This window comes from Zingiber officinale, chromosome 6B, assembly GCF_018446385.1.
Source record: "Zingiber officinale cultivar Zhangliang chromosome 6B, Zo_v1.1, whole genome shotgun sequence".
Taxonomy (NCBI): Eukaryota; Viridiplantae; Streptophyta; class Magnoliopsida; order Zingiberales; family Zingiberaceae; genus Zingiber; species Zingiber officinale.
The window spans coordinates 134704546-134773856 of NC_055996.1; the positions used below are offsets into that span (position 1 = coordinate 134704546).

Here is a 69311-nt window from a genome sequence, read left to right on the forward strand (position 1 = left end):
GCGGTGGAGGAGGAGGAGGGGATCCTCCTATCAATGATCATCAAGGACATGGAGCTCGACGATGCCGGCGTCAACCCCCTCCTCCTCGAGTACTGCGACTGGAAGCGCGCCCAGAAGCACGACGCCTCCAATTCGTCTCCCTCCTCGCCCTCCTCCTCCGATGACGACGACGACGACGACTCCTTCTCGGTCCCTTCGCTCAGCGCCTGGGACAAAGAGTTCGTCAAATTCGACGGATTCGACCCATCCGACCGATCCTGCCTCCGGGATCTCCTCCATGTAAGTGCCGAAGAAGAAAGCGTTCCTTTCTTTTTTCCCCTTTTCATGGTTATTCTGTTATTAATTAAAGACGCCTTTTTTGTTTTGGTTTTGTGTCACGGATCGATCGAACAGGAGGTTGCAAGTGAAAACTGCCTGGACGTAGCTTTGGTCGATTTGATCTCTAAAAGCGTCTTCGACATGGTCAGACGACGGAAAGAACCGGGAGAGATGCGCCGGTTGTTTGCATCAAGAATGATTTCACTTTTGAAGAACAGGAAGCCATCCGTAGAAAGAATGATTTCAGTCATGGAGAAGAGAGCGAGAGAATTTACAGCGAGAAGATTTCAGAGATTAGGGAGGCGTGTGGTGCAACAACTTCTGGCTAATCAAATAGCCATTCTAATCGCTATGATCTCCGGAACAAATTTGAATTATCAGCCTTAATTACATTCTATTTGTTCTTATATTTTTTTCTTAATTTGAATTATCTTTGCTTATATTTTTTTAATTTCTTTGTTTATTTGATTCTGTTGTTGCCATCGCAAACTCTATGCAAGATCATATTACCCAACATGTTTAGATCCAATTAAATCTCTTTTTGTTCTACTTAAATCTTACTAATCACATGGTTAAGCACTTCAAATAAAACAAAAAATTTCTTCAACGAATGAAAGAATGTACTGCTCTCCAATGGTCAAAATCCTAGCATCTAACTAAAACTCTGGAATCGTCAAGTTCATTGCATCAGAACAATCTTCCAATGCTCAGCCGCTATCGATCCAGTTGTAATGCAGAAATATAGCATGTGAGATCAACCCGTTAAGCACCGACATTGATCGGTCCATTCCGTTTCAAGTTATGACCCCTTCCTCGAGTTGGACCTTGTCCGCGACCACGGCCTGAAATGAAACACATGTGCCATTACTGAAGCTCCTTTCAACTTCCAACTTCACATTGACAAACTTACCTCTTCCCTGATTGTTTATGGGAACTTCATCGTTGTAGGCGTAGCCGCTGGTTTCCGGTGGATAATCAGGCTGGCCACCATATCCACCCCTGCCTCGCCCAGGGTACCGTCGGCCTCTGCCTCGGCCATAGCCAACTCTATTGTATCCATGAACTCTATCATCCCAACTTCCATCATCGTATTCTGTTTGGCCATTTCCTGAATTTACACAATCATATGCTGAGTAGCTGCATCTTAGCATTCACCCAAGAGATGATGGCTAAAAAGAGTAATCTATAAAATACCTCGAGCCCGCCCTCTGCCTCGACCAACAGGAGATCCTTCTGTAACCGTAGAAATAAAATCAGAAACAAATTGCATAACTACCTAAATGCATAGAGTTAAGATCATCTTTCACATGTTTACCTCCTTCGTAGTCAAATTCAACAAAGGGTTTCACCTGATCTCTAGGCAAAGGGGGTTGATACCTTCAAAAAGAAATTATTCCACGTCAACACTATGTTTAAGGAACCTAAACTTCAGGGGATAGAAAAATTCTTTAAAAAGATATGTATGAACACATCTCATCCCTTAAATGTATGAACACATCTCATCCCTTAAAAAGATATGTATGAACCTTTCAATTTTGGATCATGAAGAAAATACAAAGCAAAGTTTTAAGTAATTCTTAACTCTTCCTTGAGAGGCCAGTCAAAACTGAGAAATTCATTGCCTTAAATGTGCTTTATCAATATATAAATCAACCATACAAAACAAAAACAACAAAAAAAAATCAATTCAAAATCAATTTGTAAGATTATGAGAAGGTAGTCAATTACCCAACAGCTGATTTGTCCAGCTCCTGCTTGGATAAAGTTATGTTGATTACTGAGACATGCCTTGTAGTCTCAAGCCTGCAAATGATATTGTCAATAACTATGATATGTTTTATGTTAAAACTTTGACATGATAAAGCATTAGTCTGAAGCCTACAAATAATATGGTTAATAGCTAAGAGATATTTTTAATGTTCAAACATAAGCATGATTTTGCAACTTCCAAGCTCACTAAATGTTCTTCCAATCATCCAATCTGTTACTTCAAAAAAGAACAAAAAATAAAAAGCCAAGTTCTTACGGCAGTAAGCCTTCCTCTAATGGTTCCCATGTATCAGTTATGTCAGTAGATCCAATTACAGTATTTTGATGAAGGCCAACTATACGTCTCTGCATCATCATTATAGTTAAAATTTAATTAGTTATGTTACTTGTGTCTAGTTTATCTAGGAAATTTAAGGACTCCCATCATCATTATAATTGAAAAATCTAATGCACTTGTCAGGAAAACTTACTTATCTTTTAGAGCTTATGATGTACCTTAATCAGTTCCACAATCAAAACAGTCTTGTTAATAGCTCTTCCCATTGCCTTTAATACAATCTTATTTGAACCGTTTTCCTTCAAAAATGAAAGAAGTGAGATGAGTATAAGAAAAAAAAAACAAAAGAGCTAAACAAGTAATACTAATTTGGTAGAGAAATAGAACATTAGTTGGTAAAAAATGTTAATTCAACCCAATCAGCAATGTTTTTGCCTGGATATATCAGGGGAAAAAGTGGAAGCATTAAGTATTTCAAACATAGGGAATTAAGCATGTGATTTGGGTCTGATGTGTTTCTTGATGTGGATGCAAAAGGACAATAGGTAAATGTTGTGGAAATTAAAGAAAAGAAGATTGTTATTAGTATTCAAACATAAAAATAGGATTACTCACAAAAGAACTCCATGATCATTCCAGAGTAAAACATGCAAGTAAACAAATATTAAAATGCTTGGTATTCATTCATAAACATTTAGAACTCTCATGAATGAGGTATGCAGCACATGGGTGATTAATCCCAACAATTCCTTCACTAAAATTTACCACAGTCAAAATTTTCAAAAAACAAAATGTTAAGTATTACTACTATGAAGAACGATATAGTGGAGAAAGAACGAAATACCAACCTAAAAGGTTCAAACCAATTTTAAAGTTCAAATGACGTATACCTGAAGCAAGCTGGTGGCGTACGAGATATAGTTGCGCATCCTCCCTTGAGCCGTGATACGGATCTCGTTTTCATTAATCGGGGCCTCTTCCCTCGGTTTCTCTACCTTTTGGTACCGATCCATCTTCTCATCCACGCATGAAACAGGAAAAAAAACACACACACAATTTGGACACCACCAATGATAATATCCTTGGTACTTGAAAATGCTCAGCACAATGGACAAAGATCGGCACATTTTAAAAAATGCTTCTTGCAAAAAATAGCGTCAAAATAGCGAACTATACACCAAATTCTTCCATTCAAAGAGAAACTACGATTGAATCAAGAAAACGGAGAACGATTCCGGATTGTTTCTCCACTTTTTCCTTCCATTTCGAAACCCCCATAATGATTATTTTTTTTTAAAAAAAAACACAACTTTTGACCATCACAATTGCAGCTCCAGTCGAAATCAAGGAAGAAACACAACCAGAAACAACGAAAGAGGAGGACAGCCATCTTCTCCATTGCCTACCTCGGTCTTCACTGCCGCTCGTTGCCCTCTACGGCTCGTATACCTATTTTCGACCCCGGGGAGAGTTATCACCACAGAGCGCTCCTTGCCATAGAAAAATCCGTATGGGAAGCGCGCGACCGGTTCTCGTTCGGGCTTTGGGCCGTCGCCGAATCGACTAATGACCCCCGATCGATTACTTAATTACCATCAAGTCCAAAGAAATATCTGCCGTAGGATACTGAAGATGTACGGCGGTGATTAGTGCCGATGGAGTTGGGCTTTATGAGTGTCCTTCCCAAAATGCTATTTTCTTTTAAATTTAATTTGTTAAAAGTAATTGTTGTGGTAGAAAATATATTCTATTAATGATGTTTTTCCTTATCATTTTCTAGTTTTTATAGGATTAATATTATGTTTACTTGCACAACACCAATTTTAAAATATTATATTATTTTAAATAAATAATAATAAATTATATTTACCCCATGCAATTGAGTCTTCAATTCCTTTGAAATTATGCAGGGCATTTAACGATAACTTGAAATTATGTAGGGCATTTAACAAAATAAAACTAAGTTTAAGGGTAATAATAAAAAAAATTCTTAACTCAAAGTGTGAAACGACGATGGGAAACGGTTCGATAACGGATCCCGTCCCCCGTTGTGTTCCAATCCGATAGGAAAACTGGAAAGAAGGGGGGAGGAAACGAGGGGCAATCAGTCGTTAGAGTGATCAATCGCCGTCAGAGGCGGCTGCAACCGGATTGCTCTTTCTCCCCGCCTTTCCTCTCGATCTCATAGTTTCAAATCCTTATCCATGTTATGTTCCCCGAACTCCTGGCGAATCTGGATTGATTTGGCAATTTTCTGAAGGAGTTGTTGTTGGTGGATGAGAAGTAGAGCTAGAAGATGAGGAAGAAGCTAGGCACCCGATTCCCGGCGGTAATTTCTTCCTTTTTCATTTTTGAATATATAAAATCTCGAATGATTTCCTTTTTGTATTTAGTATCCCAACTCGGATCTGTGATCCGATGTTCTTGAGGAGTCCGTTCGTCTACGAGATCTAGGGATGCCTCGTGGCGGCCTGATTCCGAAAGCCCTAATAAAAGTTTGCAGTTTTAAATCTGAGCTCTATTGACTTTTTTTTTCTGGAATAAGTAAATTTTTTGTTTCTTTGATCTTGGTTAATTGCAATAAGGGATCTAGTTTTTCGGTGGTGAGGCTGGGAGAGCGGAAATATAACATTGGATTGGTTCAGATGCTCGTGAATTAGTCGTTGTGGCGTTGCATGTCAAAGTATTTGTCTAACGCTACGAACTGGACTGGCGAGGAGAGATCCACTTTCAAGGATCTATCCCTTATCAGCCTGGTTGAGAACGAACACAAAGGGGTTGACGTGGTCCTCTATGGAGAGCAGGTCTTGCAACAATCTATACAAATTGTAATAGTAAAAAAAAAAAGTACTCAGATAGAGGAAATCTATGGTAGGTCAAGCACTTCTATTATTTATATTTTTAATTTTACATCCATGACTTTCATAGTAGGACAATTACACAGTTAAAACTCAGGACTACTTTTCATACGACTTTAATGAGCCCATTCTTCATTCATGAAATATTTATGTTGTTTTGTGAGTTGATGATAACGGTTCATACCATTATTTGTCCAATGGCCACTGACATGTCTTTGATAAACCAGTTCCCATGTATTTGAGATACTCTTGGGTTCTTGACCTTGCTATTTATATATGGTTTTCTTTCTTTGTTTACCTTATATACATGTCAAACTACAAACATAGCAAAGATCCCTCACTGGATAAGCACGCTGATCATTTATAGTTTAGTATCATTTCTTGTGGTGTCACAAGATCATAGCATATATTTTTTTGTTCGTCACTAATTCTTTGGGGAAAAGAAATCGTAGATTTTGATTTTATTTTCCTAAACAAATCAAATGAAACTATCTTGGAAGGTATTCTCTTTGTTATCAGTTTGTATTTATTCTTGTACAGCTACCACACTTCTTAGATGTTTACAAGAGTTTAACACTAAATGCAATAGTTACGAGGTTATATTACAATGAGTTGAAACTCATGGTTATCGCATATTTTTGTTTTTACAGTCGAGAATAAAAAAGATAATGCAGGCAGATGAAGATGTTGGCAAGATTGCGTTGGCTGTGCCTCTTCTTGTATGTATGTATCTGTGCATTTCTGAATTTCATCGTGTCATTTCTTTATTATTGTTAGCATTTTATCTTGTTAGCATGCTTTCAGACTTCCTAATAGGTGTTAACTTGACCTGATTGTTTGTTACTAACTGCTCTTTTGAACGACTCTCGCTTGTGTGATGAACTATTTTAATTTTCAAGTTCTTGTCAGTGTCATCATTCCCTCCATCAAATATCTTGTTTATTTAAGGCAAATTGACTGATAAAGATTTTGAGAAAACCAATTGGTGTAGTTTATAACCCTAATGCATTTGTTTGGCATTAGTATATTCTCCTTCAAAATCCCTTTGCCTATCATTTGCCATTCACTGAAGAATTAGAGTCTCATCAATTGATTAACATTATGTGAGAAGTAAATCATGTAATTGTTCACAGTTGGTTTATAACACAAACTTGACAGGAAGACACTATCCGCATTGGTTATAACAACTTGCATGGAGTTTTGAAGTTCAATGAATTTTCTGTCAGAAGGGGAGCCTTCGTGCAATGGTAGCATTGTTGTCATGCGACCTTGAGGTCACGGGTTCGAGTCGTGAAAATAGTCTTTTGCAAAATGTAATATAAGGTTGTGTACAATAAATCCAATATGGTCCCCGAGACCACGCACTAGTAGGAGCTTCGTGTACTTGGTTGCTCGTAATGAATTTTCTGTCAGTGCCTTATCTTTGACTGGTGCCTTTTAACTCCTGAACTTTGATCAAGCTCCAAAATGAACTGCATGATAAAATCTATTAAAAATTATTTCTTAGTCATGTTTGCCATAGTGGATACCTGACTGCTTTTTTTTTGTCACTGAATGCATTGATATTTGGTCTTCAAAAATGAAAGGCCTTGCAAGTCAATGAAATCTTTGGAAATATGCTCTACCTGACAAGGTGATGATAAACATTGGAGTCCAAACCATGCAAATGTAGGAGGGAGGAAAGGACAATGTCCTCTTAATCCTAAAGATTTTTTTTTTTTTTGGTATAAGTAACTTGACCTTTGTGTGTTTGAATAAAGTATATTAATGAAACCTTTTCAAATTAATCTATATGGCCTCCGTGAGAAGCAAGGTCATAGGAGACTTTTACATGCGGTGAATTCATATAAATTCTCTGGTAATCGATGTTATTTTTCTAAAAGAAAAAAAAAAAGAAGATAAAAAGCTGATACATGTATCTATTCCTTGCAATGCATCTACACTTCCACTTCAAAAATTAAAGGCTTTACATGTCAATGAAATCTTTGGAAATATGCTCTACCTGATGAGGATACATTAGAGCGCAAACCATGCATTTTTTGGAGGGAGGACAGGACAATGCCTTCTCAATCCTAAAGATTTATTTATTTATTTTTGAAGTAACTTGACCTATATATGTTTGAATAAAATATATTAATGGAACCTTTTCAAGATACTCCATATGGCTCCCATGAGAGGCAACATCATGGGAGACTTTTACATGGGGTGAATTCATGTAAATTATTCAGTTATCGATGGTTATTTTTCTTAAAGGAAAAATGCTGGCATTTGTATCTATCCCTTGCAATGCATCTACACTTCCACTTTGATTACCTATTTTTTTTAATTGTTATAATATACATAATTTATCTTTTGCAGTGTAAGAAAACAGATTAACCATCACAGAACCATAGAACTTAGCGAGATTGTTCACATTAAATTCTGATTTTTTTTCCTTTTCTAATACAGTTTTGAGTAAAAAATAATGATAGTTTTATATGCAAAAATTTTAAAGATAAAACAGCAGTGGTTAATGTATTGTTTGTTGACTTTTTACAGCAAAGGCTTTGGAGTTGTTCTTGCAAGATCTTTGTGACAGGACATATGAAATTACTCTCCAAAGGGGAGCCAAGACATTGAATTCTTCACACCTGTAAGATAACTTACTTTTACACTTTATTTAATGAATTAGCAGCGGCCTGGTTTGAAGTTTAGTAACTTGTGATCATTTCATTAACCTATAAGTAAATATTTCATTGCTAGTTGTATGCTTAGTTTCTAAAGCAGGTGATTATTTTTACAAAAGTAGATCTAGCGGATAATGCACTGTCTTGGCAGACAAGAATGCTTTCTCATATGTGCTTATTTTAAATACAATGATCTTAAATATACACATATATGCCTATTTATCATTCAATAATTAATTTTCAATATTTTTGTTTCAGCTTGTCTATACTGTTACTGACTACAACAATGTTTGTCATCCATGTCTTCTAATGTCACGTGCCCTGTGGGCAATATCAAATGAATGTGTTCTTCTTGTTTTAGTTGGTTGTGTTGTGTGCATTATTGTTTTATACCATTTCTTCAAATTTGAAGTATCAGCCCACTGTAATCTTTGGGCTGAGCTGGACTTGTATGAATATGCTCATTTCAATTTAGACTAATTCCATCCCTATCCCATAAGGCCTTTTCTCCCTGAAAACAAAGGCAAGAGTGAAACCTCAGGGGCATGGTTGAAGGGGACATTATGTTCATATCACGGAGTAAAAGTTATAAATACAAAAAAACCTTTCACCAAATAGCATATTCAAGATTTAGTACTTTCAAAAAAATCATGCTATATTATCACAAAAGGGTAAGGTCCAATATTTTGAACCAAAGATATGGAAATATATTGTATGAAGATATATTGAGCCATACTGTGGATCCAATCAGATCTATAATTTGTTGTAACCCGTTCCAACTTGCAAAATCATTATATCTGAACGTGTTTAAAAATTGTGAGTATAGCCTTAAATCTATTTACGACTACTTGAACTGAGATTAAGGTTAGGTTTCAAATGAATATTTATTTTATTGAAAGCTTGAATTGAGGATGAATAGGCCCTGCCTGTTTCAATTTGAGAAGAATTAAGAGGTTGATAGAAAGATCGAGACTGAAATTATTAAGGAAAAACTGAGATACTTGGGGAGTTCAACTGTCCAAGAGGAATACTGCTTTTGGGTTGGATTGCTTAATACAAATCGAACAGCCGTTCTCAAACCTAGAGTAGAACTTTGGTAAAGTTTTACTTTCTATATAATGTTCGAAAAGTGGTTCAAATTTTTGTGACTTTCTACAATCGGAAGACTAACTTAACTCATTGTCGTATTGTGTTTGTTACAGAAAACAATGTGTGAAGATTCATAGTGCTTATGATTTTTTAACTGGTGTTGTCAACAAGGTACCCAACCTTGGTGGCATGGAAACTTCTGAAGATGACAAGGGAATCGGTCACAGAAGGTAATGCTTAATCTATTTATTGTAGATATTAATACATATCGAAACAAAAATGTTACGATTAGCAGTCATCAACAAGGTCCTGATTGTTTTATCAAAATTCTCAGGAAGACACTGCCACCTGGGGATGACATCGATAGCAATGAGGACCTTCAATTGAGGTCCCCTAAAATGGTACCTCGCTAGAAGTTTGTTTCCTGTGCCAAGTTAACCGCCTTGCCCATTTTCCTGATGCACGGCCCTATTTTATGACAGGCTATGATGGATGCTAGTGTTAGTCCTAGAGGTCGTGGCAGAGGTAGAGGAAGAGGCAGAGGACGAGGCCGGCCACCAACCAAGCATAGAGAGGAACGGTATGTGAAATGTGAAGATGACGACGACGACATAATGTTAGGGGATCAGGATGAGGCCCCGATTGGACAGCCTGTACAGTCTGAGATTGCTTCTGCTTCCTCGGCTTCAATCATTGCGGGACCTGCAACTTCAACCGCAGTCGAGATTAAGCAAGATCAGCAAACTGCTTGGCATCCGCCTGACGGAGTGGCCAACATCGGCATAGAACCACCCAGACTTGTACAATTAACCGTGCGGATAGACGAGGATGAGGATTATGACAACGAAGATTAGTGAAGCTGATTGTAATTTTTTAACCTGTCTAGTTACTAACTAAGCTATTTCGCCTGTAAATTTATCTCATCCCTAAAGCAGGGTTAGTGTTTAGGAGCTTTAGCTAAAACTACGTAATATTAGAACATTTTGTGATAGATATTAGAGTACAATGTTAGAACGAACATAAATGATGAATATTAAAGTTTCTTTAATAAAAATTGTCACATTGTAACTCTTTGGATAAGAGTGTTATCATAATATTAGAATATTTTAGAAATAAAAAAATGCTTTAATATACAAAAGTAAGTGTGTTACTAAAAAAAGCGGTGTATTTTCTTTTATCCGGAGCGTTTTTTAGTAACAAAAATACAGTATAACACTGACGAATAATATAACATCTACGAGTCAGCACACGCGATGGGGTGCAAACCCTTGTGGATCATTCCATTCGTCGAGTTTGGGAGCTACTCGGGCGTCAAGAAACCCCAGGGCTCAGCGTTGGTCTGATCCACGCCGGAGGCTTTCCGCTGAAGGAGACGTATTTGGTTGCCGATTTTTTGATCGAATTCGCGGATGCTTGATTGGTGGGAATCGACGCGGTAGCCTCTTAGGTTCGCTTTGGTTGGATCCGGGAAGATGATAACGCGATCGAATCTGGCGGAGCAGCTCAGGGAGTACCAGATGAGATCCAAGCACGAGTGGGCCACCTTATCGTTCTTCTCCTCCACCGCCACCAACACTTCCTCCTGGTAATAATTTGATCGTGCCCCATTTTTGTTCATAGTTGTTTCATGATGTTCTTGTACGCTTGTGGAAAATAGCTGCTGGACGAGAAATAAAAAGATCCATCCGATATGTCTTGTTAGCATTGCGAATCGAGTTGCTGGATCTGGTCTAAATAGTTCTTTCGATTTATGTTTAAATTTTAGGATCGGAGTGGGAATTAGATGATCTAGCCATTCTATTATGCGAATTAGTAATGTTACTTGTTTCTTTTGTGTGCCATACTTTATTGAAATCATTTTGGTAACATGCTTAGGAAACATTACTCTTCTCAAAGTGTATATGGAACATGAATGGAATTCTCGAGATCCATTAAATATGCAAATTACAATAGTGAGATCTAGTTTTGCAACAAGAGTGTAAAATGCCAAACCAAATTGAAAAGACCAATCATGTGGTAGTAATGCTGTACCAGATTATAAGAACGGTTTAGTTTGTACGAGAAAGGAATCTTACATAGCTACATTACTTATGGTTGTTGTCCAGGCTTCAGAAAGTAGCATATCAAAATTCTCTTGAAATGACTGAGACAACAGGTTGAAAATTTAAAGTTCAAGTGATTGACCTTCAACTTTCTCCAATTTGTCAATGATCCTAACTGAGTCAAGCTTCTTTGTTTAGTCTGATTATGCATAAAGAAGTGACTCAATTTGACTTATTATTGTTAGTTTAGTCCAACTAATTCGTTTTGTTTTTTTTTTTTGTTGGAACCATCTAGTGGACACCCCTACTAATTGCAATCTTTTTCCTCTATGTTTAGACTAATATAGAAAAAAGTAATGCTGAGAGACTGTGGTATTCCTTGCCGTGATACAACACGTTTCAAATTCTTTAGTTGGTAGGTGATGAAAGAGTGGATTCTTAAGGGCCATGAGTTCCACTATTATCAATTCTCTCATTACTGACAAGAATAGCAGTGAACAAAGGGTAATGTGGCCTGTAGCTTCATACCCGTCCCAAAGGATCAGATGTACACTAGGTTGATACTATTTGTAAATTTTAATGAGCCATGACTGTGAAATTTAGGTGTGAAGCAAGATGGCAAGTGCAAACTGAAAAGAAAAATTTATTGTGTGTCAAATAAATGTTTGCTGCTTTATTATTGTAATTGAACATTTTGTTCTTATAGACGTTCGTGCCATTAGTGAAACGACTCGAATGATATCACGAGCCAAGGGCTTCTCGAATGGATGTGTGAGTGGCTAGTTAATCCTTTTTCATCCAAAGGATAACAGCAAGCAAATGTATGCAAATGTCTACAAACAAAGAATAATAATTACCATATGTACATAAGAGATCGTCATGGACTGACATGTCTCCTCCACCTTATCAAATTTATGGTCATCAAACAGCACACTCCCCCATAGGATTGGCTTGCACCAAAATATAGCAGGACCTCTACTTGTGTATTAGTGCTGTTCGGTTGCAGCACGTTCCAACTGCTACCCACTTGTAAGGATCCTCTATTGTTATGCTAAGGGATTTCAACCATTTTTTTACAGTTTTTAGCTCAGTTTTCTTGCTGAAGTCATGATGATTCCTTGAGAGACATGCTACAACTATTAAGAGGACAAAAAGTTTGTAGATAGAGATTCCTGTGCCCAGGAGAGCTGTTGCTATCTAGAGAACTAGCTAGTGAGGTGAGTTTTTGTCTCTATTTCTCTAATCCTAAGAAAAATATATATGTAGGAGAATTGCTAGCTTTGTTGTACACATTGTAGCATAGTTTAACTTGGAATTTTCTCCTTTTCTTTTCATATCAAATAGATTTGAAAGCTTAGGTTGAACCAAAGTCTATTGCCCCTGTTTTTTTTCCCTCTCTAGTGCATTTAGCATTTATCATCTCTTGTTGTGTTAGAGGAGTTTGTTCTCAATCGTCCATACAGTTATATTATTGGAGGCAAACATTCTGCTGCATATCTTTTAAAAGGGATTTTCACATTCTAGGCATGCTGGTGTTAATCTGTGTAGAGCAGTTGTATTACTACATCTTCTTTATTGTGGTTATTAATGATAATATTTGATTGTAATGATATCAGTAAGTGATGCGATGCAAGAGTGGTCTCAACTTCAAGAATTAGAGTTGATTTGACCCACCTAATACTTTTTACATCAAGGAAACTATTAGGCGATTTAAATATTATAGTTCCTTCATTTACCTTCATCTTTATCCTCAGATGTAGCAACTATATTTTTAGTTTTAGCAAAAATGTATGGTATCTTAATCAAAGCCATGTGATTTCCTCCTACTTCTTTGACGCTATAACCCTGTTTACTTAGTGATTATTCAGTCATGCTATTTATTCTGCAGAAGCAATTTAGTCATTTTACATGCTTACCTCTGGGTAATATTTCTACAGGGTGGACGCAATACTTGTGGTATGGGAGCTGTCTATGTTGGCTTGCCTAATTTTCTCGGGGGTTGCTTTGTTTTTCCGGTACATGAAGGCTGCTTTGGTCTTAATCTCTCTCACTTTTCTTATGTTTTTGTGCATCAAAGTAACAAAGCAAGTAAGAAGAAACAGGAAGATGAAGAGAAAAATGCTTCTACCATTATCAATGTAAAATTGTAACTCTGGCATTCCGATGCCTATCTGATTCTTGATCAAATGATTTTACAAATAGTTCTGTAGCTTGCTTCCATCAATAGTTTAGCCAACACCTTTGGCTGAAAAAAAAGAAATTATAATCGTATGCATATACAGTTTGACTTCTGGTATATTTTATTGCAAAATTCTACTCAACAAAATGTCAGTCATTATGATCTGGGATTATTCCTGTTATTACTCACGAGATGTTGCTATATTTTTGGCCTTGTTTCTGAGTCGATGATTGGCTCTTTCTCATTGGAACAGTAGTATACAATTTGGTTTTTTGTTCTCACCTTTTTTCATCGGAATAATTGGCCCTTACCTAAACAATAATTAGCCATTCCATTAACATAAGAAGTTGTTCAAGTATTTTTTTTTTCAATTTGGTTTTATGAAAATTTTTCACTTGATCATCAAATAAATTCAGAAAGTATAAATGAGTCACGAAGACTTTCCAATATCATGAGTTATTCGAGTATCACAAGATATTTATTTGTACCGCATAGGATTCGAACCATTATTATTTGAAAAATTCATCCTTCATTTATCATCGCTCTCAGCCTTTATATTATATATTAGAGCAAAAGATGAAGTTATCATCTTAACCCTTTCAGGATAATTCCATACTCTCCTTTAGTCTCATACTCTCCAAAGGAGATGAATCATCGGAAGCATTATCTTATTACAGCAACTTTTTGCATAAAAGAAATTAGACATCCAATGAGATATATTTATACTCCTTAAAAATTGATAATAAAATTTATTGGAAACTTTACATCAACCTGCACAAAGGCAATGTAGTACTTATTTAGTTTTAAATTTGCATTTAAATCATTGTACAATCTAAAATACATTTTTTTATCGTATTAATGTTAAACTTGTAATTTTCTCCTCATTTAGATAACTCCAATGTAGTTTAAATTATTGACTAATTTGATTAAAAATATAATTTCAACTAAAATAATGGAGAATAATTACTAATTATATGAATATGTAATGAAATTCCAAGAGTTTAACGAATCTACCTTTTTGGCAAGTATGTACTATATATATATATATATAATATATCATTTATAACATTTATTTGTTTTAATTTTTTTAAGCAAATGGATTTTGATGATAAAATAAAAAGAAATTAAATGTATTTTAACATTAATAAAGCCTTAAATTATTGAAAACAAATTATTAATATTTTTTAATACTTTCCCATTAAAGTATTTTTGTGATTAACATTATTTAATTTTATACGAACACGAGTACTCAACCCCTTGAACCATTAGAACTCGCAGCAGTAGATCAGATTGGGAGACGGGGAAGTGATGGGCGGCGGCGGAGGGCATGGCGGGAGCACCACCTACAAGGGTTTCACCATCCACCACCCAAAACGATGGCACACCGCCGCCGGGAAGGGCCTCTGCGCCGTTATGTGGTAATCTAAGCCCTAATCCATCTCCTCCTCTCGTCTTCTCTGTCTGTTGGCTGTTGCCCATTCGAATTTGGTCGTGATCTGTAGTGGCGCTCTTTCCTTACTAAATTGCTAGATTTCGTTGTCAGTCTTCAAGTTAAGGTCGATGGAATACTCGATCACGAATCCCGATTGAAGAAACTATATATTTTGATTTACAATTCTTAAAAGTCACGGGGGATTGGAGTCTTGATTTTTTGCTTCTCAAACAAAGAAATTTGCGAATTTATTTATTTTACATACAGGTAGCTAAATTATTCCCCAAAGCACTCGATTCATTCGGGTTATGCTTGTGGAATTTTCTCTATTATGACTTGGATCCATGAGTTTTTTGCGTTGAAATTTGTCAGAATGTACAGTTAACTTCGTGCAAGCGTGGTTTCAGATTGATACACCATTTCTTTGGCCAATTTTTATCTGATTACTGAATGATTTTGGAAAACTACATTTGATCTGTGTCTGGTAGAAGATCTGTGTTAGGTAAAAGGTAGATCATTCTATACTTGTAGCGGAACATATTTAAATCGTCAGGCAGTTGAAATTACTCAGGCAATCTAGAGATCTATTGTTGAAATTCTGTGAAGTCAGCTTTACACATTTTCACCATTTCTGCTTAACTCTCTTGCAAACATATAAAAAAACAAATAAATAATGCACATTTTGCAGTTGAAATTAAATTTTTGATATCCCCAAAAGTTGGTATCCTTGTCTGATATCTTAGTTATATTAGTGATTAATTTTTGTTCGCAGTAGCAAGTGGCAGGTTAGTCTTGTCTCACTTTGTATGTAAATACTAAATATGCTGTTAAGGAGAAGTTCATTTTATTATTATTCACCACACATGATTTAAGAGCCTTTTCAATGTGCAATCCTTAAACATGTCACCTTTTCTAGTACCTAATAAGTTGTTTTTTCATTTTCATCTAAGCATGCATGACCAGCTATTTATATCAAGACTTAAGAGTGTCAATCCTTCCTTTAATTTCCTTCGTGTGATGCTGAGCTTTATTAAACATTACATCTCAATTGATCATGTTAAATTATTGACTATATATATATATATATGAAAATTACCTGCTGATTTATGTTTTTTTATGTAATAGATATTTTCATGAGCTATGAATAGAAGGAAAATATTTCATTTATAGCATTGATGCCCATCTTTACAAAAGCATAGTGATATAGGACAGAAATTAGAGAATAAGATAGAAGGAGAAAGCGAAGAGAAGAGGATATGAGAGGGAAGAGACATTGAAAGAGGAAGAATACTATTCCATTAACATAAAAAAGCAGACACTGTTCTTACAGAATGAGGAACAGGGCAGTGGGATAAAGGGAAAGGAAAAAGGAGAAGAGAGGGAAAGGAGGAAGTAAATGAGGGAAAAGATCGATCATGAACAGAGCATTACATAAAAAAAAAATACACCAGCTACCCTATGTAGATGTTAGGCTAAACTATCCATTACTCATGTAAAAGATCGCACTAAGCAAGGGACCTAACTACAATGTGCCAGCTACTGAATTGTTTTACTAGATATTTGAGTCCCTACGACATCCCTACTGCATCACATGGCAAGTGTACTTGGCCATATGAATTATAAATGCCTTTGAGATTGAAAAAATGTCTTTTAAATGCTGATTTTTTTTTAAATAATGCTTTCATTTTTTTTTTCAAACATAACCATGATGATCCATGTGAATATACATTCCTTTTCAGGTTTTGGATTCTTTATAGGGCTAAGCAAGATGGACCAGTAGTCTTGGTAAATTACCTTACTATGAATATCATCCTATACCTTGGTCATCTCAATATAACTGTTGTACAAACACCTATTCAGGGTTGGCGTCATCCTTGGGAAGGGCATGGAGATCACTCACATGATCATGTGCCTGAAGACAAGGTATTATAGTACAAGCATGCCTTAATTCATCTACAATTTCCCTTTTGTTTGTGTATGTATTATATTCCTTTTTGTACTTTCTATGACATGGTCGCCAATGCTCATACCCCTGGAGCATGTTGGTATATGTTACAGTTAGTGAGAAATGCAAATGTCACTGTTATTGTGTTATTTGTCTATGGCTGTTTTTTTTCCCTACAGAAGAAAGTTTGGTTAATAATCTACATGCCATGCATATAATTATTGGTTCCTCATTATGCAAATTACTGCTGCAATTGAGAAAAATGTCACCATTTGTCCGTTAACATTTAATAAATTGCCCTAAGCTGTTTTGTTTTTTTGGCTTCCACCCAGTGATGGCAAAGTAAATCCATTGGAGTTATAATAAACTAGCAGTTCAGAATAAGTAAGAGATGGAAGGTTAGATGCAAAGAATGCTCTTTAGGAAGAATCATCAGATGCATATTCCTCTTGTCAGAACTGGAGAAAGCATAAATCTGTTAGAAAAAACAAAAATTCTGAAGCATGACTTCGTTTTTTAAATGGTTGACCTTTGCTTGCTGCAAAAGTTTTGAGTTTGTTGAAGTTTTTTCTTTTACCATATCTGTGAATTGAGATAAGCCCAAACTACTTCCACAAACCTCAATGTTTATAGTAAATTACACTATATCATGGAGAAAATGTTTCTCCATCCCCCCATATCAGAATTTATATAAAAAGGGAAGCTCCCGTCATGCGGGGTCTCGGAGAAGGATCCATTGTACGCAGCCTTATCTTGCTTTTTGCAAGAGGCTGTTTTCAGGATTTGAACCCGTGACCTTTTCGGCCACAAAGAAGCAACTTTACCGTTGCGCCAAGGCCATATCAGAATTTATATCAGGATTATAAATAGTTAACGATTAATAGAACATTAAGAAATCTGAATAATGGAATAGGAGATGATGCGAGTGCTGAGTTGTATCTACTAAAATAAACGTTTGTGTTCATTTTGGTCTAGTTGATTGTGTTCGTTATCGTCTAGTGATACTACTGCATAAGCTTACATGAAGGCTTGGCTTATGGTATGCTAATCGCTTGATTTCTACGCCTCTAGTTGATTGATAATGTATTTATATTAATTTCTCAGAAATTGCATTTGATGCAGGCATCGCATTAGGATCCAGCTTGCGGATGCGGTGGATCCAGCTTCTTCTTTGTTTCGCTGCAATCTTTAGCAAATAAAGAGACGTGTAAGACTCGAAAAATACTGCCACGTTCTTTTGTGTATTCCACTGATGCAATGTTCGATTGGTGGAACAAGTGTGTTTGTGTCATTAGTTTTTCGATCTGACGATCTTTTCTGAAATTAATTCAGGTTGTGTTATTAACAAAGGCGGTCATGTGAAAATGATTGATCTGTTATTACTTTTTGCTGGCTTCTCGTGTATGTAGCTCCGTCTCGAAAGGGTGAGTGCAATCATATTTATCAGTTTATTGAGAATGATTGGAGCCAAATTAAAGTATTTTAATTTAGTTTAAGTCAGATCAAAATGTGTATAAAGATAGATTACTAGTTAAGTCTATTGTTCAATTGGCATAATAAAAAGGAAACATAGGAATGGGAGGTGAATGACACTTTGAAAGGTTTTGCGAACAAACATTACTTGATATTTATGGATTTAAAGTTGCGCCATTATCATCCATTAAAAAAGCAAAATACTTATTAAATAATTCTACATATGTTTATCTAATTTTAACAATGGATTTTTTTTTTTTGAAAAATAGAGGTATTTTATTACTTTGTTCCATCATTAAGGCGTTGAGTGGTCACAAACCTACAAGTTTGACTTTGCGTCTGTTACATGTTTAAGTTTTGTGTACATTTTCTTCATATTGACTTTGACTTCTCTCTTGTTTTCACATTGTTGACCTGTTCCTAGACTGTGTCGCTTCGATGTTTTACTCTAAATTTTGGAAACCTTTAAGCAGTCTCAACTAGATAATAATTAGAGTTTGACGAATTTAAACTTAATAATTTTCAAAGACTAATATTTCCAAGTTTTTTCCACCGCTGGATTTGACTGATTGACTACTAGTCTTATTTCATTTTATTTTCAAAATATGCATCATAATTTTTTTTCATATCCAAAAATATTTGTAACTACATAGAATTATTATTTTTCATGTTAAAGACAAAATTTAATCCAAAACACTCGATTTAAAACAGATAAAATTCCTCTTGAGAAATAGGACGCATATTTTGTAGTCTAGGGCACTTCTCGACAGCTCTGTCACACATGAAGCTCCTACTCTTCTTCTTCTTCTCGCTCATCTTCTTCCTGACGCGGCCGCACAGCCACGCACAGGAATTAGATGGGCTGTTAACTCTCTCCGACTTCAACCGGATGCTGCCGCACCGCGACGACCGCAACTGCCCCGCCAGTGGCTTCTACACGTACCGCGCGTTCATCGCCGCCGCAGAGTCCTTCCCTGGGTTCGGGACGACCGGCGACGTCACCGCCCGGAAGAGGGAGCTCGCGGCCTTCTTCGGCCAGACATCGCACGAAACCACCTGTCAGTTGACGCCTGAGAAGTTCATGGATAATCGATCAAAACAATAGCAATTAATTAATTAATTAGGGGAAAATTAAAATAAATTCAACAGGAGGATGGCCTAGCGCCCCGGATGGTCCGTACGCATGGGGTTACTGCTTCCATAGAGAACAAGGGAGTCCGCCGGACAACTGCGTGCCCAGCGCAAACTGGCCATGCGCCTCCGGCGAGAAGTACTACGGACGGGGACCCATGCAGATCTCCTAGTGCGTACACACTCACTCAATTTATTATGCTTTGGCTTATCACAAAGAAATTAATAGCGTTTACTTACTTTTTCGCCGACGTTATGCAGCAACTACAATTATGGAGCAGCTGGGGAAGCCATCGGGGTGGATCTTCTCAGCCACCCGGACTTAGTTGCGACTGATCCGGTCATCTCCTTCCAGACGGCCATTTGGTTCTGGATGACCCCGCAGTCCCCGAAACCATCGCCTCATGATGTAATGGTCGGAAGATGGCAGCCGGAGAATAGAGACAGGTATTTGCCTCTGGATGTAACCATTTCCTTGAAGAAGGCCAGTTGGCTCCGGATGACTCCGCAGTCCTCCAGACCGCCGTCGTCATCGTCAGATGATATAATCATCGGAAGATGGCAGCCGGCGGATAGAGATGTAGAGGCCGGAGAGATTGCTGGATACGGTGTCATCACTGAAATCATCGATGGAGGGGTGGAGTGTGGCAAAGGAACTGTTGAACCTGGATCAAGGGACCGGATAGGATACTACAAGAGATATTGTGACATTTTGGGAGTGAGCTATGGAGATAATCTGGACTGCAACAACCAGACTCTCTTTGGCAGATAATTAGAAAAAAAAATAAATAAAGATAGCTGCACTTAAATAAAGTACACTATTTCTGAATTATAAAGAGCATGAGTGCATTGAAGAAGGATTAGAGTTGTTGTATAATCCAAATTTTGTATACAAGTTGCAAATGCAAATTATACTGCTTTGTGCTATTTTACCCCTCCTTTCTGAATTATAAGAGCACAGTGAGTGAATTCTTAGTTCAGTCTAGGCAAAGGATGCATTTCTTTTATACTGCCAATCATGTACACACATTTTCTTTCCATGTTAGGTGTTGTTTACTAAGCCTGTACCCTAACATATCTAGGTAATAAGTGATCCATAGTTGAATGATTCTTGACATCATCTCTAAGGTGTTCATGTTTCAGCATGCATATCCACTTAGATCTATCAGCATCCTTATGAATACGATAGACATGCCATTTTGGAAGATTGGGTCAAACAAACAAATTGGTAACTGTAAATATACTAACCTCATTATAAATAATGAGCCGTAGTTGCTCATCTCATATGAAACTACGAGGCATTTCATTTGCTTCTTTACAACTTCACATATTATTGCAAATATGATTTCTAAACTTGCAAAGAGAGAAGGAATATCCTCGAGGAAAATGGAAGTCTCCAAACTCAATAGCTTGACTACCTAATATGCATTTATTTTGTTTTCATGTTTGGTTGTTAGTTACTGCACCTATTCGCCACCATATAGGTAATAAATTTGCATGATATGTAGTTGATTGGTTGATCTTGTCTTCAAAATGTGGCCTAACAATCAGACACAGGGCACCTGCACATCAGAGATTAGTCCATAATTTAGAATTATAAATACAAACACATCTTGCCAGATTCCAAATCTGACCTGCTTAAATGAATGTGTCATGAATCTTAATGACAGTTATATATAGAATACAGTCATGAGTTGATTTCAAATGAGGAAATAAATTGACCTGTTCAGCAAAAAGGACACAAGATCCAATCACCATGCTTCACATATCATGTTGGCCTTAGCTGGAAAGATTCCATTTGCTTCCAATCTGCTCCAATGGATCTATATATAGCGAGAGCTCAACAATCATTCTCATCTTGGCATCCTGCTTCTTTCTACTCCTAAGCTCATTGTACTGCAAGCTTCACAAATTCACAGCGCAAATATGGTTGATTCTCCTGTGATCCCAACTCATCCTTCCCACATCCGGTCCATCAGCATACAAGCAAGAGATCACCCCATCATATTTGAAGTGCAAGAGCAACTGCAGAAGCTCAAGTCTTTTGTTGGTGAATCCTATTGAACACCCCAAATGATTTGTCAGGGATTGCAAGCCCTTGCATGCTTGCATGAGTGCATTGATAAATTCCTTCAGTTGTCTAGAACCAGCCAGCTCTTTTCCAATAGCCGACAAAACAGATGGGTGAAAATAGAGTTGGATATCTCCATCAGACTGTTGGACTTGATTGGCACCACAAGGGATTGCATGATATCAACAAAAGAGTATATTAGAGACCTTGAAATGGTCCATAGAAGGGGAGGAGAAACAGTTTGCCAGAGTAAATTGCATTCTCCAATTTGTTCAGACAGGAAGGCCAAGAAAGATATCAAGAGTTGCATCAGATTACTGAAGCAGATGAATGACAGATTTGTCTTATGTTGTGCACACAATGATCTATGCCATGTGATAAAGACATGGAAGGAAGCAAGAGAGATCACTCTTTCTCTACTACAATCCGTCTTCATCTTCTTGACCGTACAAAGCCCCAGAACAAGAACTGGAAGATGGTCACTGATCTCAAAGGCATTGCACAAGAGAAAAGTAGCTTGTGATGATGAGAAGCATGAGCATACCAAAGTCAATCACGGGATGTTGCAGAAACTAGAAAGCCAGACATTGCAGAACATCAAGGATATTGAAGCTGGATTAGAATGCTTGTTTAGAAGACTAATCCAAAATAGAGTCACTCTTCTCAACATCCTAAGCTTGTAATGATCCAACCATCAGCCTTTACACTGAGAGGCCATCATTAGCATCCAGTTTAAAAAGAATTGCTAATGCCTGTATCTTGTAAAAAGATAAAGAGTAAATGATACACTGATACACACCTATATATATGGTTCAAGAAAAAAAATTCTTCTTGATATTTTCATGTTTCTCTCAGAGTGCAAGCCTTCGAACTTTTAAACCTGCATACATATATATTGCAAACAGTCAACATATGGATTTCCAGGGAGAACCTTCTCGATCTTATAAATAGAATATGGAAAATCCACCATTGCCAATGCTTGTATTTCCCAAATGAAATGTTGAATGCTGATGCCTATATTTTCAATCATTTTGCAAAATAGATCATCGCTACATTGAATTCTGTACTCTATAATCAACACACTGACTTTGTAAAAAAGAAACGGCTTTTAGCATTTAATTCTTTTATACAAAAAAAAAAAGAAAAACTGAAATAAAGAGTTAGTTCAGACACTCACCTTCCTCATTGACAATTATTTTTGTGGTCTCTTTTCAGGAAATAGAAAAGCAAACATCACTGTAATTGTGACTCCAATGGAAGGAATATACTGTTATAGAAACTTAACTGAGGAGCATGAATATAAGCAAATTAATTTTTTTACAAGGGATAACCATCCTCTCAAATATTAAGAATGCAAATGCCTATAAGAAATTTCATCTTGCTTGCACAAGATTAGAGGAAAGAGTTATTGAGAGAAGAATAAGATATCAAACAAACATTTCTGGAAATCAATTCGGTTATATTTTTGGGGAATCAACAACAAATAATATTTAAATAAAAAGACAATTAATGGAGAAACATAGTGAATAGAAGGATAATCTGTGTATGACTTTAATTGACTAAGAGAAAGCATGCGATAGAGTCCTTAAGCAGCCATTATATTGTGGTGGATCTTAAATATATGAAAGTTGTTGACTTAATGATAACATAATAAAATCAGTTAGATAAAGGTTAAAAGGAAGAAAATTTGCATCAACATGTAGTGCAAGCAAGATCAACAACTAGTAAGTGGCAATCCAGTTTTTCCATTCCCATTTTTTCCCTAGTTCACTGAATGATCCTATATATCATTTATGACTATGATTCTCTCCATGTCGTCAAAAAAAGTATAAACTCACAGGGAATACTATATTGGCTGGTATAATTTCTATATATTATGCATTTTCGACTCCTAAGTCAAGATTGATGTTGTGAATGGTTGGCATCATGTCGTGTTTGTTTTGACTATTGAAACTATTTTGACAGAGGCATGTCTAAACTACTTCCATGTACATTGAGCCTTTTCCTAAAATTTTAAGCTAAAAAATGGTTTACTAACAGAACTAGACATCAGAACTCCCAGGTCATGAGATCGGATTCCAGTTTTCCCCCATTGTGCAAACTACTTCAGTTGCCAATGTTTAATTGCCCAACATAGGTGTCTTCTCACAAAATCCATGAAGGTTTGGCCACGAATGCCTTAAATTGAAATCTGCCCCTCCATTTTAATAAACTTGATCATTAGAGGCTGCTCAAACCAATAAATTGGGGCATTTCCTAATAACTGAAAGCGTAACCTAATTACATCGATGGTTACAATATTGCAGACACTACTTTAATATAACCACAACCTCTCCAGAATCAGTAATAAGTATTTATACCTACATTAACAAATCTGGCACCCAAATTCCGTAGGACAAAGGCAGGAGCAATCCGTGTCCTTACACGACATCGTCGGAGCATCACATATACCCAGAGCGGAACACAACATCTGTTCGAATCAATTGTAGAAACAAAGAATATTAGGCCCAAAAGGCGGCGAGCACCGAGAATGTCTTTGTACGACCAGAGATTCAATAGACTAGAAGCATTGCAAAGGATGCTTCAACTGGCGTATGGAAACGGAAAAGGGTACCTGGGTACGGCGAAGCCAAGGGAAGCCCGAGCTGGAGCCACGAACACGCTAGCTAGGGTGCAGAACCAGGAGATTGAAGTGAGATCGGAGGGGCGACGGCGACGGCGACGGCGACGGCGACGGCGACGGCGACGGCGACGGCGACGGCGACGGCGACGGCGACGGCGAGAGAAGAGAACGGTATAGGGGAGCAGTGTAGGGATCCAACTGCCCTGACCCATCGACGATGAGCCAAAATGAACCTTCAAATAAACCTTTAAATCCAATTGAACGGTCCGGTTTGAATTCGATTTGATTTGACATAAAATGACAAACAATAATAATATAAAATAATAAAATATATAATATATATATTCACAAAAATTCGAAAATACGTATCTAATTATTAAACATTGTCATTTAACCTACAATAGCATAATGTTGACCAACAGCGTTACTAAGAACACCTATAAAAAGATTTAGCATTGAAGTTTCAGACCACTAATCTCTCTTCGTCCAATTCCGGCACACACACGTCTTCTCTCATCATCCCTCGATAAGCCTCGCCGACGCCGGCACCAGCCTGAGCAAACAGCTCCACTGCAGCTGGCAGCTTTCCGAGGTACCTCTTCAGCTCGTCCACGAGCGGTGTGCCGCTGCGGGGATCGGGAACATGCCAGACGTAAACTGGCGGCACGAGATCGTCCACCGTCGCCTCCTGCCACGCGTGTTGTCCGTCTCGCATCTGGTGCTTGTAAGCTTGGCAGATCCGCGCCCGGTGGCCCTTCGTTCCCACTTGGACTTCCGAGCAGAACCCGCATGTTTGAGCCGGGTACTTCGTCATCAGCTCTGAAACGCCGGACTGCAACCTCTCCCATGCTTCCATGCCTCGTGTGGCGATCTCTGAAATGCCACAAGAAAATCGAGGAGCCAGCAGAATGCTGAATCTGATATGCAAATGGCCAATGCGACGATCCAAACTAAACTACGGAAGGCATTTTGACAAACACATAAGTAGAACGAACCTTGTGCATCTTCTCCAAATGCAAATGACTCTGATTCGCGTTCCTTTTGGTTGTTGTTGTTGTTCTTCTTCTTCTCCCAAAAACCATGCGTTTGTATGTCTATTCCGCTAGAATAATCACGAGGAAACTTCCGTTCAAAATCAATCAACTTTCCTGCAACATTGTAAACAGGGTAGATCCTTCTCTTTGTCGGATACTCTGGAACATCCACTCCTGCTTGGATGCATAGCTCTACGACGGCGGGAATCCTGTCGACCATTAGACGCTCCTCGTGCGAGACCGCCCTCCCCAATCTGTCGTACAGATGGAACGACTCGACCGAAGGAAGAACATGCTCGGTCCCGCCTCTTACCCAACTGTGTTCTTTGCTGGGCATGCTTCCGGCAACATCACAAGTGCGTATCAGATGAGGAGCTCCTCCTACGTGAACTTCTCCGCACACTCTGCAGAATTGCGAGCGATTTGCAAGCGAATTAACAATCTTGAAAGCGAGTCTAAAACTTGATAGCACCAAAGCCCTATCTTTATTTACAGAATACCTGCACGCGTGAACACCGACTTGCTCCAAAACCCTGGAAGCGCATTTGAAGAGCACCTGCCACGAGCGATGAACCTCGTGCGCCACGGGAACCAATCTCCTGACGAGAAGGCCATTGTCGGGCGGCCGCAGCGTGATCTCGCGCACCTCTTGCTTCGTTTTCCTCTCGGCCCTCTTTGTCCTTTTAAGCTCGGTTATGCCCGTCACGAGCGGCTTCCTCTCTGATCTCTGTAGCCTCCTAGGGAGCTCGACGTGCTCGTCCGACCTTGTGGAACCCGTGTAAAAGAGCGGCACTGGATTCATTGACGAATATCGTCGAACACCTCGGTGGTGGTCGAAGTGGTGGTGCTTTACCAAGCCACCGAGTCTGCAGAGGAACATATGGAGAAGAAATATGTACGCTCAGTGGCTTACCCCAAGATCTAGAAAAACCTTTATCAGGTCTCAAATTGCAAATTGAGGCAAAAAAAAAAAAAAGGCGAAATTTCCAATCTCTACTCTGTTCCGAAAGCAGAAGATCAAAATGGCAATTTCAGAGTTTAGGGTTTATTAGGGATATGGCCGCTCTTTGTGGTCACTCGCAAAGAGAAAGAGGATGGAAGAGAGCAGTGTGGACGAAAGAGGAGAGAAGCGGGCGTTCAACGGACGAAAAGGGAGGAGTTCACAGTAGACAATAGGAAGCAAGGCATCTTTTCTCTTCCATTGATTACTCGTACGCACTAAAAAATATTTGCAATTAACGATGGAAACACCGACAGACTTTTAATTCCCTTGGTAAATACCGACTGAATTAAATTCAATCGATAATTACCGACAAATAATTATTTCATCGAAATTTACTGTTAGAATTATGAATTTCGTTGACAAATTTCGATTGAATTATGAATTTCGTCGAAAATTTTCGACTGAATTGAATTCAGTCGGCAAATATCGGAAACACGTTAAAAGGGTTTCACTTAAGCGGGGTGCGGGCGGATAATTTACCGACGGAATTATTAATTCCGTCGGTAGATATCGGATCCACGTTAAACGGTTTTCACTTTAACAGGTGCGGACGGATAATGTCCCGACGAAAAGTTTAGTCTGTCGATAATCGCCGACGGAATATAATGTCCGTCGGTAATATTTCCACCCGCACCCGTTAGGTTTAAAAACGGGTAGCATGAACCCGTTAATCGGAGGAATATACCGACGGAATCATGTGTTCCGTCGGTAAATACCAACGGAACCATCATTCCGTCGATAAATGCCGACGGAAGCATACTTCCGTCGGTAACGCAGATTAAAATTAGGGCACAGAACCCTTTCTTCTTCGCGCGACCGGTGCATTTTCCTCAATCGACGATTTTTCCGGTGATTCGGCGATCTCCTCCGTCCCGCACCCTCGTGCCCTCTCCCGTTCGCCGCGAACCGCAACCAGCGACTCAGGTACTCCTCTCCTTTGTCGTTTGTTGGTTTTCACACGGACGACGACGCCTGCTGGCGGGCGGCGGGTTGTCGCTGGCGGCTTCTCGCGGCCGGCGGGCCGTCGGTGGCGCTTGTCTGTGGCATGTCGGCCGCCGCAACCAGGTCGTTGGAGGTCGGCCGCCTTAGCCAGGCCGCTGGAGGTCGGCCGCCGCAGGCCTGCAGCGTCCATAGGCTTCGTTCATCTCCAATCAAATAATTCGCAGCATTCAGAGCAACCTCCATTCATCTGCAGTAAGAATTCCTTGTGTTAAGTTAATTTTTCATTTGTTTTGATGCTTGATGATATTTGTTGGTTGTTGATTGTTATTCATAAAGTGTTGACGTCTAATTCTTGTTCTAGAATTATCATTCCCTTGTTAGGATTGCATTCACTTGGGCTTAGTTGATTCATAATGACATTATGTTTGATGAAATGTTCCTTATATTGGTTCAAAGTCTTGCAATTTCTTTATGTTAAAGTCTTGTTATGTTCTTTTTTTGCTGAGTGTGAGTGAGTTATGATGATTATTTGGTTGGAATGCACCTAGATTATGTTGGTCCCTTTGGAGGCCGGTAAGAGGGGAGGGGTGAATTGCCCTACAAAATAAAACTAAAAACCCTTCTCGGATATTCAACTAACTTAAAAGAACTTGTAATTAAAAAGGCAGAGACTAATTAAAACAGAAAATAGACACAGAGGAATTACTTGGTTTGCAATCAGAGGATTGCTAATCCAAGGCAAAGAAGACGCACTAATTGATTCTCCTCTGGGCGGAGTAGCCTCTTACAGCATTGAAAGCACAGAAAGAAATAACACAAATGAAAGCACTGGATTACAAGTAGTTGTTCTTAATTAATTATTGCTTCTGGACCAAGGCTATATTTATAGTCTTGGTTCGGGCGCCTGGAAGGGTTCCGGGCGCCCTGGGGGGATAAATTTTATCCCCCAACGGTCGGATCGAGTCAAAACTCGATCCTGTTGAAAAGTCGATTCCGGGCGCCCGGAGCCCTAAGGTCAACATAAGTTGACTTTTCGACTCTGGTTCAGCTCGTCTCAGTTCGGCTTGTCTTGGTCCGGGTCTGTTCGCTCCGGCTCCGTTAGCTTGGGTGATCTCGACCTTCCGGAATAGGGCTCACCCGAACCCATGTTCCGACCTTCTTCTCGAGCAGCCTTCCTTCCCGGTTTCTCGTCCCTCGAGCGCCGCGCACGCTCTTCTCGTCCACCGGTGTACTCTTCCGCGGACACCTCGTCCCTCGGACGTACCGAGCCCGTCGGCTCTCTCCCGTGCCGTCCTTCTCGCTAGCCGCGTCTTCCGCTCGACTTCCTGTGTTCCTAAGCTCCTGCACACTTAGACACAAGGGTTAAACAAACGCAGGATCTAACTTAACTTGTTTGATCACATCAAAACACCTTGGGGTTCCAACAATCTCCCCTTTTTTTATGTGAGCAACCCAAGTTAAGTTAGGGAAAATATATGCAAAAAGAAAAAATTTATTTTCAAATAAGTCCAAGTATTTTTCAATTGAAAAATTATAGTACATCCCCCTAGACTTAACATACTTCTTCCCCTTTGATCACATAAAAATTAGGGTTTATAAATAAGTCTAAGGTAAATTTTAAAAAAAATTTAAGTCGAAAATATTTAATTAAAACATTTTTCAGATAAAACAGTCATAAGTGTTAAAAAATTTAAGTTTTGAAACTTATCTCAAAAAAAATTTCTAATTTAAAAAAAATTCTAAGTTAATATTCATAAGAAACAATTCTAAGTCAATTTTAAGAAAAAATTATGAGGCAAAAAATTCTAAGATAACAAAAAAAAAATTCTAAGTCAATTTTCATAAAGATTTCTAAGATGATAAAAAAAAATTTTAAGAAAAAAAATTTAAACACAAATTGAATAACTCTTTTAAAGCATTAAGTAATTTAAATTAATGTTTTTTCAGTTAGTCAATTAAACTCTTCATTTCAATACTTGGCTTCCAAGTCGTGGCGAGGCACTAGGCCTTCTTGGTTATTGGAGCAACAACCACTTCCTTAGACAAAGCCTCGTAAAGAAATTAGTTGTTTAATTTCCTTGCTGAAAATGCTAAGTCTGATTTTAATTTTAAATTAAATAGGTTTTTGGAACCCAGTAGAGGTTCCTACCTACAGGATTAACCAAGTATTTTCTAGGTATATAGATTTTTGATATATTTCTAATTTGACTTTGATGAAATCTATAATACTAATTTAAACCTCTATAATTTCTAAAAGTTGAAATATTTGAACCATTGGATTTTTTCAATCTTTCTATTTCTTCTTTTAGTTTTTCATTTTCAATTTTCAATTTTCAATTTTTCAAAATCCTCTATAAGACATGATTTTGTCAAAATTCTCTTTGTTTCTAAAATTTCATTTTCTAATTTGGCATTTTTATTTTCTAATTTATACATGGATTTAGTCATAGCTTTGATACCAAAGTAAAGTTCATCAGGGGGTAAGAGGCATACCTCACTTACCATATCAGACTTGAAGCCTGAATCTCCCCCTGCTTCGCTACTTCCATCTGACGTCGCTCCCCCTTCATCGATGCTGGGTTCTGATGTGCTTTGTCCTTCGTGACTTGCCATCAGTGCAATCCCCGCTTATTCTTGAGCTTCTGATTTAGATGAAGAAGTGTCATCCCAAGTTGCTTTTAGGTTGTGTTTCTTGGGGGTCTTTATTTTGACCTTCTTGAGTTCCGGGCACTCTTCTCTTAGGTGTCCCTCCTTCTGACACTGGTAGCACCATACCTTTTTTATACCTTTTTGATTCTTTTGATTCGGCATTTTAAATTTATTAGATCTAAAAAACTTTTTAAAATTTCTTACCATGTATGCTTCTTGATCGTCTTCGGAGTCCGACTCGAGTTCATCCTTCTGGGTTGCGTTCAGCGCCATAGTCTGGGTTGTATCTTTTGTCGTTCCTGCACACCTAGTTTCATGCAATTCAAGAGTAGAAAACAACTCTTCTAAAGTACTTACCTCTAGGTCTTTTGAGATGTAGTAGGCGTCGACGATTGATGTCCACTCCGGAGTTCTTGGAAACGCGTTGAGCGCGTAGCGTATAGTGTCCCGGTTTGTTACCGTTTCACCAAGGTTTTCGAGACAAGTAACTAGTTCTTTTACCTTCGCATGTAGACCAGCTACTTTCTCACCTTTCTCCAGACGGATGTTCATCAGTTTGTTGCGGAGGATGTCCCTTCTAGCGAGCTTCGCTTCGGACGTGCCTTCGTGGAGTTCCAAGAACTTCTCCCAAAGTTCTTTAGCAGATAAATAGTTTCCGATGCGGTTGACCTCTTGAGGCGGTAACACGCTCAGCAGGTGATGTTCCGCACGGCTGTTTGCTACTGACTCATTCTGCTCCTTCTTTGTCCAATCGCTCTCTTCTTTTTCTTTTCCATCTTTATCTATTGGAGCTAAAAAACCATATTTCATAATAAACCGAATTTCAAAATATGTTTTTAGGAATACCTTCATACGACGCTTCCAGTCTGCGAAGTTCCCCTCGAATTTTGGTGGGATGATGCTTGGTCCGGCCATCTTGTTGCTTCGATCGGCGGTTAGTCCTCCTGAAGCGTGCCTTGTTCTGATACCACTTGTTGGTCCCTTTGGAGGCCGGCAAGAGGGGAGGGGTGAATTGTCCTACAAAATAAAACCAAAAATCCTTCTCGGATATTCAACTAACTTAAAAGAACTTGTAATTAAAAAGGCAGAGACTAATTAAAACAGAAAATAGACAATGAGGAATTACTTGGTTTGCAATCAGAGGATTGCTAATCCAAGGCAAAGAAGACGCACTAATTAATTCTCCTCTGGGCGGAGTAGCCTCTTACAGCGTTGAAAGCACAGAAAGAAATAACACAAATGAAAGCACTGGATTACAAGTAGTTGTTCTTAATTAATTATTGCTTCTGGACCAAGGCTATATTTATAGTCTTGGTCCGGGCGCCTGGAAGGGTTCCGGGCGCCCTGGGGGGATAAATTTTATCCCCCAACGGTCGGATCGAGTCAAAACTCGATCCTGTTGAAAAGTCGATTCCGGGCGCCCGAAGCCCTAAGGTCAACATAAGTTGACTTTTCGACTCTGGTTTAGCTCGTCTCAGTTCGACTCGTCTTGGTCCGGGTCTGTTCGCTCCGGCTCCGTTAGCTTGGGTGATCTCGACCTTCCGGAATAGGGCTCACCCGAACCCATGTTCCGGCCTTCTTCTCGAGCAGCCTTCCTTCCCGGTTTCTCGTCCCTCGAGCGCCGCGCACGCTCTTCTCGTCCACCGGTGTACTCTTCCGCGGACACCTCGTCCCTCGGACGTACCGAGCCCGTCGGCTCTCTCTCGTGCCGTCCTTCTCGCTAGCCGCGTCTTCCGCTCGACTTCCTGTGTTCCTAAGCTCCTGCACACTTAGACACAAGGGTTAAACAAACGCAGGACCTAACTTAGCTTGTTTGATCACATCAAAATACTTTGGGGTTCCAACAGATTAGATTAGGTTAAAATGCTTACGTTGTGGTTTTATGAATTCATTGTTGTAGCTTAGCATGTTCACATTTCTATTAGTGCAGAGGAGATTTTCGGTAATATAATACGATGATCGTGAAATGAAATTGTGGACATAATGTCTTATTTAAGCTTATTTCAAGTGATACAAGTTTAATAATCTTTCAAATTATATTCTCATTAGGTAACAATGTATATGAACAAAGTTTGGATGTACAATCGATTAGACAATGGTTTTATCAGAGATGATTTTATTGCTGAAGTTGAACAGTTTGTTAACTTTGCTAAAAGTCATCCAGAATGTATGAATGGTGCTGAGTTACGGTGTCCGTGCAATCATAAAAAATGTCAAAATAGAGCATTTCGTGATGAGGATACAGTAAAAATGCACATGTGTAGAAATGGTTGTGTCAAATTACTACAATTGGTACTGTCACGGAGAGCCTTATTTATATGAGCCAATTGGGCCTTCTGGTGGTTCATCTTCTAGGACTACTGTTACCGCTCCTGAAGCATCAAATAATATTGATATTTTAATGCAATCAATGGTTCAAGATATGATGAATGCAGTTGATTATTCGAATATAGATAAAATACCAACCTCTGAATATCAGTAACTATATGAAATGTTAAAGGCTAGTGAAAGAGAAGTGTGGGAAAACCTTCCTTCTGGTCATTCTCAACTATTAGCTACAGCGAGATTATTGAATATGAAAGCAGAACATCATTTCTCAAAAATATGTTACGATGACATTTGTCAATTGATGTCAGAGTTGCTCCCTGCTGATAACATAATGACTGATAACTTCTATGAAACAAAGAAATTGATCAGAGGTTTATGTTTGCCTATAGAGAAGATTGATTGTTGTATAAACAATTGTATGATATTTTGGAATGAAGACAGTGATTTGAATGAATGTAAAATCTGTACTCATCCTCATTTTAAGCATCGTACTCGCATACCAGGGAAGAAAAGGAAAAATATTGCTTGGAAAATGATGTATTATTTTCCGTTAACTGCTAGACTTCAACGCTTGTATACATCTACAGCTACAACTGGCCACATGTTGTGGCATCATGAGCATGAGCACGAAGTGTGCAGGAGAAGTCCAGATAGGTCGACCGGCTGACTGGATATCTGGCAAGAAATCTAGCTAGGTCGACTGGCTGACCGGATGTCTGGCACGAAGTCCAACTAGGTCAACGGACTGACCGGATAGCTGGCACGAAGTCCAAACAGGTCGACGGGCTGATCGAATGTCTAATAAAATGGTAAGTTAAGGTAAGTCACTGGAGGGGAGTGACTTGGTGAGGACGCATTCCCCATTGAGGGAACAATAGGTGTCGATCCAACTTAGATCCATTTCAGAAATCTAAGTTGAGATCTTGACAAGATTATGGTCTCGAGGAAACAAAATCTAATTATTACTCTATTTTTTATAATTGTGCTAACCTTTGTTTTGCAGGGTAGTATAATATTTATTACTTCGGACTAACCTTTTCTTGCAAGAAATTAAGTAGTTGTTGGAAAAGGGGAGTCCGGGTGCCCGGAAGTGATCCAGACGCCCAGAGCTGGTCAGAGAGCTCGGAACTGGTCTGGGCGTCTGGAATGCAAAAGTCTATCTCGTCGCAAACGTGGAGCGCGCTGATTGGCTGGGTCGACGTCATGGTCCAAGCACCCGGAAGGGATCCAGGCGCCCGGAGCTACCTATATAAGGAGCCTTCCACCAGAGCATTAAACACAACTTCTTCTACGATTGCTTTGTTGCGCTCTGCTCTTACAACGCTGCAAAGCTCCTCTGACAACCTGTGCCTCAATTTCATTTTTCTTGTTGTCAGTATTCTTTTCATAATTCTTATACTAAATTGTGTAACACTTTTGTAAATTATTAGTAATTGTCTAACGAAAGCACTTTCACGTGCGAGCCTTGAAGTAGGAGTCGATGAAGGCTCCGAACCAAGTAAAATTAGTTTTGTTAGCATTGTGTTTATTTTTCTATTTCCGCTACTTACTCGATAACAAATTTTTAACGATCGCTATTCACCTCTCTCCCCCCCCCCCCTCTAGCGAACTTTACGATCCAACACAGTAGACCTAAAGTATTATAGAAGTGTCATAGGTAGTCTGTTATACCTAACTGCAAGCCGACCTGATGTATTATTTGTAGTTAGTATGTGTGCTAAGGAATCTCATCTGAAAAATGTTAAAAGAATTTTTAGATATCTAAAAGACACACAAAATCTAGGAATGTGGTACCCTAGAATAACTAATTTTGACCTGTTACGATATTCTGATTTAGACTATGCTGACTATAAATGTTGGAATCCCAAGGTTGTTTTGATGTGATCAAACAAATTAAGTATGGTCATGTTTGGTTTAACCCTTGTGTCTAAGTGTGCAGGAGCTTAGGAGCACAGCAAGTCGAGCGGAAGACGCGACTAGCGAGAAGGACGGCACGGGAGAGAGCCGACGGGCTCGGTGCATCTGAGGGACGAGGTGCTGTGGAAGAGTACACCGGTGGACGAGAAGAATGTATGCGACGTCCGAGGGATGAGAAGCCGAGGAGGAAAGCTACTCAAGGAGAAGGTCGGAAGTTGGGTTCGGGTGAGCCCTATTCCAGATGGCCGAAATCACCCAAGCTAATGGAGCTAGAGCAGAAGACCCGGATCAAGACGAGCAGAACCGGAGCAGAGGACCCGGACCGTAAAAAGTCAACTCTATTGACTTATGTGGTCCGGGCATCTGGAACCCAAATATTATCAAAAGTGACATGGTTGTTGACCGATGCGTCGGGGATAGAATTCTATCCCACTCCAGGCGCCCGAAACAATGCTATAAATATAGCTATGATTTCAGCAGTTCAATCAATCACTTGTAATTCATTTCTTTTTGTTCTGCTTTTATTTGTGTGTTGTTAACATTATAAGAGACTACTCCGCCCGAAGGAGATCGTCATAAAAGTACACTTCATTTTACTTAGATTAGCAATCTCCTGATTGCAAACCAAGTAAGTTTCCTTGTGTTTTTGTCTCTGTAATTAGTCTCTTAGTTTTTTATTACAAGTGTCTTTAATCAAGCTATAAGTCGAGAAAGGGTTGAATTTGTTTTTTTAGGGTAATTCACCCCTCCCTCTTGTCGGCCACCAAGGGACCAACAAGTAGTATCAGAGTAAGGACGCTTCAGAAGGACTAACCGCTGACCGAAGCAAAGAAACCAATGGCCGGACCAAGCATCGTTCCACTAAAATTTGAGGGAGACTTCACACACTGGAAACGCCGAATGGAGGTATTTCTGAAAACAGACTTTGAAATTTGTTTAATAATCAAATATGGTTTTGTAGCTCCTACTAATCAAAACGGAGAGGAGAAGGAAGAGAGTCTTTGGACGAAGAAAGAACAAAATGATTTTGTAGCAAATAACCGAGTGGAATATCACTTGCTGAGTGTACTGCCGCCTCAAGAAGTCAACCTCATTGGAAGCTACTCGTCGGCCAATGAACTCTGGAAAAAATCCTGGAACTCCGCGAAGACACATCCAAAGCCAAACTCGTAAGAAGAGACATACTTCGGAACAAACTGACAAATATCCTTCTGGAAAGAGGTGAGAAGGTAGCCGATCTACACGCAAAGGTAAAAGAACTAATCACCGGACTCGAAAATCTCAGTGAAATGGTAACCAACCGAGATACGATACGTTACGCACTTAATGCCTTTCCCAGGACTCTAGAATGGACCTCAATAATCGATGTCTACTACATCTCAAATGACCTGGAGGCAAGTACCCTAGAGGAACTCTTTTCTACTTTAGAATTATATCTCAAAGGACCTGGAACCCCAAGGTTGTTTTGATATGATCAAACAAGTTAAGTTAGATCCTGTTTGGTTTAACCCTTGTGTCTAAGTGTGCAGTAGTTTAGGAGCACAGAAAGTCGAGCAGAAGACGCGGCTAGCGAGAAGGATGGCACGGGAGAGAGCCGACGGGCTCAGTGCATCTGAGGGACGAGATGTCACGAAAAAGTACACTGGTGGACGAGAAGAACGTACACGACGTTCGAGGGACGAGAAGCCGGGGAAGAAGGTTGCTCGAGGAGAAGGCCGGAAGTTGAGTTCGGGTGAGCCCTATTCCGGATGGACGAAATCACTCAAGTTAGCGAAGCCGGAGCAGAAGACCCAAACCAAGACAAGAAAAACCAGAACAGAGACCCCGGGCCGTAAAAAGTCAACTCTGTTGAGTTATGTGGTCCGGCCGCCCGAAGCCTATTGAGTCCGAGCGCCCGGAACCCAAATATTATCAAAAGTGACGTGGTCGTTGATCGACGCATCAGGGATAGAATTCTATCTCACTCCAGGCGGCCGAAACCCTTCCAAGCGCCCTGAACAGTGCTATAAATATATCTCTGATTTCAGCAGTTCAATCAATCACTTGTAATTCATTTCTTTCTATTCTGCTTTTATTTGTGTGCTGTTAACGTAAGAGGTCACTCCGCCCGAAGGAGATCGTCATAAAAGTGTGCTTCTTTTCCCTTGAATTAACAATCTCCTGATTACAAACCAAGTAAGTCTCCTTGTGTTTCTGTCTCTGTAATTAGTCTTTTAGTTTTTTATTACAAGTGTCTTTAATCAAGCTATAAGTCGAGAAAGGGTTGAATTTATTTTTTTAGGGCAATTCACCCCTCCCCTCTTGCAGGCCACCAAGGGACCAACAATAAAATCGATAAAAAAAAAATGTAAATTGTAGATATCAATTACTTGGACCATCACTTGTCAGTTGGTTTAGTAAAACAACATTGTATTACTTTATCTGTAAGTGAGGTAGAATATATAGTTATGGCTGAATATGTAACACAAGTATTATGGATGATACACACATTACAAGGCTTGAACTTAAATTATAAATATACAAAAAATCTTTATTGATAACATAAGTTCAATAAATTTAACTAAAAATCCAGTGCATCATTCAAGTATCAAACATATAGAAGTTAAATATCATTTTGTAAGAGATTATGTAGCCAAAAGAGATATTGAACTTAACTATGTTGAGTCAAAATCAAATTTAGTTGATATATTTACTAAACCATTATCCAAACTCAAATTTAGCAACTTAAGACGATGAAGATTAAGAATATGTGCGATAAATTAGGATTGTTATTTTCAAAATAACTTTCAAATGGCTTGGAAATTCTGGGAAAATTATTTAAGAGTATGTTTTTCAAAAATTATCATTTCCTTAATATTTTAAAATATGTTTTGGCCTTAGTCTATATCGCATCCATAGAAAGCACATCCTATAGATCTAGGTAACCAACATCTCACAAACACACTAGGTCTACCTTGATTGTGTATTCAAATTTAGAACGACGTGAGATGCGTAAACCTATTATCTGAATTTCAGATGCTTATATCAGTGTATCATCATAAGCTTGGGAAAAAAAATATAAAAATTACAATGATCATGTTAAGTTATTCATTTTAGTCAAACACTAACTGTAAACATTTTACTTAACTTAACTAACCAAGTGAATACTGTTATCTTCTGATAGTTAGTAACTAATGGTTAAACATTTAAGGATAATTTTTAGATGCATATTATTTTAAAATAATATCAGGTTCAGGGTAGGATATTTGAAAATCATTTTTGATTTTTTTTAAACAAATTTTGTTAAAAAATATTGATTAAAAATACCTTTGAAAGTATATTAAAACTTACTTCTGAAATATTTTCAAACTATTTTATTCAAAATACTTTCAAAATTTTGCTTTGAAAAATACTGCAACTCAAATGAAAGTATTTTAAAATTTACTTAAAATACTTTAAAAAATATTTTGAAAGATGGTTTCAAAAACACTTGAAAAGTTTTCAAAAGTTTTTCTTGAAAGGTTATTTTTTTCACTTTGAAAAATACCTTGTTTTTACTTTGAAAATACTTCCAAAACTATTTTATTAGGACAAATTCTTTGAAAACACTTTCAAGAATATTTTAAATAATTTGTAAAACTTTTCAAAAGTAGTCTTGAAAAATTGAAACTAAATACTTTACAACAAATTGTCTTTTTAAAGCCAGAGTTTTGAAATCTATTTTGAAAATAGTTTGTATATTTCTTGCAAATTTATTTTTACAAATGGTTTGATTTGCAAAATCAATCCTCAAAATGTTAAAAACCTTTTGAAAAGTCTGTAAATTTTTGTCAAAATAACTTTGAAAAATTTAATTAAACTCATCCCTCTAATAGACATGCAAGTTTACTTTGAACACATTATTATTTGCTTGTGTATTTATATTTTCATAATTGGGTATACTATATGCTTAGTTAGATGAATGTCAAAGAGAGATGGTTAGGAGTTTAGTTAAGAAAATTTGAAAAACTTAACGCTACAATGATAAAGAGATTAAATTTAACATCATTTTTTATATATGTTTTGTAATTTTTTTTTCTAACTTTAACTCAGGTTCTCATTGTTTCAAAAAGGAGGAAATTATTGATATATTTTGCACCAATAATCAAACCTGAGTTTTGATGATGACAAGTGGATTAAATTTAAATGTATTGTTGATCTAATCTTGTTATCGAGTATGAAAAGTTTACTAACTTTATGGGTCAAGAGGACCTGACACCAGAGAAGAAGTCTAGATGTGAGATTCTGGCAGGAGGTTGGGATGTTCAATTTTTGACAGGAGGAAGTCTGGATGTGCAATTCTGGCAGAAGATCGGGATGTTCAATTCCTGGTTGGCGAAGTCCAGATGTGCGATTCCAGTAGGAAGACCTGATGGGTCAGATTGATGTCAAGGAGATAACTTGACACTTGGTAAGTGAAGATAATTTACTGTAGGAGAGTAACTCTGTGAGGACGCATCTCAGTTAAGGGGACAGTTGGTGTTAGTCTAATTTAGGTCTATTTTAGAAACCTAATTGAGATTTTGACTAGATCCTGGTATAGAGGACAGAGTCTATGTTATAAATTAATCATATTATTATTATGTTAACCTTATTTTATAGGGTAAATATTTTTATTTTGGACTAACACATTTTATAAGGCAAAGGGAACATAAAGGCCTCAAGTGAATAGTACTTGAGGCGCCTTCGGGAGCTTAAAAGGCGCATTGAGTACTGTTCATGAAAGGCGCTTTCGAGTATTTTGAAGACACCTTCGGTAGGATAAGACAGAGACATTATCGACGATAAATAACCACTTTTTAAGGGATAGAATTTAACATTGAAGGCGCCTTCAATATTATGAAAAGCTACTTCCATCCCTTATAAAAGAAACATTCGACCCATTAAAAATGGCACTGTAGTCCAGGACTAAATAAAAATAAACAAATATACCAGTGGTCATTTGATTTTTTTTTTAAAAAAATATCTAAAATAATAGTGACTGTAAACAGCAAGCAAAAGGTAAAACCACTCGTCGGCCCGGGTGGCCCTCACAGATTGAGCATAAATAAATATGAAAGAGAAAAAAAAGGAAAGAGTTTACAATTATTCATGATATTTAATACAGATAATCGAAGCTCAGACAAAATTTGACATACCATTGTTCTTTGAACTTGAAATCCATTCTACCAAACAGGTTCAAATATGGACAACAAATTTTAAACCTAAAACGCCTTCTTTAAATAGAGGCTCAATAATTGCCATTTTGGCAATAAATTGATCGATTTAGCATACATGAATTATGCATGTATATATTGTATATTCGGAAGACAATGAAATGGACGAGTGTTCTGTTCTCAATTTTAATAGTTGGAGTTGCCTTTTTTTTTAAATTTACTAATTTGGCTCATTTCGATGTTAAGAATTAGGGGTTATAATTCTTATATTTAGAATATCCATATCAGATATCCAATTTAAAAATTTTATCTTAAATTTAAGATAGGGTAACTAAAAAACTTTTACACTAATTATCCTATTCATTTCCTTAATTATATAGTTACGAAAAGTACTTTAAATTTAAATAATGAATTTCATTCTCTAAATATTATAGAGAATGAAGAAGAAATAGAAAAGTTGATATATAATATATTGAAAGTAAATATCTAAATTTAATAAATTAATTTTTTTACCTTAAGTTATGTATTTTAAATAGAAAAGCCTGTGTAGATGTTCTCATTCATGGTAAAATTATAAGGCATAAATGCCATAGTTCGATTGAAAATTCAAATATGAAAAAAATGAAACGAATATTTTCTATTTTTATTTTTAAAAATTAATTTTCTTGATTTAAAATTAAAAGAATGATATTGAGTAAAAAGTAAAATCTAGAAAATGTTTTGTTGAGAAATACAAGAGAGACACAGCCACATTGATTGTGATATATTAATTATATATATTAAAAAAATGAATATTTAGTTTCTTCATTGTATTCTCCAAAAGTTCATTCTAATTTAGTAAAATAGTTAATAAAAATAATTTATTATTCATAACCAATGAATGTCCCTTAATCGATGATTATTGTCTTTTCGTTGCTCTAAAGTAATGTCACGACTGCTGACTCAAGACAATACTCTCGTTTCCAAAGGCGGACTAAATGTGGGACCCACTCTTGAAGACCAGTTACAAGGCGGATTAGTGACCGGAAAGCAATTAAATAGAAAAACCGTCGCACTTTTATTTTCGAGAGCTAGCGTTTGGCACCGGCTGAGTGCTTCCTCGAATTGTACTCCGATACACTGCCACCGAATGCGTGGGACCCATTCCCAAGTTCTCTTGGTTGACGAGTGGGGAAAAAACACAATATAAAGCTTCGTCTCACCTCGACCGCGTCTCCCACGACGCCCGATTCCTTTGTTCTTAATCCTTCCCTTCTCCTCCACGGCTCCCAAATCGAACCATGCGGCGGAAGCCGGCAATCTCGCTGCTCTCTATCGCCGTCTTTCTCTTCTTCGCTGCCTCCGTATTCTTCCGCGTCACTCGAGAATTCCTCCCTTCCGCCGCCCTCAACTCCGCCGCCCTCCGCCGCCCTCATACATCGCTCGCCGCCCGTGAGCTCCTCGGTTCCCCGCCGCCGCCCCTCGACGCCATCCTCCTTCCTGATTGGGAAGTCCTTGTCCTCCTTCCTCCCGATTCCTCCTCCTCTTCCATCTCCGCCTCCGATGGAAGCCTTTTCTGCCTCTTCCACACCGGCGCCGCCTCCCCCGCCCATCCCGCCGGTGCCTCCGCCTTCCGATGCGCTCTGCCTCGCCGCCTCCGTCGTATCCGACCCTTCTATGCTCCTCGCCTTTCCGCCGACTCCGCCGCTGCCGGCCACGACTTCGATTTCGCGCCTCGGGAGATGATCCGGTGGTCGATGTCAGTGGCTTATGAATCCTTCTCCACCGACGACGACGTCATCGTCTTCGCTAAGGGCATCAACCGCCGTAAAGACTCCGTCCGCCCCGCCGCTGACATCAAGTGCGTCTTCATTCCTGCATCCGGAGGCCCCGCTCTCGCTTCGACGCCCGCCACGTCGTCCTCCCAAGAGGTCTTCCGCTGTCCCCACCCCTCCGTGCCTCCTCTCCAACCGCTGCGCGTTTCCCTAGCCGTCGCACCAGAGGCGGCGCCGATCGCCACGGTTGCGGAGTACCGGAGCCCTTCGCTCCAGGACCGGCCGCCATCCCGCGGCCGCGTTGCGGTCTGCGCCTGCACGATGGTGTTCAACGCCGCCAAGTTCCTCCCCGAGTGGGTGGCATACCACGCCGCCGTCGGCATCGATCGTTTTTTCCTATACGACAACGCGAGCGAGGACGAGCTCGAGCCGGTTGTGAGCCGTCTCGGGTCCGTTGGGTTCGACGTGGTGGTCCGGTCCTGGCCCTGGCCCAAGACCCAGGAGGCGGGGTTCTCCCATTGTGCCGTCTCGAATCAGAACGACTGCGACTGGATGGCCTTCATCGACGTGGATGAATTTGTCTTTGCTCCAGCTTGGGTAGATTTTGACAGACCCAACCGGTCCTTGATAGACTCACTCCTCGTCGCCCCACCAGAAGTGGGTCAAGTCGCCATTCGATGTCTCGAGTTCGGACCATCAGGCCACCGTAGGCACCCTGAAGCCGGCGTGACCCAAGGGTACACTTGTCGTCGCCAAATTGAGGAACGACACAAGTCGTTTGTGCGACTCGACGCCATCAACCTCTCACTGATCAACTCAATCCACCATTTTGGGCTAAAAGATGATAGCGAAACGAAATTTTTGACACTCACTGAAGCCAGAGTCAATCACTACAAGTACCAAGCTTGGAACGAGTTCAAGATCAAGTTTCGAAGGCGTGTGTCAACCTACGTGGCCGATTGGAAACAATCAACAAGTCTAGGCTCGCGGGACCGAGTGCCCGGCCTAGGTTCCGAGGCGATAGAACCATCAAACTGGGCCAATATGTTTTGCGAGGTCAACGATACTTTGCTTCAAGACACAACTCGGAAATGGTTCGGAACAGTGAATCTTCTAGGGCAATACAGAATGCCATGGCAGAACTAAAAAAAAAATTATTTATTTTTTCTTCAAAATTATCTAATTTTAACAGAAAGGACAATTCTTTCATTTATTTTGGTGTAACTATTATTGAGTTATGGAAATAATTAATATATTTATACTTGTTTGATTGTCAGATTATTAACTGTATTTGCTATGCATTCTTGCTTAGGGCATCCGTTTCTATGGATATATATTAATATCTTTATTTTTTAATATTTATTTTAATATTAACATTACTGTTCATATATATATATATATATATATATATATATATATATATATATATATATATATATATATATATATATATATATTATTTTAACCTCATAAAAATATACTCATAAAAAATATTTTTATTTTAACCTCATCAATCAATAAATAAAAATCTACCATCAATTTAATTTTATTTGTTAGTTTTTAATTTTTAATTTTTTTTTAATAAACTCAACTGGTGCGTGATGAGTTTTTTTATAAACAAAATCTTATTTTATTGTTTTTTTTTTAAATTTTATAAACCTTTTAAAAGCTTGCGAAATGCTTTAAGAGTATGAGTGTCAATTCGGATGGGTCGGATCGGGTTAGGTCGGGTTAAATTTATTTTTTTTTTACACCCAATCCGAACCCGACACGAAATCGAGTTTAACCCAAAACACCTAAACCCGAATCCGAATCCGACCAACCCGATCAATCCGAACCCAACCCAGATAATCCGAAAATCTGATTCAAAACGATTTTTTTGACTATTTTTCTTATAATTCTTCACTTTTATCTCAATACTCTATCATTATCATACAAATATGATATTAATACACATAAAAACATCTTCATTTTCAAAATAAAATTCGATCTAACCTAAAAAAAAATTTCACTAAACCTTATATTTAAGTCAATCCGGGTCAATCCGAACCCGACCCGATCCAATCTGAAAAATTTTAACTCTCCAATCTTTCAATCCGAATCATATCTGAATTCAAAAATATTCAATCCGAATCTAATTTTTTTTGGATCGATTCAAATTAAATTATCGGATCGAATTTATTTTTGATACTCTTATTTAAGAGTACGTACTGAGCTCCCACTCTGACATGTACCGAAGGAGCTCCCTGGGCTTTTTTTGCACGGATGTGATTATTTGGGCGTTAATGGACAGATTTCATTACTACAGATGCTCTAACTAATCAGAATGCCCAAAAGCTGTGCTTCCGCATTATTCCAATTGTTTTATTTACGTGGGGATACTTGCCGTAAAGTCTTCACCGAATAAGATCTCTTTCTCCGTGTTGATCTTTGAATGAGTTGACGGGGATACTTGCGTGATCCTATTCGTCTTTTGCCACTTGACCGAAGAAGATTTGCTTATCTGCTGGTTCGAAACGTGTGCAACCGGTTGACGATATTGACTAAACCCTGAAACAAGGCATGATTTCGGTTTGCAGCTCGCACGTGTGTCACGTGATATTTGATATTTGTAATTTCAAATTTTTGAAATTTTATAATTCGTAATTTGATATTTGACTGTTTAATTCTAACCACGCTGCAATCCGAATTTCCTTGCAAAACGGTCCAACGGCTACCACCGCTATCAAATTATCTCATAGATGCCAATTGGCGTCGATCACATGGATCGCTGATGTGTACGATGCAGAACCAACCTCCAAAACCGGCATCCTGCCACCTAAGCCGTCAGATCGCGTTTCCTAGTTTTAACACGATCCGTTTCGCCGCCAGCCCTTTATTAACGCTTCTTCTTCCCCAAGTCTTCCTCGCACAGCCTCATCCTGCTTCTTCCCGATCGGCCGTCGCTGCGAATCCGTTTGGAGGTATGATTCTTCTCTTCTCGCTCGTGTTTTATGAATTAGCTGGTTCATCTGATCGGGTCTGTTCTAGGTCTCGCCATGAAACAGAGGAAAACGAAGGCTGATGCCACGAAGAAAGCAGACAGCAAGTGAGAATGCTTCCTCCTGATTTTTTGGCTTTTAGTGTTTACGATTAGCAGTGATCCGTAGCTTCCGGGATGTGCGATCTGATATTTTGTTTTGTTTTTAAACATCTGAAGGCTTGCTGTTCGGAAGGGATCGGAGCGTGCGAGTAAGATGCCGAAGATGACCAAGGCCAAGAAGGATCCTAACAAGCCTAAGAGGCCCCCTAGCGCCTTCTTTGTCTTCATGTGAGTTTTCCTGTTTTATTGGTTTTTAGAGCTTTGTATTCCTTTTTATAGCTTGATCGCAGTGCTGATTCATGTTTGGATTGCCAGGGAAGGGTTCAGGAAAACCTTCAAAGAACAACACCCTAACAATAAATCTGTCTCTGTGGTAAGATTCGTCTCTCTGCTGTCTATGATCCATACGCTATTATCTCTATTTTTTGCTTTTCAAAAATGTGATACAGAATAATTTAATTTTGATGTTAATAGGTCGGCAAAGCTGGCGGTGATAAGTGGAAGTCATTGTCCGAAGGCGTAAGTAGTTCTTATCAATCCGTTTTCTCCCTTTTGATGCGAATTAATATTTCAATTAACTTCGATCTAAAATGCAATATTCTGCTTGCATTACAGGATAAGGCTCCCTTTGTTGACAAGGCTGCAAAATTGAAGAAAGAGTACACTAAGAAATTGGCAACATACAACACGAACCAAGTATACCTTTCTATTAAACTTTTGTATTAAGCTTATATTCAGTCGACTAATTCGTAATGATCAAATAGGCCGAGGGAGTTAGTCGCCCTATCGATATTGCTGATGAAGATCAGTCTGACAAATCCAAGTCCGAGGATGGCGAGGGAAGCGATGAGGTTTGTGCTCATTCAAAACTTGTTCTGTAAATCTTCCCCAAATCAAAAGTCGAATAAAACTTTATTGAATCTTTTGCTATTGTATTGTATTAAATCAGGAAGTGGATGAGGATGATGAATAGGGAAATTCTGGAGCAGCTTTATTTGTCTCTGGAACAAATTTAGCACATGAAGCTGCGTTTTGGAAAACTTAAACCGGCTTTTCTAACTTGTATTTAGCTATTTTCCCCCCTTCGTAACCGTTTTGGGATTCCTTCGTGTGCTATTTGCTGTTATCTTCCGTTTTTGCAAAGTAATGCTATTATATGAATGGAAGAGCCGATGGTAATCAAATTTCTTTTTGTAAATTTATCCCTGGTGATTCATTCATTGCATTTGATTGTCTATACGACCATCAATTCACATGTAATTTTCTTGGGTTTGTCTTGTGTAGTTGCCCTACGTCACAACTGTTTGTACCCTTGACAGCGCGCTGGTGACGGTTGCTCGGCTGAATTTGGTTGCTAGAATGTCGTCCTTGTTCGGCCGATGAAATAGAGTTAGCTCTCTTGTCGGTTGCCTCAATGGTCCATAGTGCAAGGTTTTGAGCCATGGCCAGTGCTATAGAGACCTAGTTGTGCGGTTGTGTGTCGCCAGCGCTAGCAAAACCCTGGCCTAACAGCGTGGCCCTCAGTTGGCCAAGAGCTTGGTGTGGATGTCGGAACGGGAGACAAACCCAAAGCCCGCTAAAATCCTTTAACAGAAAGGGCCAGCACTATGAAATGGTAGAGTTTGAGTAAGCTCAGACGAAGCCATAGCGCTTCAGGGCGTAGAACACATCCATGGCTGTGACTGTCTTCCAGCGGGTGTGCTCGGTGTATGTGGCAACATTGCGGATGACATTCCTGTGGAAGATCTTGAGCATGCCGCAGGTTTCCTGGTAGATGAGGCTGCTGATGTGCTTGATGCTGCGGTGGGCGAGTCGGCAGATGGTGGATTTCGTGATTCCCTTTATGTTCTTGTGTTGTGCCGCCTGCCGAGCCCCTTGCCGTGACTGGACATGTCTCGGAAGTAGAAGATCTTGGGTGCAGAATCATCTCTAATGTGATCAAGAAGAAAAGGTAGAAGAATAAAGAGATAGAGGGAGCTCTAGCGGCAGCAAAGTGATGGAGAAGTAAAGGGTGATTTCGCTAAATCTAAATGGTCTAATATTATCGATCCTAAAATGTAGACAGGTAAATTCTAAACGGAGGGCATAATCTAAGTGAAGTTCTTGTGAATTGATCCTTAATGAACAACTCTGTATCCAAATACTACTAACTGTGCTACACCTGTGGGGACAGGGATGTAGCACAGTTATGTTCAGAGGAGGCGACGAAGTATGTGTGGGAGTGGGAAGGAGACATTACTCTCGAAATTTACCTCCACGAATCTGAGGTCACCACTCGGAATGATAATCGGATTCTAATAAAACACATTAAAATTAATGTCCTATCAAAAAAAATAAATTAGACATCTTGACGATATGCGTCGCCTAGTATAAATTAAAATTAACATATTATATATATATAAAAGCTGTGTGAGGTAAAGGGTACAAGATAACAAATCCCATATATAGGCTATAGTTATCCTAGGTGACCCACTCGCCGAAGCTGTGCGTCGATCAGAGTCTTTTCCTTTAGTTTTTTTACTTGCAATTAAAGTTTGGTTCAAATTATATAATTATATAATTAAGATTATGAAAAATAAAATAATATGTAATATTATTTAGTTCAATCCTAAATAATGGTATACCATAATTTAATATTTATTATATTACCTTAGTTCCATTTAATATTTAATTAATTTTTTAAAATAAATTAAATTAATAATATTAATTAATAACTTGATAATCTTACTATTTTATTAAAAATCTCTTCCCTTACTAACTAATTTTGGTGAAGCCTAAAATGTATTTATGTTAATGTCCTTTTTTCTATTTACACTAAAAATAATTCCAAGGTTTATTAGTAATTCCACAAGCGAAACAATCAGTGCTCTAGAGTTCGAGACTCAGCTACAGCGTATTATTATGAATTTTTTTTCATCATTAATTTTTTTTTGTAGTTTTATATAAAAAAAAATATAGTTCTCTTTAGTCTCATATCTTAGAATTGACAACACTACGATCAAAAAATCTTCTATAAATATTTTAAGCTGACGATGTTAAAAAATATATTTTTTTTAGTTTTTTTTACTAAGACAAATATAATATTAAATTAAAATAATTTTTTGCATGGGGAAGTTCGTTACAGTAGTTTGTTGCTAGGATTCTCTAGCGTCACTATTGTATGGGTCTGACGAATCTTACCCAAATAATTAATTCTTGGTTTATAATGATGACACTAGAAAATTCAAACAATTCGGATTTTCAAAGACTTAAATAATTTATATATTATTATATTACACACGCAACGCGTGTGCACGATCACATTAGTATATATAATAAATAAATATAATTGACTTATATTTTTAAAATAAAAAATAAATTGATATATTTTTTAAATATAATTAAAAATTTAAAGTCTTAAATTTCTTCTTTGATTCTGCCATTACAATGTGCCGATATATATCGTCGTTGCTCCCTCACCTCATCACTCGTTGGCGTCGCCTCCTTTGCAAGTTGCCAGTCCCCCCTCCTCATAAGCTATCGACACCACCTTCTCCATAAAACGCTATCACTGTCCATCGTCATGTCCTCCATGGTTTTGCCATAGGACGATCGCCTTCTTCGCCTCTTCTGCAAGCTGCCGGTACTGTCTCCTTCGCAAGTTGCCGACGCTATCTCGGCTGTCGCTACTCGTTGATGCTGTTAGGAGGAGAATCGTGTTTCCTGGGCTGTCGTTGCTCCATCCTGATGATGGCCGGCCTCAGCCGTCGTTGCTCTCGCCGTCGTCACCTCCTTGAGTACGGAGCCTATGTAGGATAATTTTGAAAAAAAAAAATATTGTTAACCCTAGAATCGTAGAAAATCTTAGGGGGCGTTTGGTACGCGCGTTTTCCATTTTTATTTTCTGGAAAACGCGCGTTTTCTGAAAAACGGTGTTTGGTTTGCGTTTTTCGCGCGCGTTTTCTAAAAAATTAGTTATCGTTTTCTAGAAAAACAGAGAATGACAAAAAGTCGTTTTCTATTTTCTAGAAAACGCGCGTTTTCCAGAAAATGAAAATGGTGCAAACCAAACGCACCCTTATTCTTTCAAGGTTTTCCAATTTCGGCTTACTTTCCTTAATTGCTAACGTGATGGGAATGTTGCATCACAGGGAATCGTTGATTTCTTAAACCAAATAAGATTTTCGTTGATAACATATCAAGCTTATTAGTTAAAGTTTAGGGGTTGATTTATAGTATAAACAAAACAAATCCAAAACGATTTTTTTTAAGTGTTCATGAGGTGTGCGGGATAAAAGGTGGAAGATAATAAATAAATAAATAAATATATATATATAATTTAATCAGGTATTCCGATCAGATATAAATAGAATTCTATTAGACATATTTCTATACCCGATTACTCAGGCTAGATTGTTTGATTATTTAATCGAATAAAAAAAATTCCTTCGTACCCTCATTTATTTGGGTAGGATATTAAATTATACCGACAATATAACTTTGAAAACTTGAGCGCAGGTTGTTGGTGCAGCTTTTAGGTGTCCCGAAGACCTTTTCGGAGCAGCGCGTCAGTACAAAAGTTGTAACAATTGATGTTGTAAAACTGCTGGTCGAATGCCCTTATATAGGTCCATTCCGAACGCTTGGAACTCCTCTGGGGGCTTGGACCATGCTGACGTGGCAACCTCTTGTCGAAACTTCATCCACGAAGTTTTATCCACCTCCGGGCGCCCGGACCCCCTCCGGGCGCTTAGAGCGTTGACGTAGTAGGCTCGACGTGCTCCAACTCAGCTCCTGAATAACTTTTATGATTCGGGAGTCTAGACCAATTCTGGGTGCCCGGATTGCTCAGGTGCCTGTCTAAGCACTCGCCCTAGCGAGCTGGTCCGAGCACTCAGATCCTTCCAGCCTTCCAGACTTCCCTTTTTTTGCATTTAATTTCTCCTTTCTGTAAAAAAAAAAGGTTAGTTCAGGCAAATAAAAATATATTTTCCCTACAAAATAGAGTTAGCATAACAAAATAAGATAGGAGTAGTAATTAGATCCTGTCTCATCAAGACTAGGATTTAGTCAAGGTCTTAGCTTAGGTTTCCCAAATGGACCTAAGCTGGACCGACGCCTACAGTTTTTTCAACCGGGAATGTGTCCTCACTAGATCTCTCCTGCAGTTGCTTACCTCTTACTTACTAATTACAGTCCCTTGACTTGTCTTTGACCCACCATGTATTCCCGCCAGTTGTCAGGTGCACAGACCCAATTGGATTTCGACCGGTTATCAGGTCTCGCGGATCTAACCGGAGTTGCCTCCAGATATAGGGTCCCATGGACCTATCTGGACTTCATACCAACTATCGGGCCTAGTGGACCTAGCTAGATTTCAGCCCAGTGTTAGGTTCTTTAGACCCGTCAACTCTTGCACACTTGGTTAAATAATTAGATCACAAACACTTTAATTTTAATCCATTTGTCATCATCAAAATCTAAGTTAGATCATTAGTACAAATTACACCAACATCAACGACCCAACATCTATTAATATAAGATCTGATATTTGTAGCAATTTCTTTATTAGAGGAGAATTAGAGTGGGTTGCCTCCCAAGTCCATACATTAGCTCACCTGAAGTAAGTGTGATGTACCCACTTGATCCAAAGAGCATCCGTCTTAATCTTTATCATCCACGGTACCTTAGCCAGAAGGGCAAGGTTCCAAGCTAGTAAATTGTGAAATCCCAAGCCTCCTTCATCCTTAGGTTTACATATATCCGCTTAAGAAATCGAAAGATGTTTAGATGTCCATATAAAAGACCTACAAATAATGTAAATACGATCAATAATGCCTTGAGGTAAAGGCAAAATAGATAACTAGAAACATTTCACTCTTTGGAGCACAAAGATGATGAGTTATGCTTTCCCGACATAAAATAGCATTTTTCGTGACCAAATGTTGATCCTCCGAGTTAAAGAATCTAATAAGGGTCTATAGTCTAAAATCCAAAGACGTTGAGAAGCAAGCAGGATCCCTAAATAGTGGGAAGACATAGTACCCTCTTGGAAACTCATGATGGAAAGTAGTCTTTTACGGGTCATGTCATCCACACTAGTCAGATAAATATAAAATATTCGACTTTAGGAAATTAACCTGTAGTCCTATTGTCACCCCAAACTCCCGTAATCATGTAGTCAATGTGTCCACTGATGCCAAATCATCCTGATTGAATAATAGTAAATTATCAGCATAGGCCAAACATGCTAATTTGAGATGGTTACATTGGGGATGCGGAAATTGAAACCCGATCTGATTGTGTATTATTGTATCTGTTTATCAAAGATCTCAATACATATACTAAATAAGTACAAGTACCCGGGCTAGTTTTGATGTGATCAACCGAGTTAAGTTAGGTCCTATAGATTTGAGGAGTTGCCACTAAAAAAAAAATATGATGTTTTAGAGCTAATATTTTAGGAGAGGTTTTACAACCGCATCAGAAACCTGAAGATGTCAAACTGGTTACCGAAACACCGCTTCAATGAAAATGATTTATAAGTGTTTCCATATAATCACTTCTAATTATCATATTTGAAGCGGTTACATATATTAATCGCTTCTACATGTTATTTTCTTGAAGCAGGCAAAACCGCTCTTAATAACGTCACACATTTCTAATAATGTAGAAAATATACGTTTAGAAGCGGTTGCTCTGCCTCTGACCGTTCTTGAAGATTACTTATAGAAGCGGTTACACTGCTCCTAAAAGTTACGCGATATTTTTTTTTTTTAGAAATAGGAACAGAAGGATTCTAACGCTGTCATTTACGACTCTCATATTCCAGCACTTCAATTGGCCGGACAGCACGTCCACTATTACTAGAATTTTTTTTCCCATTTTTAGGCAATCTCTCAACTTATCGGAGTAGATCAGTTATTTTCTTTCCAAAAACTTGGAATGATATTTTAATCAATTTTATTTTTCCTGAAATCTGCTAATGTTTCATATTATGTTAGATTGCATAGTTAGGTTTGATAAAAGTTATGGATCAAAATTTTTGTTGAGAAAAAAGACTTCCGATTTCATATGTATTGCATCCTTTTTCATGTTTGTTGTTTTCCGGGAAACAACAGAAGTACTTAAATTAATCGAGAAAGAGGTTCAAGGGGTAGATAGATATCTTGGAAGTTTTGCTCATGTTGTTGATCTTTTAGATTATTAAAATTTTTATATAAATGGTTTCTAAATATGTTGAAAACAAGTGTAAATATTGGCCATCTAATATGTTTGTTGAAATGACTAAAGGAAGAAATATTTGAAAATTTTATTTCTTCTCATACCTTATATGTTGTACTGCACAATAGTGATTTTTTTTTTTTTTAATTGTGAATGAGTTATATTACACTTTTGAATGTTGAATATTATGTAGGAAATATGCTAAATGGCATTATAAATGTTTAACAATACAAAATATATGTTAGGTGTTTGATAAAATGACTGTTAATTTAAAAGATTAAAATAGCATGGTTTAGATTACTTGAATGAGTTGCTAGACTCGTGCCTCATTGTGTATAAACATTTTTCAAAGTGATTGTATACCGTATTGGGAGTGATGAGTTTGACTGCTTAAATTTAGGTGTTCATGTGGCAAAAGGTGATTCGTTCGCCCCCAGTGCCTTTAGCGCCCCCGCCAACTTGTCCCTAGGTCAACACGGAGGAGGTAAATCACGGATGACTACTAGCTATTAGTGCAAATGGCCAAGACATGAGAGAGGTTATGCTCGGTCACACCGAGTTTCGACCCCAAGATATGAGAGAGGTTAAATTTAGGTGTCCATGCTTTATATTAATGTAGTGTTATGTGTTCTAAATGGTTGCTAATTAAAATAATTATGTATAAAATTATAGTGTTCGAATATTCTAAGTGATAATTATGTATGATAGACTATTTATGTAGATTTAAGAAATAGAGTGACTGGCATGGGATCTATGGTGCTTGGCATTATAAATATGAAATCCATAACATAAACATTTCTTTGCAAAAGTAACAAAGTGATTTTATTATATTAGTTTCTATACTTAAATAAATTATTAAATTTTATAAAGTAATTGAATAGGATCGAACAATGAAAAAGGTATGGATGGATTATTCATATGATAGTCTTGAGTATCAAGTGGAAATCCTAAATTTTTTATGTTTTGCATTTGCTGATATGACTCATGAAGCCATGAAACTGTGTCCTTGTCGTTCATTGAATCATGACTATGAGATAGTATTTTGAACATTTAATGATCAATGGTATTTTATAAGATTATTATATTTAGAATTTTCATGGAAAAAAGTTAGATTATACAATATCATAATAACTTGAGTGATGAGCTTCATGCCTCATCAGCGCAAGTTTTTTTAAATGTAGTATATCCACAAAAATCAACTTTTTTTTTTAATGTAGGCATACATGCTACATATTTGAATTAGGAGTATAACGAACTAGCTAGTTTATGAGCTTTTTGAGCCGATTCAAAAATAACTTTTTCGGGCTTCAACTCGAACTTGAACCTTGATTTGAATCGAACTCGAATTAAAATTTTAAAATTTTCGAGTTTCAAATCGAGCTCGAGCGTTAATATATCTATATTGAGCCGAATTCGTGCCTTAAAATTTTCATCATATTCGGTTTAATTGGGTTCGTTTACACCCCTAATCTAAATATAAAGCTAATTATAAAATAAGTTGTTGGGTACAATAATTGTCCCTGCTAAATTTTCATTCGGGTTGTTATCCTCGTAATTATTCTACATTAATTCTTTTAATCTTGTATTTACAAAATGTTAAAGATTATAGTACAGGTTGGAGGGATATTTTTCATATCTCTTGAGATCCACCTTATAATATAGGGTCAAAAAATCAAAATAAGTAATTCGTTTTTAGTCCATATAAAAATAAAACTGATTGTTCAATCTTTTTCACACCCATATTACGTCGAGGTACTGCAGAAGAAAAAATTATAAATGTTGATCTAATTTATCGTAATTGATTAATTAACATGTTAAAAAAATTATTGGCTTATCAAATTTTACGTCACGTATATTGTATATGACTTTAACTTCTTCCCATGAATGAACATTTATGAGTAAAGATGGAAATCGAAGTTCAGCATTGTCAATTGAAACAAACGACCTGTAGAGCATCATAATCTTTTTGCATATTCTGTAAAATTAAGTGAAAAAACTACCATCTCAGAAATCAGCTATTACATACTGGTGTAAATTTGTATCTTCTTTCTTTTTACATTCGTCCATTTGTTTATTTGTTCTATCTTTACCATCTTCTTGCTACTGTAATTTTGTATTATTATTCTCGGGTATATATGCAAAATGACAAACAAAAGAATTTAGAAGTTGATTCTGAATATCAGGAAGTGATCTAGGGAGCAAGAATCAAATAATAGGTGTCAAGATGAAGATGAGATGAATCACAAGACACAATGTCACATTCACCGTCGCCTCAAGGCAGTCGAATAGATGTGGAAGGATTGTAATAAAGGATGTTCATGCATGATTTGCTACTTGTAACATTTAATGAAAGAGTACAATCTTATGGAGATTTTACAGCAGGTATTGATAAATTATTTAGGGACCATACCTCGGAATGTGTCTTTGTTGCCCTTACTTTTTTAGACCGGAGAAAAATACCAAAGAATGAGGAAGCATGGAAACTAGAAGTCAAGATATATTTTAAGCAAGAGTTTTAGAAATCAAGATATATTTTCTATGTTTAGAAAAATTAGCAAAGTCTTAGAAGTCAAGATATATTTTTAAGCATTTAAAATTTGAAAATAACTATTTCAGTTCAAAATTCTTTACTCTGGTTAACATAAAAATATTTTTTTTATAAAAATTTGTATCAGGATCCAAATGCTTCTTTTTGACACACAAAAAATTTCAGTATTTTTTTGAAAATTAAAAATAATTCTTAAATTATTTTTAAACTGAGGATTAATTGTTAAAAATTATTTTCTTAGTAAACTAATTTCAGTTTAAAGACATTCTTGAATAATCTATTTAGCATCCCTAGAAAAATTTTCAAATATTGTATATTTTTTTCCTTATTTTTTTTTATGTGGTCAAAGAAGGAGAAATTAGATGAGTTAAGTTAAGGGGAGTTTAAAATATTCAATGTTCTTAATTGTAATTTTCTGTCTTGTACTTAATTGCATAAATTTAAATTATGAGTCTTAAATTCAAATTTATTATTTGTTTACCTTAACTTGAACTAGGGTTAATTCACATCAAAAAGAGGGAAATTGTAAGTACCCCGGATTACTTTTGATATGGTCAAGGAGTTAAGTTAGGTCCTGCAGATTTGAGATCTTGTGTCTAAGTGTGCGACTTAGGAATATATGAAGTCGAGCGAAAGATGCAGCGAGTAAAAAGGATGGCAAATGAGGGAAGTCGATAGGCTAAGTGAATTCGAGGGACGACGAGCTGCGAAAGAGTACACCGGTAGATAAGAAGGGCACAGGAGGCGTATCCGAGGGACGAGAAGCCTGGGAGGAAGTCTGTTCGAGGAGAAGGTCGAAGTTGGGTTTGGGTAAGCTCAACTCCGGATGACCAGAGCATCACCCACGTGAGCGAAGGATGAAAAGGTTGAATTTGAAGAGTTGAAGGTTTGAAGTGCCTCGGATGGTCAGATTCACTTCTACCGTGTTCGGGAATTGAGGTGCCTCTGATGGAGATGAGGTGCTCTAGTTGTCTGGAGGCACCTCAGATGAACAGTAATCAAGGCGTCTGAGGCGTCTCTAATCACATTGAAGGCACCTCCAACAAAACAGAGTCGTTGTAACATGGATAAAACTTTATCCACTTAGAGGCGCCTTGAATGCCTAAAGGCGCCTCCAAACTATATCAGCCAATGGTAACTTTTTCTAGAATAATATAAATAGCACCCTAGAGCTAGAAGTTTAACAACACAACTAGTAATCATTTTCAATACTCTTTTTGAGCTTTCAAAGTTGGTAAGATTTACTCCGCCTTCACGAAGGAGATTTTTAGTGACATTTCAATTGTCTTAGATTAACAACCATGTAAGTTATAACAAAGTAACTTCTGTGTCTCTCACTTGTCCTTTTTTTTGTTTATTTATTTTAATTAATTGTGTGTCCTTACTAGTTCAAAAATAAGAGAAATTCTAACTTTAATTGTAAGCTATTCATCCTCCTCTAACCTGTCTACGACAGTCCTACAATAAGTAGGGTGATAATGGATCTCTCTGTCATAGTCCTCTTGCACCTCTAGAAAGGCCAAAAGTTACCATTGACGGTCAACGAGAAAGATGTGGTAGTTATGCACTCCATTATTCTTGCTTTAAACTTCTTAGGAAACTTCAGACCAACAAAAACCTCATGCAAGAAATCCCTATGTAGGGAGATTCTAATGAAACATTAAATAAGAATATTTATTTTATAGTTGGCATAGCATGGTGTAGATGTTTCATTCTCAATTTTATGTTTAGTTTGCATTACATGTGCAAATTATAGACCAGGAATAACTGCTGTAAAAACAAATTTAATAAGTGAGAATTAGTATTACTTCAATTGATACAGTGAATAACTATAATATATTATAATGACTTATCCATTTATGTTTTTTTTTTTTTTTTTTTTTTGACATTTTGTATTCTTGCCATGACTTACCCTTTGTCATGTTCAAGATTCTTATGCTAGGGATCCTGCATTGCTGCTTATGCCAACCAAAATTCTATATGCATGCCACTAATATTGGTTGGTTAATTCTTTGATTTTGGTATTGTTTCTCATGTTTCACAAGAGTTTAGATGCCACCAAATTTTTTTTATTTTGACCAGATGATAATTGATTAGATATCTTCAATGCATATTAAGAATTAAGTTGCTTACAATTATTTTTTAATTGCCAAGTCATAATTATGGATCATGTGTTTGTTTTTATTCTCGTTCTTTTCCACAGAATAGTCTCTCTGTTTAACTTGATAATGCAATACAAATATATCTGAACCACTAACGCTGATTCTGATCTTACGGAATCTATCTTATTTGTTAACTAGCCTACTTGAAACGGACTGGGCTTCGAATGCCCGACATCAATTGGGCCGAGCGAGAGTAAACCATTGAGTCAATAATTGCAGAGAGTACGTCCTATGATTTATTTTAAATAAATTTGTTAATATTAATATTTTATATATGATTCCTTCAATTTCAAAAATTATTTCAAAAATCTACACATTATTATCACTCAAGACACAATATTATATGTTTATATATTTAAATGAGGAACTTTAAAAATAAAATTATAATTTACTCTTTATAAATAAATATTTAGATATTTCTCGATGAGTAAACTGAAAAGCCAACAAGCATCACATTCTTCAACCAAGAAATTGATATACCAATTATCACATTCAATATCGAAGAAATTTGAGTAGTAAATCTGAAATCCACACAAGAAATTAACAACAAAAAACAAGAACACAAAGTCTTTCAATCATCTGATCGATTTTTGATTGCAGTTGCAGTTGCAGTTCTACAAGACTGTGATCCTACTATAGCATTTGGCGACTAGGACTTTACACACAAGTGGCAGGAACCGTACCTTGTTGCTCCTCACTCATTCCAGTGTGGATTGCCGCTGCTCCCGGCCGAGCACTCCTCGCCGTCGTCGTCAACTTCCGGCGGAGGCGCCTCCATTGCGTTGCCGCTGTCGCTGTTGTTGTTCTTGTTGTTGTTCGCATCGTCGTTAGTGTTCGCGCTAAGCTCCTTCTCGAGGAGGCCGCCGTGAGGCTTGAGCAACTGCAGCCGCCGCCTCAGCTCGCCCATCTCCCTCTCCACCAGGAAAAGCCTCTCCTTTAGCGTCAGGTTCTCCTCCTCCAGCCTCGCGATGCGGGCGTCCTGGTCGTCCACCCTGCTCTCCAACAAGTCCGCCGCCGACTCCAGGCCGTACTGTTCCCGTGGGTAGACCATCTCGAACCGGCTCACGTCGTGGTCCAGCCGCCGTTCCACTTCCAGGTGCTCCTCCACGTCGCTCTCGCTCGACCCCTCCTCGTCCACCAGGTCATCTTCGCCGCCGCCGCCGTACGGACGGATCTCGTAGCCGCCGCTCGGCGATCGGAGGCGGATCCGCCCTTTCATGGAGCCGTAGCCGTCAACGCCCCACTCCTCCTTGACCATGTCAGCCAGGACCTCGCGAGTGGGAGAGAGCTTGGGGGTCGGGAGGACCGCGGGCGTGACGGGGTACGGGGAGACCTGCGACGCGATTCCGCCGGACTTCTTGGCGCGGATGATGAAGGAGGTTGTGTTGCGGGGGGCGAAGGGGGCGGAGCGCGAAAATTTCTTCTTTTGGTAGAACCTGCGAGCCTTGACGCGGTTCTGGAACTGGAGCTCGTTGAGGGTCGGAGGTTTGTAGCTGGAGACGCCTCCACCGGCGGGCACACCACCAAGCGACGGCAGTCCACCACCCATGGGGACCGCTCCGCCTCCACCGCTGCCGCCCGTCGCCATCTTGCGTTTGTCGGCGTCTTTCTTAGCCTTCCAGTTCATCCGGCTAGGCATGGCTCCTCCGGGTGCGGCGAAGGGCGGAGGAAGCCTGGCGGGAGGATTCGAGAACCCCATCGGATCCTCCACCGGCGGTCGCGGGGGAGGCCAGATCCCGAAGCTTCGGTTCAACGCCTGCGACGGGTCGTTCATCGATTCCCCGGCGACGAATCCAAGAACCTCAAAATCGATCGCCGCAAGTACGACGTTGCAATCGGCCACTAAATCGAACACCTAGAACAGTCCAAAGGGAAGAAGATCGAAGTTAACGGTCGGACAAAACGCCCAAATTTTACGCAGTTTGTGATCTCAACCCTAACCCTAGATTTCGAGACCGAAATCGGGCGAAAAGGGGCGAGACGAGAACAGAACATCACGATGAAGACGATGATGGAACTTCACGGGATCGATGCATCAGATGAACGGTCTCGATTCATACGGCAGAAGACGAACGGATCCGATGAGCGTTTAAATGGAAATTTCGGTTTTTCCCGCTGATATTCATTTTAATGAATTAAAATGACAATTAACAACAGGAAATGTCCTGTATACCAATTCAATATAAAAATATAAATTAAGATAAAACGAAAAATATATAAATGTTTATAGGAGCAATAAAATCAAGTAATTGCTCCTCTAAATGATTAGCAGACAGATATAGTTTTATTTAGGTGAGTAAATAAATTAGAAAAACGGGGCAACTGATATAAATTCTATCAGAATAACAGTGTAATTCGCCATGGCTGATTACTACAGATATGCGTGACATTAACAGTATTTTATAAACGTACACGTATCGAAACGCAGCCCGTGAATTCGAGTCGTCACTTCGATGTTTACCCTGGCAATGAACATACAGGTACGTATCGTGTGTCGATATTTTGTCGATATAAGCTACCGTTTTAGGGTAAATTTGCATGCACTCCCTATTGATAAATATAATTTTACATGTAGTTTCTATCTATTAAAAATTTTTTTTTTCACTCTCCAGTCAAACATATTTACCTAATTGTCATGATATTTTTAGGTACAAAAAGTCTAAAAATCAGTATAAATTCTCTTAAATTCAGTATATTAAATTAGAATCTAGTATATTTTCTATTAAATTGAGTACGATTCTTTTTTCATCTCAAAATATATTCGATTTTAGTTTAATGTGCTGAATTTAATAGAAAATATACTCGATTTTTAATATAAAGTACTGATTTTAAGAAGAATTATACTCATTTTCAGATTTTTGTACTCAATTTTTGACTTTTTGTACCTAAAAAATATGGGTTAATTTCAATAGAAAATATACTCGATCCTAGTATAGAGTACTGGATTATAGTATAAAGTGCTGAATTTAATAGGAATTATATTTATTTTTAGACTTTTTATACCTAAAAAATAAGAGAGATAATTTTGATAGAAAATATACTCGATTTTTAATATAAAATACTGACTTTAAGAAGAATTATATTCGTTTTCAGACTTTTGTACTCAATTTTGGACTTTTTGTACCTAAAAAATTTGAGGGGCAATTTAGGTATCAATATTTGCATGAGGGAGTTGAAACAAGTAATACTTTGCATGTAGGGAGTGGAAACAAAGTTTTTTAGGCATGAGGATTGCATGCAAAGTTATGATTACCATTGGGGATTTTTCTCTAATTTACCGATATTTTATTTTTAATATAGAAATAATTATTTAAACTTGATTTGATTTTTTTTTAATGAACCTTATGCTTGATTCAAGTTTGATTGAGTTTGATTCCTTTAGTTGTATGAATTCTCAATTTAAATTTATTTGATTATTTAAAATGTTTACATTGTAAATTTATTTTCATCCCTTATTTGATTTTAATAATCTAAACTTATCTATTTATTTATTTAACACATTAATAAGAATTTTATTGATGAATATAAATAATGAATATTATTTAATAATTTTATTGGTGAATATTATTTATGAACAAATTTAAAAATATTAGCTGAAGACATATGTTCAAATTTTATTAGTTTAGTTTAACGAATTTTTTAAAATGATTTATTTATATATATATATATATATATATATATATATATATATATGATCCTGTCCGAAAGCTGAATCAACGGACGCTGGGCACGTGATGTTTTCCGGTTGCTGACGTGGGTCTTCGACTGCTGGTGCGAACTTCCGGCGATCCTGCAAAGAAGTCGGGTCGGGAAGGGGTTTCCGGCGACGACCCTCCGACGCTCAAGTCTGCAAAACGAATAGCAAGAAGGTGGCTCCAAAGATCTCAGATTGCATACCTCCGATGAAGTCTGATGGCGTTTATATAGAGCCACGGGAGCTTGGTGCACACAACCCGAGGTGTACACGTGTCATACCCCATACCGCAGCATGGGCTTGTCAGAAGAGCATGTTTGACTCCATGCCGCTACAGTCTGAGCGTCTCCTTGATGGGACAGCAGAATATTCGATCACACCATACTGCGTATGGTTTAGTCTTCGAACATACCTGTTGTCAGCAACAGGGGTTACTGAGATGACGTCCACACTGTCCCCTACTCTTTGACTTCCTCTTCCCGGATCGACCATCCAGCCGCTCGGCCATAGCGCTCGTCTTTAGTTCGACGTAGGTGGTCGCCCGTCCGGGAAGACTGAGGGTCGTCCTTCCACTCGGCTCGTATCGCCTGAGACCCTGGCCGAGCGGGCAAACGGCTCGACCTTCCTTCGTGCGTTGTCTCGCGGCCGAACGGATTATCCGCTCGGCTCTGTGCTCCTTCCTTCCTTGACGCCCGGCCGGATGGCTATTCTTTCGGGTAAGGGCTATTGCCTGGTGCTCGGCATGCCCTGCTCGCTCCTCGAGCACAGGGGGTTGACCCCTCCATTGACTGCCGATCTCCACGTGTCGTCGGCCTTTCCCTTATGAGGGCCCCCCGATCTTGCCACATGATCACTCGCCTCCCCTTCAAGTCTAGTCGAAGGAGGCGGAGTCCGACTGACTGGACTGTCGACTCGATCAAGGGCCGCCATACTAGGCCGCTCGGCCGGGTTGAGGAATGCTCATCCGCTCGTCTTATATTCCCTGTCAAGTCCGTTCGGCTCTATTACCGGTCGGTGTTAACGCTTGTTGCACGCTTGTTGCGTGCGGTGACAGGCGTTCATTAAATGCGCCCTGTGTCTCGTTGACACGTGGCGCTCCCGCTATCGTCAGCGTACGGTGCTGGCCTTACTTCCGATGGGACAGCCGCCATTTGAAATTAACAGCTGGATGATGACATCGTTCTTTACGACCTGAATCAGACGGTGGAGGCGGCTCAAGGCCGACTTTATAAAGCTCGCGACCCCTCTTCTTCGCCGCATTTCTGCTTCATCGATCCCCGACGCCCTACTGCTCTATCTTCTCCGGCGACCTCGCTTCTCAACTCTCCGACGACCCCGAGGCCCCTTGCGACCATCATGTTGCTCGTAAGCCCTTCTTTTCCTCGCTTTCTCCCTCCTTTTCTGTCTGTCGGTTGCCTCTTTCATTCTGCCACCTTCATTCTTTGCTTTATTTCCCTTTCCTTTTATCTCGCGTTCCTTCCTTGCCCCCGACCATGACCAGTACTTCCCAGCCGACTAGCGGCGCCCCTGATCTATGGTACACGACCATGGAGAGCCGCTTTGACGAGGAGGACGCCTTGCGCCTCACTCGGACATACAGCCTGCCGACCGACAACCACATAGTATTAGCCACCCCTACCGACCGGCCTCATAACCCGCCGCCTGGCATCGTTCTTTTCTTCCGGGACCAATTTTTGGCCGGACTACGCTTTCCTCCACATAAATTTTTCTTACAAGTGTGCAACTATTTTCGCATCCCTCTAGCCCAGTTAGTCCCGAACTCCATTAGGCTGCTGAGCGGGGTAGTAATTCTCTTTAAACTGAACGACATTCCATTAGACCCCAAAGTCTTCCACTATTTTTACTACCCTAAGCAAGCCGAGTGGGGTACTTTCGTTTTTCAATCGAGGATAGGTTTTGTCCTTTTTAATAATATGTCGAGCTCCAACAAACACTGAAAGGAGCATTTTTTCTACATGCGCTTCCCCGAGCCACCGGCCTTCCGAATCAAATGGCAGACGGCGATGCCAGCGCAATCGGAGCTCGGCAAGTTTAGGGGTGATCCAGCCTACCTTCATGCAGCCGACCGGCTGGTCGGCCAGCGCTATCACATCGACAAGCTGCTCCTCCCGGGAGTGATGTATATATTTGGCTTGTCCCCCATTCCAGCCGACCTGCCTTGCAGCATGAGTAAGTTCTCTTATCGTCCCTTTTCTTTTGTTCTAACTAATTTATTCTTTGCTTCCGCAGCCGAAGTTATGTGGCGCCAAGGCTACCGAGCGGCTGAAACTGCGAGCCGCTGAGATCGAGGCGGCCAAGAATAAAGAGGTCGCCGAGCGGAGCTTGGACTTAGCTGGTCCGGCCAGCGGAGAGGGTGAGGGGACTCAGAGTGTCCCCGAAGCCTTAGACGCTTCTGCCTCTCTCGGCGAGGCTGCGGGCGATATAGAGCCTTCTACTCAAGTCGGGGTAGAGGCGTTCGGCTGACGAAGCCCCCCTGGCGACTCGGAAGCGCAGACGGCCAGAACCAGCCTCTCAACCAACTCCATCTGATGAACCGTAGTCCGAACGGGGCGATGAAGCACCAGTGCTGTCCGGGACGGTCTCTATAGAGAGTACCCCCACGCCGCGCGGCTCTCCAAGGGCTACCTCTGAGGTGACGCCCGCCAGTCCTCTGCGAACCATGCGTCGCCTTAAGCGATTGGGCGACCTTCCTTCCTCAAGTGGTGAGCCGTCCGGTAAAGCAACTGTGCCCCAGGGTGATCCGAGCGGCCCGAGATTGATAAAAACTGTCCTGCGCCTTCCGTCGGAGGAATATATGGCGGCTGCTGATCGGCCAGTGGTCCCCGAGCAGCATATCACCCTCACGGGTCCTCTTGCCAAAGCCTGGGAGGATGCTCGGCTCCGAATTGCAATGATGACTCCCAGTCAGCTAGGCGACAACAATCTACAACAGGCGACAGGGGTATGTTCTTTGCCATGTTAGTTATTTGGATTTAGTTCCTAACTTGCTCCTATCCGTTTGCAGAATTGGGTGGAGCAGATTGCAATCAGCAATCGCCTGGCCGAACTGGAGGACGAGCTGAAAAAGCTCAAAGCCGCGGGAGATAGCAGACAGTCAACGGTCGCTCTGGAATAGGCAAAAAAGCTGCTGGAAGCCGAACGGGGTAAGTCTTCCGGCTTGTCGAGCGAAGTGGCTTGACTCGAGGTTTTGGTCAAGCAGCGGGATAAAGAGATAAAGACCGCGACCACCCGGAAGCGCCAAGCCATCGACGACATGGATATGATGAAGGTAGAGAACCGGGGGCTAGAGCAGCGAGTGAAGGAATTAGACGCCTTGCTCAAGACTGAACGGGAGGGCCGCTCGGCCGACCAGGTTAAAGCGGAAGGGGCTTTGCAAGATCTCCAGGCGGCCCTTGACGCTTCCGGAGTCACTCTTAAAGAATATCAAGATGGGGAGCCCGGTCGGTTGGCGGAAGCGCGCAAAGCATTCATCTGCTCGGACGCATTTGGCGAAAAGTTCAGCGACAAGCTGTCCTTAACTTTCGAAGAGGCGATCAAAGTGGCAGTTGAATATCTGAAGAGCAAGGGCCACATACCAACCGAGCTGGCGATTCCCCCGAAGATCTGGCGGTCATGATGGGCTCCATCCCCGATTCTCTCTTTGATTTTGGTGATATTGAATGAAGGGTTTGTAAAATTTCTTTCAAGTTTCTGCTATTTTTTGTATGCCTGCCGTTCGGGGCGAAGACTGTTGTTATCACCTTTGTCTATTCATCGTTTGGCGTAAATGAATTCTCTTTGTTATTTGTTGGTTCGACCAGCCTCCAATCCTTAACTTTTTGCGTCGGTCCTAATTTTCTCACTCTAAGTGCGTTTTATAAAGGAGCCGCTCGGACCCACGCTTTCTTTATTCTAGCCTTATCGGCGGGACCGATCAGAGGTCGGCCTTTACAACCGAGTAGGACCTTGCAGAAAGTTATTAGTCCGGAGGATTTATAGACTCCGGTCGCTCGCCTTTTAACGTCGAATTTTACCGTCAGCACTTGACGACCTTCCACTCGGATGATTTATAGACGTCGGCTCGTCTCTTGATTTTTAACGTCGGAGTTCGACGACCTTCCGCTCGGAGGGTTTATAGACGCCGGCTCGTCTCTCGATATTTAACGTCGGAGCTCGACGGTCTTCCGCTCGGAGGGTTTATAGACGCCGGCTCGTCTCTCGATATTTAACGTCGGAGCTCGACGGTCTTCCGCTCGGAGGGTTTATAGACGTCAGCTCGTCTCTCGATATTTAACGTCGGAGCTCGACGGCCTTTAAGGCTAACTTGACACAGCCGTTCGGCGAAGCTATTTGCCATCCTTCAATTATTTTGGCTTCCTCTTACCCAGCTCGGTACGGCTGAAGATGATTTGCGCTCCACGGTCGATCCAGCTGCCGTCCGTCTTCGTCTTCCAAATAATAAGCGCCTGAGTGGAGCTTTTCGATGATTTTGAAGGGGCCCGCCCAAGGAGCTTCTAGCTTGCCGACGTCGCCGACCGGCTTCACTTTCTTCCAGACAAGGTCACCTACCTGGAAAGACCTGGGGATGATACGCCGGTTGTAGTTTTGCTTCATCCGTTGCCGGTACGCCATCAGCCGGACGGACGCCTTGGCTCGCTCCTCGTCAACCAAATCTAGCTCCATGTTCCTCCGCTCGGCGTTACCATCATCATAATTCTGGATCCGGGCGGACTCGACGCCGACTTCAACAGGAATCACCGCTTCGCCGCCGTACACCAGATGGAAAGGCGTGATGCCCGTTCCTTCCTTTGGGGTCGTCCGGATGGCCCACAGAACGCCCGGCACTTCATCCACCCAACTTCCTCCCAAATGGTCGAGCCGAGCGCGCAAAATACGAAGAATTTCCCGATTGGCTACTTCGGCTTGACCGTTACTTTGGAGATACGCCACGGACGTGAAGTGTTGCTCGATGCCATAGCTTTTGCACCACTCTTCGAGCAACTTTCCCGCGAATTGCCGCCCATTGTCGGAGACGAGTCGACGGGGGATACCGAACCGGCAAATGATATGTTTCCAGATAAATTTCTTGACCATCCGCTCGATGATCTTGGCTAGCGGCTCGGCCTCCACCCACTTGGAGAAATAATCGACTGCCACCAATAAAAATTTTCGCTGTCCGGTCGCCATAGGAAACGGACCCACAATATCCATTCCCCATTGGTCGAACGGACAAGACACAGTAGCTGCCTTCATTTCTTCCGCCGGTCGGTGAGAGAAATTGTGATACTTTTGGCAAGAAACGCACGTCGCAACGGCCCGAGCGGCGTCTGCTTGTAAAGTTGGCCAAAAGTATCCGGCCAGCAGGATCTTCTTAGCCAACGATCGTCCGCCCGGATGCCCTCCGTAGGATCCTTGATGCACTTCTTGGAGTATGTACGCCGCGTCTTCCGAGCTTACGCATTTCAACAGCGGGCGAGAGAAAGCCTTCTTGTATAGTTGGTCTCCAATGAGTGTGAACTGACCGGCTCTCCTTCTCAGTAGCTGGGCCTCATCCCGATCGGACGGTGTAGCACCCGAGCGGAGAAACTCTATGATGGGTGTCCGCCAGTCGCTCGGGAACGAGAGGCCCTCCATCCGATCGACGTGCGCCACCAAAGATACTTGTTCGACTGGTTGCTAGATGGCGATCGGCGTTATTGAGCTTGCGAGTTTGGCTAACTCATCAGCCGCTTGGTTCTCCGCTCAGGGTATCTTCTGGATAATAACCTCTCTGAAGTCGGCCTTGAGTTTCTCGAAGGCTTGAGCGTAAAGCTTGAGCCGAGCGTTGTTGATTTCAAAAGAGCCTGAGAGTTGTTGAGCGACCAATTGGGAGTCTGAATGTAGCGTCTCCCGTCCGACCCCTACATGCCGGGCAGCCTGTAAGCCGGCTATAAGGGCTTCATACTCTGCTTCATTATTCGTAGCTCTATAATCAAGCCGGACGGATAGATGCATCTTTTCTTCTTGGGGAGAAAGCAATAATACACCAATACCGCTCTCGAGCCGAGTGGCCGATCCGTCCACAAATATCTTCCACATGGCTTCGGGTTCTGGCCTTTGTACTTCGGTGACAAAATCCGCCAAGGACTGCGCCTTTATCGCCGACCGGGGCTGGTATTGGATGTCGAATTCGCTCAACTCCGTCGTCCATTTAATGAGCCGTCCGGACGCTTCGGGATTCAACAGCACTCTTCCCAATGGGCTATTCGTCCGGACGATGATAGTATGAGCCAAGAAATAAGGACGAAGGCGCCGAGCGGCGAGGACCAAAGCGAAAGCCAGTTTCTCGAGCCCAGTGTAGCGAGATTCAACATCTTTTAAAATATGGCTCAGAAAATACACAGGCTCTTCTCCGCTCGGCCTTACTAATGCCGAGCCGACGGCTTGTTCAGTTGAAGATAAATAGATACAAAGTGGCTCACACGCAGCTGGCTTGGCTAGTACCGGAAGAGAATTCAAATATGTCTTTAGATCTTCGAACGCCCGATCGCATTATTCGTCCCAGTGAAACTTGGTGGCCTTGCGCAAGATTTTGAAAAATAGGAGACTCCGATCGGCGGTCTTCGAGATGAATCTAGACAATGCTGTTATCCGACCGGTCAAGCGCTGCACTTCCCTCAGATTTCTTGGAGGCTGCATATCTTGTAAGGCTTTCACCTTGCTGGGATTTGCTTCGATACCCTGCTCGGTCACTATGTAACCCAGGAAACGGCCTCCTTTTGCTCCGAACAGACATTTCAGGGGATTTAGTTTAACTCCATACCTTCTTAGTGCTCGGAAAGTCTCCTCCATGTCTTCCAAGAGATCGGCCGCTCGGACAGACTTGATGAGAATGTCGTCCACATATACTTCCAGATTTCGCCCGATCTGCTCCTTGAACACTTTGTTCATCAAGCGTTGGTAAGTGGCTCTCGCGTTCTTTAGTCCGAACGGCATGACATTATAGCAGTAGGTGCCGTCGGCCGTAACGAAGCTTACTTTTTCTTGATCTTCTCGGGCGAGCGGCACTTGATGATAGCCTTGGTAACGTCGAGCATACATATCAGCTCGCAGCCGACCGTAGAGTCCACCAGTTGATCAATCCGGGGCAGGGGATAAAAATCCTTTGGGCACGCCTTGTTAAGGTCCCGGAAATCGATGCATACTCTCCACTTATTGCCGGGCTTGGAGACAAGCACCACGTTCACCAACCAGCTCGGGAATTGGACCTCGCGTATGTGGCCGGCCTCCAGGAGTTTCTCCACCTCCGCTCGGATGATGGCATTCTGTTCGGTGCTGAAATCCCTCTTTCTCTGCTTCACCGGCCGAGCATCCGGTCGGACATGGAGCTCATGCTGCGCTATACTTGGTGAAATTCCGGGCAGCTCATGCGTCGCCCAGACGAAGACATCATAGTTTCTCTGGAGGCATTGGATCACTTCCTCCTTCTGGTCCACCTCCAGATCGGACGCGATGAATGTCGTGGCCTCCGATCGGGTCGGGTGAATTTGCACTTCCTCTTTTTCTTCATAAATCAAAGAGGGTGGCTTTTCAGTGATAGCGTTCACCTCGATCCGGGGCGTCTTCCGAGCGGCATTGGCTTCTGCTCGGACCATCTCGACGTAACATCGTCGAGCTGCCAGTTGATCCCCTCATACTTCTCCCACTTTGTCCTCGACGAGGAACTTGATCTTCTGGTGGAAGGTGGAAACGGCTGCTCGAAATTCACTGAGAGCTGGTCGCCCCAATATGACGTTGTATGCCGACGGAGAATCCACCACGACGAAGTTTGCAGTACGCGTCCTTCTGAGCGGCTCCTCTCCTAGTGATATGGTCAGCCGGATCTGTCCGACCGGCTGAACTTCATTGCCCGTAAACCCGTAAAGGGGGGTTGTCATGGGCAGCAGCTCGGCTCGATCAATTTGCAGTTGATCGAATGCCTTTTTGAATATAATATTGACCGAGGTTCCTGTGTCAATAAAAACGTGGTGAATAGTATAATTGGCTATTACCGCTTTGATGAGAAGAGCGTCGTCGTGGGGGACTTCAACTCCTTCCAAGTCCCGGGGCCCGAAACTGATTTCGGGTCCACTTGCCCGTTCCTGGCTGCAGCCGACCGCATGGATCTGGAGCTGTCGGACGCTCGCCTTCCTTGCTCGGTTAGAGTCGCCTCCGGTCGGCCCGCCAGCAATGATGTTGATCTCGCCTCGGGAAGTATTACTTCTATTTTCTTCTTCCCGAGCGGACGGTCGGGACCGTTCTCTAGACATTCGGCGATTCCCCCGCCTCGGAGAGCGATGCCGATCGGGAGTCTGTTGTTTTCGCCTGTCAGCTTGCGTCCGATCGGCTTCATGAGTTCTCTGTCGCCTATCGGATGAGGGCGATCGTCGACCACCACTCCGGGGAACAGGATGAGTAATCAAGGGAAGACTTCGACAATCCCTTGTGTTGCGCGTATCCGTCCGGTGGAAGGAGCAGAACATTGGGGTCCATTTCTTCTTTGGCTTGGGCCGAGCGGCAGCTACCTCTTGCACGTGGGACCTAGCATGGGGGGAGCGGATTGCTTCGGCCCTCGGTCCTCTGGGTGGCTGAGCAGCGTGCGGCTTCTGCTCGGCAGGAGGAGCCCGCTCGGTGGGAGTTTCTTTTTTCCGGGCCGCTTGGGCTTCCTGCACATTGATGTATTCGTTGGCCCGGTGTAGCATGTGGTCGTAGTCTCGGGGTGACTTCCGAATGAGTGATCGGAAGCAATCCCCATCCACTAGACCTTGTGTGAAGGCATTCATCATGGTCTCCGAGGTGGCCGTTGGAATATCCATGGCCACTCTGTTGAACCGCTGGATGTAGGCTCGGAGCGATTCGCGAGCTTCTTGTTTGATGGCAAACAGACTAACACTGGTTTTTTGATAGCGCCGACTGCTTGCAAAGTGGTGGAGGAAAGCCGTTCGGAAGTCTTTGAAACTTGAGATAAATCCGTCCGGCAGTCTCCGAAACCACCGTTGGGCCGATCCAGAGAGGGTGGTGAGGAAAACCCGACACTTCACCCCATCTGTGTATTGATGCAGGGTTGCCGTGTTATCAAACTTACCCAAATGATCATCCGGATCGGTGGTTCCATTGTATTCGCCGATCGTCGGAGGCACATAATGCTTGGGTAGGGGGTCTCGTAGAATAGCCTCTGAAAATTGGCGATTTATCCGCTCGGGCGATGCGTCCGCTCGGGGGGCTTTCCTTTTTTTGTCGTCTCATCTTGGCCTTTCATTCGAAGAAGATCCCCGATCTCGATTAGTTGCTGCGGCTTCAGGAGTGCGGAATAGGGCCCGATGGAATGCAACGGTGGCCTAAGGTGCTTCTGCTCGGCCTCCTGATGCTGATGTTGCTTGCTGCTCTGCCCGCTCGGCTTGTGACTTTTGTCTCTGTTCCATAAGCTTGGTGGCTCTTGTCTCGATCAAAGCATTAAGCTCCTCTGTGGAGAGCATCATCGAGTGCGGTCGTCCAGCTTCGTCCATTGCTTCTGTTCGGATGCAGGAGCGTTCCCACAGACGGCACCAAATTGATCCTGTCCGAAAGCTGAATCAACGGACGCTGGGCACGTGATGCTTTCCGGTTGCTGACGTGGGTCTTCGACTGCTGGTGCGAACTTCCGGCGATCCTGCAAAGAAGTCGGGCCGGGAAGGGGTTCCCGGCGACGACCCTCCGACGCTCAAGTCAGAAAAACGAATAGCAAGAAGGTGGCTCCAGAGATCTCAGATTGCATACCTCCGATGAAGTCTGATGGCGTTTATATAGAGCCACGGGAGCTTGGTGCACACAACCCGAGGTGTACACGTGTCATACCCCATACCGCAGCATGGGCTTGTCAGAAGAGCATGTTTGACTCCATGCCGCTACAGTCTGAGCGTCTCCTTGATGGGACAGCAGAATATTCGATC

At 40.3% G+C, this 69311-nt stretch overlaps 8 protein-coding genes and 1 long non-coding RNA gene across 15 annotated transcripts; 5 read left to right on the plus strand and 4 right to left on the minus strand.

The window, feature by feature from the left end:
* Nucleotides 1–898: 898 nt before the first annotated feature.
* On the minus strand, nt 899–3872 carry LOC121990698 (ribonuclease P protein subunit p25-like protein). Of its 2 annotated transcripts, XM_042544788.1 has the most exons (9): nt 3772–3872; nt 3256–3378; nt 2584–2664; nt 2345–2433; nt 2047–2121; nt 1634–1695; nt 1513–1551; nt 1229–1426; nt 899–1160 (listed from the first exon to the last, which is right to left on the minus strand). In XM_042544788.1, exons 2-9 carry the CDS (start codon nt 3376–3378, stop codon nt 1081–1083), a joined length of 747 nt encoding a protein of 248 aa, XP_042400722.1. In that variant the 5' UTR covers nt 3772–3872; the 3' UTR covers nt 899–1080. The 2 variants fall into 2 exon arrangements, with proteins under 2 accessions (XP_042400722.1, XP_042400721.1); XM_042544787.1 differs by lacking the exon at nt 3772–3872 and having other exon boundaries at nt 3256–3759.
* A 548-nt stretch (nt 3873–4420) lies between these two features.
* LOC121989676 (dr1-associated corepressor homolog) lies at nt 4421–10058 on the plus strand. Its single transcript, XM_042543856.1, has 6 exons — nt 4421–4694; nt 5874–5946; nt 7762–7855; nt 9092–9208; nt 9313–9379; nt 9461–10058. The coding sequence occupies exons 1-6, from the start codon at nt 4662–4664 to the stop codon at nt 9830–9832; spliced, it is 756 nt and encodes a 251-aa protein (XP_042399790.1). The 5' UTR covers nt 4421–4661; the 3' UTR covers nt 9833–10058.
* A 160-nt stretch (nt 10059–10218) lies between these two features.
* On the plus strand, nt 10219–13316 carry LOC121989677. Its single transcript, XM_042543857.1, has 2 exons — nt 10219–10563; nt 12958–13316. Exons 1-2 carry the CDS (start codon nt 10451–10453, stop codon nt 13160–13162), a joined length of 318 nt encoding a protein of 105 aa, XP_042399791.1. The 5' UTR covers nt 10219–10450; the 3' UTR covers nt 13163–13316.
* Nucleotides 13317–14444: 1128 nt separating this feature from the next.
* On the plus strand, nt 14445–17925 carry LOC121989678 (NADH dehydrogenase [ubiquinone] 1 beta subcomplex subunit 2-like). Its single transcript, XM_042543858.1, has 4 exons — nt 14445–14617; nt 16371–16416; nt 16492–16554; nt 17699–17925. Exons 1-4 carry the CDS (start codon nt 14508–14510, stop codon nt 17708–17710), a joined length of 231 nt encoding a protein of 76 aa, XP_042399792.1. The 5' UTR covers nt 14445–14507; the 3' UTR covers nt 17711–17925.
* A 719-nt stretch (nt 17926–18644) lies between these two features.
* LOC121989680 lies at nt 18645–24116 on the minus strand. 6 transcript variants are annotated; one of them, XR_006114300.1, is made up of 9 exons: nt 23866–24116; nt 23616–23721; nt 22051–22131; nt 21796–21957; nt 20903–21719; nt 20429–20742; nt 19421–19870; nt 19231–19349; nt 18645–19119 (listed from the first exon to the last, which is right to left on the minus strand). It is a non-coding gene; the product is annotated as an uncharacterized LOC121989680 (long non-coding RNA). The 6 variants fall into 6 exon arrangements; XR_006114301.1 differs by having other exon boundaries at nt 20903–21950; XR_006114299.1 differs by having other exon boundaries at nt 20647–20742; nt 20903–21957.
* A 112-nt stretch (nt 24117–24228) lies between these two features.
* LOC121989679 (APO protein 3, mitochondrial-like) lies at nt 24229–26135 on the minus strand. The gene is made up of 3 exons (XM_042543860.1): nt 25409–26135; nt 24870–25312; nt 24229–24747 (listed from the first exon to the last, which is right to left on the minus strand). The coding sequence occupies exons 1-3, from the start codon at nt 25786–25788 to the stop codon at nt 24338–24340; spliced, it is 1233 nt and encodes a 410-aa protein (XP_042399794.1). The 5' UTR covers nt 25789–26135; the 3' UTR covers nt 24229–24337.
* Nucleotides 26136–40114: 13979 nt separating this feature from the next.
* LOC121989681 (glycosyltransferase family 92 protein RCOM_0530710-like) lies at nt 40115–41888 on the plus strand. Its single transcript, XM_042543861.1, has one exon. The coding sequence runs from the start codon at nt 40202–40204 to the stop codon at nt 41819–41821; it is 1620 nt and encodes a 539-aa protein (XP_042399795.1). The 5' UTR covers nt 40115–40201; the 3' UTR covers nt 41822–41888.
* Nucleotides 41889–43442: 1554 nt separating this feature from the next.
* Nucleotides 43443–44955, plus strand: LOC121989682 (HMG1/2-like protein). The gene is made up of 8 exons (XM_042543862.1): nt 43443–43638; nt 43706–43763; nt 43875–43985; nt 44073–44130; nt 44232–44276; nt 44373–44453; nt 44522–44608; nt 44707–44955. The coding sequence occupies exons 1-8, from the start codon at nt 43449–43451 to the stop codon at nt 44728–44730; spliced, it is 654 nt and encodes a 217-aa protein (XP_042399796.1). The 5' UTR covers nt 43443–43448; the 3' UTR covers nt 44731–44955.
* Nucleotides 44956–56153: 11198 nt separating this feature from the next.
* On the minus strand, nt 56154–57668 carry LOC121989683. Its single transcript, XM_042543863.1, has one exon. The coding sequence runs from the start codon at nt 57442–57444 to the stop codon at nt 56365–56367; it is 1080 nt and encodes a 359-aa protein (XP_042399797.1). The 5' UTR covers nt 57445–57668; the 3' UTR covers nt 56154–56364.
* Between the last annotated feature and the right edge of the window lie 11643 nt (nt 57669–69311).

Excerpts from the sequence above, each read along its gene's own strand:
- LOC121990698 (XM_042544787.1), bottom strand. The coding sequence starts at position 3,492 with ATGTGCCGATCTTTGTCCATTGTGCTGAGCATTTTCAAGTACCAAGGA. Across the intron at positions 2,434-2,583 it reads TGATTGTGGAACTGATTAAG|AGACGTATAGTTGGCCTTCA; the intron begins GTACATCATAAG and ends ATGATGATGCAG. Across the intron at positions 1,696-2,046 it reads CTGGACAAATCAGCTGTTGG|GTATCAACCCCCTTTGCCTA; the intron begins GTAATTGACTAC and ends TTCTTTTTGAAG.
- LOC121989676 (XM_042543856.1), top strand. The coding sequence starts at position 4,662 with ATGAGGAAGAAGCTAGGCACCCGATTCCCGGCG. Across the intron at positions 4,695-5,873 it reads TAGGCACCCGATTCCCGGCG|TCGAGAATAAAAAAGATAAT; the intron begins GTAATTTCTTCC and ends TTGTTTTTACAG. Across the intron at positions 5,947-7,761 it reads GGCTGTGCCTCTTCTTGTAT|CAAAGGCTTTGGAGTTGTTC; the intron begins GTATGTATCTGT and ends GACTTTTTACAG.
- LOC121989677 (XM_042543857.1), top strand. The coding sequence starts at position 10,451 with ATGATAACGCGATCGAATCTGGCGGAGCAGCTCAGGGAGTACCAGATG. Across the intron at positions 10,564-12,957 it reads GCCACCAACACTTCCTCCTG|GGTGGACGCAATACTTGTGG; the intron begins GTAATAATTTGA and ends ATATTTCTACAG.
- LOC121989678 (XM_042543858.1), top strand. The coding sequence starts at position 14,508 with ATGGGCGGCGGCGGAGGGCATGGCGGGAGCACCACCTACAAGGGTTTC. Across the intron at positions 14,618-16,370 it reads GGCCTCTGCGCCGTTATGTG|GTTTTGGATTCTTTATAGGG; the intron begins GTAATCTAAGCC and ends ATTCCTTTTCAG. Across the intron at positions 16,417-16,491 it reads AAGATGGACCAGTAGTCTTG|GGTTGGCGTCATCCTTGGGA; the intron begins GTAAATTACCTT and ends ACACCTATTCAG.
- LOC121989679 (XM_042543860.1), bottom strand. The coding sequence starts at position 25,788 with ATGTTCCTCTGCAGACTCGGTGGCTTGGTAAAGCACCACCACTTCGAC. Across the intron at positions 25,313-25,408 it reads GTCGGTGTTCACGCGTGCAG|AGTGTGCGGAGAAGTTCACG; the intron begins GTATTCTGTAAA and ends GCAATTCTGCAG. Across the intron at positions 24,748-24,869 it reads ATTTGGAGAAGATGCACAAG|AGATCGCCACACGAGGCATG; the intron begins GTTCGTTCTACT and ends GTGGCATTTCAG.
- LOC121989681 (XM_042543861.1), top strand. The coding sequence starts at position 40,202 with ATGCGGCGGAAGCCGGCAATCTCGCTGCTCTCTATCGCCGTCTTTCTC.
- LOC121989682 (XM_042543862.1), top strand. The coding sequence starts at position 43,449 with ATGTGTACGATGCAGAACCAACCTCCAAAACCGGCATCCTGCCACCTA. Across the intron at positions 43,639-43,705 it reads CGCTGCGAATCCGTTTGGAG|GTCTCGCCATGAAACAGAGG; the intron begins GTATGATTCTTC and ends GGTCTGTTCTAG. Across the intron at positions 43,986-44,072 it reads AGCGCCTTCTTTGTCTTCAT|GGAAGGGTTCAGGAAAACCT; the intron begins GTGAGTTTTCCT and ends TTGGATTGCCAG.
- LOC121989683 (XM_042543863.1), bottom strand. The coding sequence starts at position 57,444 with ATGAACGACCCGTCGCAGGCGTTGAACCGAAGCTTCGGGATCTGGCCT.